At 42.0% G+C, this 72,089-nt stretch overlaps 1 protein-coding gene across 6 annotated transcripts; it reads right to left on the bottom strand.

The window, feature by feature from the left end:
• Positions 1-18,774: 18,774 nt before the first annotated feature.
• nedd4l (NEDD4 like E3 ubiquitin protein ligase) lies at positions 18,775-67,196 on the bottom strand. 6 transcript variants are annotated; one of them, XM_078286323.1, is made up of 32 exons: positions 66,899-67,196; positions 64,570-64,643; positions 58,451-58,532; positions 56,251-56,289; positions 55,763-55,816; positions 46,100-46,135; positions 45,267-45,317; positions 43,506-43,567; positions 43,129-43,231; positions 41,820-41,974; positions 41,081-41,216; positions 40,799-40,987; positions 40,570-40,647; positions 38,072-38,131; positions 36,635-36,772; positions 35,404-35,613; positions 32,599-32,796; positions 31,926-32,003; positions 29,933-29,987; positions 29,306-29,364; positions 28,824-28,889; positions 27,979-28,208; positions 25,741-25,862; positions 25,197-25,267; positions 24,469-24,564; positions 24,249-24,322; positions 23,999-24,059; positions 23,663-23,722; positions 23,353-23,460; positions 22,271-22,367; positions 21,490-21,562; positions 18,775-21,355 (listed from the first exon to the last, which is right to left on the bottom strand). In XM_078286323.1, exons 1-32 carry the CDS (start codon positions 66,941-66,943, stop codon positions 21,253-21,255), a joined length of 3,063 nt encoding a protein of 1,020 aa, XP_078142449.1. In that variant the 5' UTR covers positions 66,944-67,196; the 3' UTR covers positions 18,775-21,252. The 6 variants fall into 6 exon arrangements, with proteins under 6 accessions (XP_078142449.1, XP_078142450.1, XP_071754392.2 ...); XM_078286324.1 differs by lacking the exon at positions 46,100-46,135; XM_071898291.2 differs by lacking the exons at positions 46,100-46,135; positions 55,763-55,816; positions 56,251-56,289; ... (1 more) ...; positions 64,570-64,643; positions 66,899-67,196 and adding an exon at positions 49,896-51,147.
• Between the last annotated feature and the right edge of the window lie 4,893 nt (positions 67,197-72,089).

Genomic DNA, 72,089 nt, shown 5'->3' with positions numbered 1-72,089 from the left:
CTTCTCTATCATAAAGATATTTCTAGAGTCATAGGAATACATCTGTTGTCAACATCCTGTGGCTCTGACCTTTGCACCCTTTACTATTAGTTGCTTGTAATGTTGGTGCACTAGCAAATTAGACTTATTCTACTGTTGCACTTAATATAAGTCAGTCTGGATAAGAGCTCTGATAGCTAAAATGCAAAATGTAATTTAAAAGTCCAGTTGCTACCAATGAGCATATTATTCTGAACTTGCCTGAATATTAACTAGCGATATTGTTGGATTAGGTTACACCTTTGGAAAAATAAGCCATTGTTAAAATATGGCAAACACTGTCCTGTCTCTATTCAATGCAGTGTTAGTTGTTCTGCTCGAGTCAGTAACGCTATAATTACAGAAATAACAAGCTAGCCTAGGCCAGACTGGGTTGGGCTGGGCAGACAGAGGTAAAAAAAAAAAAAACCTTCAGCACCTCTGTTACATCCGCCCTGCAACATCTTAGTCCCAATGCCCTACATATGTCCAGTGCTCCGTGACACAAGAAGATTCAGTGGCACGTGGACACACTGGGACAGGACAGAAAGTCTTGCACTTAGAAAATACCTATTTAATCGTTAATTATTCCTCTAATTATGCTTTCCTAAACCTTCTGGATACTTTCTTTTAACAGGCCACAGGCATAGGAGCCGCTTCCAATAGTGACTTAATGAGATCACTACAAGGAGACCAACAGGCCAAAAGCTTGATGATGACTGCACCATGGATGAAAAGGTAACAGTCAGTTTGTAAAGTTAAGTTGGCGATCAGTGAAACAGCCTGTAAATATAGATACGGAGTGCTAAGTTTTCAAGATCGGCACATGTCCATACTATCAGGTAACTGACTTTGTACTTGTGGGGAACAACAGTTAAAAATAGACTCACACCCCGAGACCGTCAGCTCTGCCTGAGCTCATACTCAAGTCCTACATCATATATAGTCAACCGCACGGCTCTGAAAAGGGTACGTACATGCATGGCTGGAAATCCCCATTCACAGGCTAGACAACTGTTTTAATGCTTCAAGTGTTAATTATACCTTTGGGAATAATTGATTTATGTGTTTCAACTGTATGGTAAATCACTGGCAGACGTTTTGCTGGTTCTAGTGAGCAATGACTTATCAATCTGTTCATTTATAGCTATTTGTGTTGAGAGACTCTTGCAGCTTGAGGCAGCCTGTGTCATTATTTCAAGACTGTGTTTGAAACTACAAGTCCTTGTTGACCTAATCACTCTCTTGCAAGTAATTCACATACTTCAGTAACATCAGTTTTAGGATACATTAGGTTTGTTTTATGGTTTGTAGTCATGAAGCAGCCTCTTGGATTGTGTGAACTAGGGTAAATCTACAGTCAAAATGAAATCTAACTGCATTTATGATTTCCTTTACCCAATCCTATAGGGGCTGACAGCTTTATGTCATGTTGTTTCTTAATGTCTGGGTAGATCAAACCCTGACTTATGCAATAATCAACCATACTGGAAGGCCAGGAGCCAACAAGATATAAATACAACAAAGATATATAGATAATCTGCTTGGCATCAACAAATCTAAATATGGGATCATTTTTCAGTGTACTTCTCTGATCGTCGCCCAAGAGAGTGGCTTAGTGGTCAAATAGGTGGATTAATTTGAGAGCCACAGGGATATGTCTTGGATTGTGTTTGAAAGTCTTGGAGCACTTATGGGATGTTTTTAACTGTCTTACAAATGAGTAAGTAAGCCTGTTGAGGAACACTTGGAGCTGTTACATAAACATGTTTATAAAATGTCATCACATGATTACTTAACTAAAAGATTAGGATTTTGTCATGCTTTTCACTCTTTCTTTTGGCAGCCTCGACATTGTGACATTATGATATTTGATTCAACTAAGTGCCCGTGTTTGTCAAACAGACTTGGAATAGATGGGCTGTGTATTTCATAGTAAACATTGTTGGCGAGAGGGCTCAGCTGAGGTGCCCTTCACTGCAACAGGAATGTGACTAATGTAGGTCATGGGTGAAGATGTAGTGGTATTTTTCCAGTGTATCTACCACCAGCTCTCCCCCTGCAATCTTGTGTAGCAGGTTGCATATACCGGGGCCATCCCCTTCAACACTTCATATCACACTTCTACAAGCTGACTTACTTACAAACACCCCAGGTATTACTCATCTGTTGTTGTGACTGCATTGTAGTTACCACAGGTATAATATGGTAACTGCCCCAATTTAATGATACAGTTCCTGAAGAATTAGGATAAAAACGCCTTCTCTATTGCATAACTGAAATTGTTAATATGTACTGTATGTTGTGGGAATTATATCAATAATGATCTCGCACAAACTTTCGCATTATTTTCCTCTAGTGTCATGGTGGTTTCTTAAATACTGGATACATTCTTACAGCTATGCATGAGTTTGGTATTTTCAGATTCACCTCTGTTGAATACCTTCTATCTTCTCATAAAATAAGGTGAAACTCGACTGGAAAAGTGTTGGCTCATACTCTTTATAATTGGTTATTTCCTTTTTCAACGCAATTAAGGCCAACATACACCATGTACGTTCTGCAAAGCTACTAGTAAGAACATTTTAATTTTCTCAGTAAATAAGCTGAAACTGGATTGTTGAAAAAACATTGCTTGTTCCCATGGTATTACCACGTTCTTACCATGTCACACAATGCAGTGTAGTTACTTGAACTGATGAGTAATACCAGAGATTTTTTTTTAGTAATAATTGAAATTCAATTCAGCTATTTCTAAGTATTTATCTACTTAGTTACAACTGTAATTACTTGGGAACTTACTATTTTTGCCATGTATTTACCTGGTAAATAACTAGTAATAGTGACAGTAAAAGGAAGGGTTACCAAAAACATTGCAAGAAACATACAACCCACATCATACAGTTTCTACTGAACTTTCTTTCAATATGCTTTTTCTCTGGCACATTGTTTGACCTCTGAGTTGTACAAGGCAATGCAAATCACCAGCAGCTGGCAACAACACAACCACTACTCACAGGTTTTTACGCACAGCCTTAACACCCACCAAGTAACAACAACAGGAACGGTCCCTGTTGATCAGGTATGTCAAGAATCCTTTAAAAGCTACTGAAATAGATGCACCAAGCCATTAAAAAGGGGCACCTCCTGGCAGGAAGATAAACATGTCACACAAAGTGACAGCTAGAGGGGGATAGTGGGCCTTGCGCCATCAAGCAGTTGAAGTTACATACAAGCCCAAGTCCAGGATCAGTTTACCTGGCCAAAATCAAATCTCTAACCAGCTGAGAAACAAAATTAGCTTCAGATCAGAGATTATTTGACTGTCTGTCTTTTCCAGGTTTGCAGTTTACAGTAGTTGTGGGATCATGTATTTTTCATTTTCTTGTTGTAATTTCATTTTTTTTTTCATTTCGCTTTACTTCGCAGGCGCCGAATCTAAAACCACGAGGACATAGTTGAAGTCTAAAGAGGAAATGACAGCAGAAAAGGTCGGGGTAACCAATCAGCCACTGTCCACAGAGCCCTATGCGATTCGTCCCCAAGCCCAGCCTGAAGTTGCTGTTCTGGGGCTAGAGTCCCACTGCTGCCAGTCTTCCAGAGATCCAGACCTGGAAGTCCCTATGGATCCTTCACTCCTTCACAAAGATGGCCAGACAGAGTCACAACCGCCTCTCTCACACAGTCAAACTGGGGATTTAGACTCTTCTCTTTTGTATGGTCCCACAGAAATGACATCGCCTGCATACAAGAGACGAGTAGAGATTGTATCAGATTTCTCAGACCATGTCAAAGAGTCTGTTTCCTTCATTGACAAAACCACAGGGCCCTTATCAACCATTTCCAACTGCCTCTCTCAGGAGACCATCACTGACTTGGACTGTTTGGGGTCGGTGGAGCCTTTGTCACCTAGCTGTGACTTGACGGGATGTTTTTCTCTTTGCTCAGAGCCTGCACCAACTGTGTTTGACTGCCACACACAGGATAGTGATATCAGTGTTCATAACTATTTTGGCGCAACAGACTCTATATTACCTCTTTTTGACAAACCACCTCACCTCTCACATAGCCTTACTCCAACCCCTTCTGAAAGTCTCTCACAGCCCTCTGAAGCTTTCTATGTTGAACACGAATCGCCCCTCTCCAGTTCTCTTATACAGGACGGAAGTACTTCTCAACTTTTTAGGGCCATATCACCTATTTCAGACAGTTTGATGGGACAATCTCTCACTGAGGCTATATCCCACCACAGCAGAAGCGTGACAGAAGACAATAAAGCCGCTGATCTATTTAGGTCTTTATCACATCTTTCAGATAGTTCAACAGAGATTGATACCGCCACAGAGCCTATGTCAGACCTTTATATCTTTGAGAGTGGGACACAGGACTTCATCCTGAACGCCCAGAATCCATTCTTAGATCCCCAGAAGATTAAATGTCCTGACTACCCGTCATCACAACCAGGGGACAAGGAGACAGACCTTGACCGTGACACACATGTCTTAATCCTCAGTCACCGCGATTCGGCAGAGATGGTGACACAATCTCACCACTGCTCCAGTGAGGAAGCCACAGTGGATTCAGAGTCAGAACTGGGCCAACATACAGGGCTAAGACCACCTGCTGTGGCTGCCTATGAGGGGGGCTTAATGTCAATAAGTGATGTGAGCCAAGGGAAAGCAGAGGTTAGTGGTTTAACCCCCCAAGCACGGCAAAGCGACAGCCCTAATGAGCTGTGGCTGGACGCATGCCAGTATCTGGCAGGTGAGGATAAAGGGAATGGGGATGATGGGATGCAGACTATTTTGGACAAGTCAGAGCATTCTATGATGGAGGGAGGGGTGTGGGCCACCAGTGACACTTCTTCTCCCCCAGGAGACACAAAGGTGTCGGGTTACCCCCCTGACGAGAGTGACGGGATTGGCTGGTCCAGCGGTGACATGGGAGGTTGGGGGCCACCTGTCGAGAGGTGGTCGTCAGTGGACAGCTGGGCGAGTGCACTTTCAGACTGGGCTGTGATCATCGCGGCTCCACCAGAAGACATCACAACTGCCTTCGCAGAGATAGGAGCAGAGATAGATGCTCTGACACAGGCACTTGCAGAGGCAGAGACTCATATAGACACACATACAGAGACACTGGATAAAACAGACAAACTAACAGAGACACTCGAAGAAGGACAAGGTCAGGAAAAGTCACAGGCAGAGTCAGAGGCCCAGGCACACCCACAATCGCGGAATCAGCCACCCATGGCTATCCAGGACAAGGCATTAGAGCCACAACCCATCCCAGAGAGCTCCATCCTCTCTGGGCAGAGCTGCTTCTCCAGCTCCCTTACAGAGTCAGCAGAGCTCTCTGCCTCACCCCAGCTCCACGGCAAGAGTGAAGACGCTTATATATCAACATCTACCGTACAAGGAGATAAGGAGCCTGGAGAGATCCGCAACACAGAGGCTGAGCGCTCTCCATGCCCTACAGACACATACTCGTCTCTGGGTTCATCCTGTGCTACGTTGGCCTCTCCTGGAGGATACAGCGTAGACATGACTGCAGTTGCCTTGATCCCTGGATCTACTTCCTCTACTGTGTTGGATGAAATGGCCGCAGATCTGTCCCACTTGGGGGGATACATGGAGGCAGTGGAGACAGACATTTATATCAGCGATAAAGAAGATGCCGTCATACTGAATATAACAGAGGATACAGATGAAGAGTTGGAGAGACAAAATGCCCCTGCACAGCTAAAAATTGAAGAGGTAAGATTCCTTATTATAGATGTTTATACTATATTAGCTATATTAGTTATGATTTATTGTACCGTACAATTTTGATAAGTGCTTGACAGGTATAAGCACATGTTCCGCTTGATGTGATTATCATGAAATATGAGTGGAATATTCACAACCGAAGGAAAGTGGGTATTGATTCAGAACAAAATTTAGGGGATGCTATGTTTTTTCTATGCATGTTGTTCTTTAACTCCCCCCACACCCCCATCCGAATACTCTCACACACAAACACACACACCACTTTCACTGTAGTGTGTTGCAGAGAGAGAGAGAGAGAGAGAGCAATGGAAAGATTCAACACTCCCCTTCACATCAATCATATGCTGGCCAACAAATAAACCAGTCACAGACATACTGTGGAAAGAACATGGCCTGAACATGAAGAAACATTCCTACCCCTGCCCTTCAGTGTTTTCATAACAGACAGGAGGTACACCACTCCTGAGACTGAAATACAAATGTCACCAGATTTGCTAGTCAGAATTATTGTTGCCCTGTCTGAGATTTGGAGCCATTAGTTTAGCACCCTAGGAATCAGGCCTCCAGATTATGCATTATTGGATAAATCCTTTGGCTCAGATCTCAAAGACTGACAGCTGTGTGTGCTGGAGGAAATGGGAGTGCCTGGGAGAAAACTTCAGATGGACAGAAATGGCATCTAATAATAGCAGAGTGTTCGATGATAATAGCATGCATCCCTCGCATGTCAGGATGGAGGGGTGAGGGGTGAGAGCAGAGCACAGCTGAGGACTGAAACTTGACTCTCTCTTGCTCTCTCTCTCTCTCTCTCATACATACATTTTAACACACCCAGCCCCAATGCATCCCCTTTAAAAAATCAGGAAGCCAATGGGTCCTTGGGCCTAGGAGACTGCTTTCGATTGGCTTAGGTGCACAAGGCGTAGTTGGAGCTCCTGTCTATAACAGTGGTAGTGTAGAGTAGTGTAGTGTAGTGCATGCGGGCCATATGGACTGTGGGCTTGGAACTAGAAGCATGATGTTTCTCAAACTTCAGCTTTGTAGCGCTATAGAAAGGTATGTGTTGAACAGAAATATAAAAAAATATATATATATGAGATGGCATGTTATTGTAACCTACCACCTGCAACCTCTGCCTTAATAATGTAATAATAAGAATGTAATGAAGTAATTATTTGTTTACTGGCGATTATACTAATACCATTATTAATAATAATATAATAGTATTAGTTTATACTATTTTAAAAAATAGTATAAAACCCTCATCAAGTCTTACTATTCTTATACTCAATGGTATTGAGTATAATTGCAGTAAAAAAATTACATTACTTAATTTACAATTTCTTATAATTTAAAATTACATTTTTTTCATTATTTTAATTATTTTCCATTTTCATTATCAGCCCTTGAGAGATGGAGTGTGTAAAGTGACAGAAGAACACAGTGTCTCCCAGCCAGGGCTGGTGGCCAAGAAGAGCGGTAAAAGGAGTTATGGGCCAGCTCTGACCGTTTCAGGTTTCTCCAACTCCGAGGCTGAGACACGCGAGGTTGATAGTGAAGGTGCCGAAGGATCAGAACCGTCGACAGATCTTCAGTTCTTCAACACGCGCGCTCTGACAAACACACACGTGCCAGGTGTGGACACACAACCTGGCCTGCACACTAATGCCCCCACACACGTGTCGTCTGACACTTCACAAGACCTCGATGAACCCGGTCAGGGGGAGCCGCAGCGGGAGGGTCCTCGGTTTATTATGCCCTTAGCTCCGCTCAGTATTGGCTCCTCACTCTTCTGTCAGACAAGCAACACTTTGGAAGGAGACCAAGTCTGCACCAAAAGGTTTCTCAATGACAACAGAGGCCACAGTTGTGCACACATACTACCCCATGTTCTTTGGCCAACCTTTGAAGGGATTACTAACAAATCACCTTTGGAAGGCGACGAGGAGAAACAGTTGATTCATAAAAAGGAAAATACTATAAACTCTGCTGAGAAATCTTCACCAGATGAGCAAAAGGTAGAGCTGACTGTCCATTCTGACCAGTGTCTGAATACAGGCTCATCTAGTAATGAGTTGTATAGTGGTGACACTACAGAGTGCCTCCTCAGTGACAGAAATACTAATACAATTACTCAGGAGATCAGTGACCTCAGTAGAGAACTATCAAACTTGGTCATTATCCCTGGAGATCATTTCCTCATCTCAGAGAAGGACCGGATCGCATACATCACTTTAGACCTAGACGACCCACTTGTCTCCAGGGCTACAAAACCAGTCGCAACAGGACTACGATCTGACCCGGCAACTGATCAACCCGAATCAGATCAGAAAAAAGACTCAAAGATGCCTCACAAAACTCACAAGGGCACCTCAGAGTGCAAAACGCGCTCCAAAAAGGACAAGTCAGCTGCTTATCATCATGCTGCACAGGCTTCCAAGAAGCAAGAGAATTTACCTCACCATGTCCCAGTTCAGCAGGCCTCCAAAATACAAGACATTCATCCACTTATGGGAGGAACTCATACCAAACAGGATTCCCTGGCTGGACTTGAAGACAAGGGTGCTGAATCGGTGACTATGATCAAGACTATAGTGGTGACTGAGAAGGTAAACACTAAGCCACATGGCAAAAAGAAGAAAAAGACACACACACAGAATGCCACAGCAGTGAAGAGCGAGGTGGAGCCATTGGTTGAAGTGGAGGATGGAGCTGCAAAAGGGACTGCAAAAGGGAGGATTGATGTCTTTGAGGCCAAGCTGGGCGCTAAGGCGGGGAAAGCTAAAGATAAGCCCATGGGTTTTCCAAGTAACAAGGACAGTGTTCAGTCGGATAGTGCTGAGAAAAAGGCCCAGCAGCCTGAGACTAAAACTTCCCAGGGAGCCGAGCCTCCGCATGGCGTAGACCAAAAAGACCACCAGCCAACCGGCTCGACCAGTCGACTGAATGATGATGTCATTAAAAGGCGACGCCTGTCAGAGGATAAGTTTGGGAAAATTGTCAGCGCTTTGGAATCTAAACTAACGAAGCCGGAAGTTTCTGTCCGGGCAAAGAGAGAGGAGCCCAAGGTAGATGTGGGAGCGACTCGTAAGAAGGCGTACAGTGAAGTGGTCAAACAGAAAACACACACACCTAAGGAAGGTAATGGATATGTATCTGTCATTACTCTATAAGCAATGTTTCATGATACATTATCACCGGGCTGCAATTTTCATCCTGTTCCTCAATTCAAATTTACAATGAAAAAGTGCATTTAAATCCTAAGCAACGTTTTTGGATTCAGGTTTTCAAGAGATGTACAAATTACACCGACCACTAGGCCATAACGTCCTGTCACTCCAGTGATGTACGACAGCATGTATACACACATTCTATACTCCATGATAAAAGTATACAATGTCGTCCCCAGAGCCCAAGGTGGTGCAGCCTATCCAGGCGGTGTCAGTCAGTGAGGACCCCCAGAGCCTCTGTCTGTGGTGTCAGTTTACCGCCGTCTTCACCGACTACACCGTCACCTGGAGCAGGGAGGGCGCCATCCTGGCTGAGATCAAGAGAAGGTATTTAGTTTTGCTTGTATTTTCACTGTGTATGTTTTTTTTTCAAAACGTTATTACTCATCCTTACACCGTACTTTCACATAACTCACCCTAATCCCCCAAAGCTCACCTCAGTCCCCTAAGCATCCCACTGACTTACCACATAACCATCATCTTAGTAATGGTGCAGTTTTTGAAATATGAATACAGTGATGTGAGGCGGGATAATCTTTGACACTACTTGGCGCTGCTCTCCTCCAGTCCAAGTGATGGTGTTATAATCTATTTTGGCAGACATTAGGCCTGAGACGTCAGAACCATAAAGGTGAGGATGACTAAGCAGTGACTTTTAGTAGGAGGACACTTCTGTTATGTAATACTTCCTTCACATTTTGTCTCCTAAATAATCTGTGTATTTCTTGTTTGGACAACAGTCAGCTGTTGCTATTGTGTAACATTATCTACCTTCACTTACATAACAAACAGCATGCATCTGACATGCTTTCTCAGGGATAAAAACAGTAAAAGATCGGCCCACACAAGACACAACACATATTTTTTCGGCGTAGAAATGAGCTTGGTTGTATGTGTGCGATGTGCAAACATGATCAGGCAGACATTAGACTCAGACTTGACAAAATTCAACCCATTATTTTCAGATCTAATGACAGAAGGATAATACAGAGTTAAATGGTGCTTTCCGTGACGCTGGACTTCTCTCTCTTAAGTGCAGGGGATGAGAGCAGAGTGTCACTGACCATCTCTAAGGCTTCTAACAAAGACCTGGGCAAGTACCAGTGTCGCCTCAGCAGCTCACATGGATCAGTCACCCTGGACTACCTGCTGACTTATGAGGGTAAGACAACACTGCCATCTAGCCGTAAAAACTAAGCACAGTACATGGACGTGGCAAATGTACTGTACAGTTTAAAAAAAAAATGTTTCTACAACTTGGATGCGAGGTAGTTTATAAAAGACACCCTGTTTATGACTGTTCAACTCTTTTACAGTGCTCAGCGAGATTGTCATCCCTGCATCTCCAAAGAACATCCACCGTGAGTTGTGATCTTAGGTTGAAGGTTTATTGCATTACATATTGCTGTTGTCAGGTGAAACACCTTGTATGTCCAAAATGCCAATTCTTATTGGTTTGTAACTCAAATGTTGTAGAATTTTCTCAACTAATAGAGGAGCATGTAATCCATCAATTGTGAATGTCAAACCATAGGATTGAAGATGCTTTCTAACTCTTCTTTCACACCTTAATTTGTTTTATTTTGCAGGGTGTAGTACCCTGTTTATGTTTGAATAAAAGGCTGACAGATGATATATTCTCTCTGTCTCTTTCCCGTTCTCTCTCTCCGTTACAGCTGCCCCTGCGGAGGAGGTGGTGGGTGATGAGGAGGATGTCCACTGTTCCAAGCTGATGTTCAGAGACGATTTCCTCTCCGACCAGTACTTCGGAGAGAACCAGCCTGCCAGCATCATCATCGAAAAGGTCCACTTCGGTGAGGGGATGCACCGTCGGGCCTTCCGGACCAAGCTGCAGGCAGGGCTGGTGCCGCTCTTAAGGCCTGGACACTCCTGTGTGCTCAAGGTGCACAACTCCATCAGCTACGGGACCAAGAACAACGACGAGCTAGTGCAGAAGAACTTTAACCTGGCTGTGGAGGTACGAACTTCACAGGACTCTCATGTCAGCCGCCACAGTCCTGCATCAGCTGCTGTAGCTCACTGGGTAGCCCATAGCAATAACACTACCAGGGTTCATGATTCAGTTCCCACTGGATGAACACATGCTAAAACACTGTATGTACTCATGGTACTGTATGGCACTTTGGATAGATCAGTGGTTCTTAATATTTTTGACTTGAGACCCCTTAAAACAAACTGGCGACCCCCTGTCACAGGCTGCATAGCAGAGTGGTGAACACATCCAAAGAATGACTTTCCCTTTTCAGGTTGTTTTATTTGATTTAAAGGAGAGGGGGCCAAGACGCTGAAAACTATTCAGTATTTCACAAGAAAAAAGCAAAAATTAGAGAACAAAATAGACATGACATACACAACAGATCATAAAAGAGTATAGTAGAAATATGTTTTTTTCCTATCCCTTAAATCATCTTGTGACCTCCCAAAATTATATAGAGCCCCCCTGCGGGGTCCAACCCCCAGTTTAAGAACCACTGGAATAGATGACCAGATCAACCAAATGATATGTTTTGTTAAGTTACATTATCCACTAAAAATAAAGGTGTTTTGTCAGTGGAGAGGTCCCATATGACTAGCCGACAAGAGCTGCCTTTTCTGTACATACATTATCACCATCTGCAGTGAGCTTCCGATACTAAAAGAAACTGCATTGTATTTGACTTTTTGCTCTGTAGGAGTGCCATGTCCAGAACACAGCAAGAGAGTATATCAAGGCCTACAATGCTGTGGCCCAGTCTGCTGAAGCCTTTGGAGACATCCCAGAGTGAGTCACACACTGTACTGTTGTCAACTGTATATTATTTTAACATAGTATGACTTTTATAGACCAAGCCTTTCTCCTTCATGCCTCCACTATAGGATCATTCCCATCTACCTGGTTCACCGTCCATCCAGTGACATCCCCTACGCCACGCTGGAGGAGGAGCTGATCGGTGACTTTGTGAAGTATTCGGTCAGGGACGGCAAAGAGATCAACCTGATGAGACGTGACTCGGAGGCAGGACAGAAATGTTGCGCCTTCCAGCACTGGGTCTACCATAAGACTGATGGCAACCTGCTGGTTACTGACATGCAAGGTTGGGAAAAAAGAGGAGATTATATTTGGATGTGCATGCAAATATACTAACTCAAAATGCAAAAATGCACAAATCTATTACAAACACAAATGCAAATTCTTGCGTTCATGTTTATCACTAATTGTATTTATCACTGCTGTCCTGTGAAAACCTTGTAACTCCAATTTTGATTTGATTTTCCCTTCAATCGAAGGATTAGATGGTTCCTCTAGGAGTTGAGAAATTCTCAGTTGGATAAAGCAAAAAAAAAATAATGGTTGTCAATCTTAACACAAGGCTTTTTTTCTTGCTGAAAGGTCGATGTTTTGGAGATATGAGGTTTTCCCCCGACAGCAACATTATATTTTATTACAGTTTAGAGATCTAAATATCAATCTGATTTATGTGGTTTTCAGGAGTGGGCATGAAGCTTACCGATGTTGGAATAGCCACCTGTAAGAAAGGGTGAGTATATTTTGGAAGAGTAACGTGCAGAAATGATGGAAAAACTCCCAAGGCAAATGATGGATGCATTTTGCTGCCTAAATAGTGAAGCTTATGAAGTGTCTACAACATTGTTGTGTTTTTCCAGATATAAGGGCTTCAGGGGAAACTGTGCCACCTCATTCATTGACCAGTTCAAAGCCCTGCACCAGTGCAACAAGTACTGTGAGATCCTGGGCCTCACATCCTTGCAGCCCAAACCCAAAAAGCCTGTCTCTGCCCCGAAGCCTAAGCCCCAGCCTTCTGCCGCACCCAAGAAAAAGACATTTGGGCCCACTGTAAAGGGCAAGTCATGATAAGATGAGAGTCTTGGACTAAGGGCATTATTATTAATTGAAATGATAGGGTAAGCTGTTTCATAAATGTACTTCCCTCGCGTTATGACTCCTTGGACTTGGACCTCACCATGGGGATTTTGGCTTGATGAAGAGGATTTACCAAATCAGCAAGGCGTCCAAAGACAAGGAGACATCGGGCTGTAGCAAGGAGAGAGGATGGAGGATATTCTGTTTTCTCTGTCTTATTTTTGACTTTTGACTCTGCGGTGAGTTATCGTTACACAACCAGTGGCTTGTTTCAAAAGAGAGTTTGTTTCATTTCATGTGGCTGCATGTTGGGAAACATTTGGGAGACATTTAAACAAAGATTTCACCATAGATGGTTTTTGTATGATAGTTTTTGCTATGTATCTATAATCTAGAGGAGGAAACATTATTTCCTTAGTTTTGGAAAAACTGTGACAGTTAAAAAACTTGAAAATGTTAATGTAGTTTGTCTGTCTACAGTGTTGAACTGTAATGTCTTAGATTGCTTAGTTTATGAGGTGCAATGATTTTTCTTTACAGATCAATGCAGTGTTTTTCCTGTTTTTGTACTTCAGTGATCCTTTTCAAATTATCTTTACTTCCTCCTTTGATAAGAGAAAATGTCTTTAATATAGCTTGTATGATAAAATACACAGCAGAGGAGATATTTTGTTTTGGGTTCCATTATATGAGTGAAACAATATGGGTAATATTGCATTTTTGTGTGTCTTAGTTTTGTTGCGAGGCAACAAAGATGTTTTTGATGATATTTCAGATCAATTGTATTTAATGAATGTATATTCTGATGAATACTTCTTTTTGTTCACATAGTAAAGCTACTGATTCATGATGAGCCCATATTTTCTAGCTTTTCTTATAATATTTGATGTACATACAGCACATTTGAAGTATCCCGTTGTTTGTATTCACTGAAGAATGTGATTGGATTTGGAACAATTCCAATCATCTCATATATACTGATTTTAAATCTGACATAATTTCAAGGATGTTTACTTCACATGTTGAGCTCAAATCTGCCCTGGATACTCAGAGTGTAAGCATTGTGTCTACCATTAAGATGCACCCCAGCATGCCCCCGCTCACCTGACATCCAGAGCCAAATGTCCATACGCAGACTATATGATCGCTGTAGCATGTCAGCTATTCCACTGCTGTCTCGAACTGTCTCTATAAGATAAGCTGTCATCTCTCTGGGTTATTCACACTCCTGCCTTTTAAATCCCTGACCCAAATCTCTGGCACCACTCTCACATCGGGGTTGTGGCCAGTAAGTACACAGGCAGCAGTGTTATTAAAGAGTTGTTGTCGGCTGAAACATGCTTTGTGATTTCTGATCATGAAATAAAACCAGCTCACGTTTCCTGTAATGGGACCTTTAACCTACAGGGTGAGAGTGAGGAGGGGGGGGGGGGGGGGGGGGGGGGGGGGGTATTGCTTCATGAGTTGGCTTGTGAAAGAGGTAAGAGAGTGCTTGTTTGCGTCTGTGTCTGTGTGTCTTTGTGAGTCGGGGTGGGGGCCAGGTATGAAATGTGACCAGTATGTGTTTATTAATGAGATTTTATTTTTCACCGTATTTTCATTGTATAGCAGTAAAGATATGACATTTGCAACACAGTATTTACTCTTTATTTCTTGAATTTTCACTGACTTACAGAAGACCAATCATAAAGCATCCTATAGTATTATAATTGTTTCGATTAGATTACTCAGTCTGTTGAAAAGGCTTGAATGATGACAACCGAACAAATGGAAACAGCATGAAGATACGATATGTCTGCCCAGGGAAAACCTGAAACAACAATCTATTCTTGTCCGTAAAGATCATAATGTGGGAGAATTACTCTAGCACCAAATTAGCACCTCGAATGCAGAGGTAAGTGGGTCACACTCTGAGGCTCAGCCCAAGATCATATATGATGCATCAACATACTGTGCAGTATGTCTATTTCCATCTCCACCGCTCCCGGCATGGGGCCATTCATCCCATCCCATATCAGCACATAGGAGCAAATAAGTTAGACATCTGGTTACATTCTTTAGGCTTTATGTATAACCCCCCCCCCCCCCCCCCCCCAAAAAAAAAGGTTTTAATATTATTTCATGTGTCATTAATTTTAATTCATAACATCACTGGCATGTGACACTAAAACATTCAAATCAAAAGCGTTCAGACGCCACAGAACTAAAAGTGCCATATACAAGGTAACACAATTTTGCCACAGAAAACCCAGGTTTCTCGATGCCGCACTCCAACCAGGAGGAATTGAAGATTTGAATCTCTGCAGGTCGAGCTGAGGCTCTCTTCTCACCATAGCTATTTAGTGTGATAATGGCGTTTGATATACAGGACACAAACACCATTGTCACACTCCACAGCTCTAGAAGACAGGGTTTAGACGGACGGACGGACGGACGGACGGATGATTGTTCATATGAAGTGAAGGATGGAAGACCTGGTAAAATAATGGAATGAGTACAGAGAATTGAAGAGAGAGAGAGAGAGAGAGAGAGAGAGAGAGAGAGAGAGAGAGAAGAGAATGATCGGTTACAAATGTTGACTATCTTTTAAGCAGCTGAGTTTGCTGTCTGGTATTTCAGGGTCAGGCTGTGAAAAGCAGGACAGATAGTTCATGATTGCTAGCTGAAATCATACAAGGCCATGGTGCAAGATTCTCCCTATAAGCCCGCCTACGCAAAGATCTTTACTTCTGGTCCCATGAAGGTATAAAAAAAAACACTGAAAAACAATAGAAAACCATAGAAAAAATAAACACTGAAGCCGAGCTGAACTAACCAACGTTGAGTAAATATACAGGCTTATCCCCAGTGTAGTCATGTCTTTTTCTGCTGATTGTGGGGATAATTGCAGCTGTGTGTGTGTGAGAGAGAGAGAGAGTAGGACAGAGAAAGAGAGAGAGAGAGAGAGAGAGAGAGAAAGAGAGAGAGAACACGTGTGTGGTCGCCTATTGATTCTCCATGAATGGCAATATTGCCTCAGTTTTTCTAAAATGTAGTTGGAAAACAGAACTATAGTCCGGACTACTGTATGCTCGACTGAATCCATTTCAACCATATTATCTGACATAATGATAATTCATGTAATAGTTCATGAATTATTTATGATATCCTAAAAAAAACCAACTGTGATTTCAGAGTGTTGTTCAAAGGATTTAGACCTATGGAAGCACAAGAACCAACTCACCACAGGATTTTAAAGTGGATACCTGGATCCTCTTTCCCCATTCATTCTTTGATACCCATCGGTCACTTTCCTGCTCTCCTTCTCCCAGCTGCTCTCTTTTCTCTGCTCCTTCCCTCTCCGCCCCGAGGTATCTTTGTCTCCGCGTCTTTCCTTGCCATACAGTTTAAGTCCAGTAGCGTGTCCGGAGCTAGGTTCATGAGGGTCTGCTGATCCGTGGTGCAATTGGGTTTGGTGCTGTCCCGTCCAGGCCCTTTATGTAGACAGAGGGGGGTTTGGACAAACAGCCAGTTCCCCATCAGTGATAAGCTACAGGGGAAGTATTGATCGACCCTGACCAGAGGTAGAGGGTGGAGGAGAAGGGGGGCATCAAAAAACTGCCCTGGTGTGGCAACAGGGCCGACATACCAGGGTTTCACTCTAAGTCACTGTGAGCCGAATGCAACACACTATATGCTGGAGGTGATGGTTCACCACAGAGGAACGAACTGGAGAGTATATGATCAGATATTGACTTTGGTGGAGTGGAGAGGGCCAAAATGTCTGCTAGGCGCACAACTACCAGGCACAGTAATGGAGCTAAATCCAGCACTTGTAAAGGAAAACATTTTTGTCAATTGTTTATCCTCATTGTCCAAATCTGTAGGAGAGGATGTTAAAGAAAAGTAGAAGGCCTTTGTTCTCCATTGTCAAAATCCAATCACTACCATCATGTATGACTATGATATTTCTCTCCACCCAAAACTTTTCACATATGCAATGTAAGTCCCCCTTTCTTTTTTAATATATTTTCCCACAGTATTTTTCAGATGCCATGTCCCCAAGGATCCACTGTGACTGTCCAGCTTCATGCTAAAAGCTGACAAACAGGGCAGATCATAACATATAGCCTCCATATCACTCTTTCTGGCTAAAAACATTTCCCAGAAGTCTGATAGTGTCACTTTGCTAAATCCTCACCCTCTGCAGCCCCGTCCTGTCTACTGCCTTTTTACCCTGCCTTAGTAAAGTGTACTGGGTAAATTATATTATAAGCTACTACATACATGTTTGTCTGTGAAGGGCTGGACAAGAGCCAAGTTTTAAGTACCTCAAGCCTTATGTAGCTTGAGTTAATGTGATTTTTTTTTTGTGGGTATGGTAGATGAAAAACTGTCCCTCTCTTTTAACATGTACGAAGAAGAACAATATTAGAGTAGTGAATGTTTTCAACTTCATCATCCTCCTCTGGTCTGCCCAAGCTCAAATTACCTGTCAGGGTTTCGGTCAGGTCAATGCTCTGACGTAACCATAGAAACCAGAGGCCTGTGAGAGACTGACAGACTGTAAATAGCCCTGATTACTCAAACCGTTAGGCCTTTACTAGAACCGTCTTATCTTTCATAGGAAAGCAAAGCTCTGTCTTTGTACTTTCCTGTTTCATTCTTTAACACATATGCACAAAAAAAAACAATTCTTAACATTGGAACAAGATTTAAGTCCATTTATATGTAGCAGGTCAGTTACAGAAGCAGGTCACAGACGCAGGTTTATTCTCACATGTACTTTGTGACATTTTTTCAATCAGTTGGAGTGTTGTAGTAGGTGGAACTAGAGAGGAGTTGGCTCTTGGTTTGTTTGTGACCAGATCGAGGGTAAGGGGGCTTGATAAAATGTCCCCGGACTGGCAGGGCGGCTTTTATTTGCTTGTCCTTGGAGCTGATAACTCCTAGATTGCCTGTGTGAATGAACTGAGGTCCCTTCACCACACCACGTGCACGGAGAGAGAGAGAGAGAGAGAGAGAGAGAGAGAGAGAGAGAGAGAGAGTAATGCAAGCCCCATTACTTCCTCAAGACTCAGTAACAGGTCCCGAGTCAAAATATAACAAGTTAGTTACACTTTTGCTCTGAAAGGTGATTCTGCATAGTGCTTTTGTCAAGTGTTGGAAAATGTGCCGAGAGATTGGGCTTTATGAACTCCATCTAATGTGGATGAATGAAAACCATATATTTCCCTGCATTGTAAGGACTAACAGGGCCAAGAGCAGCACCCGTCCATCCGGGAGTATCATTTATTCAAAGACCTTGTGTCCTCGCGTCAAAGGTTACCAGGCCCGAGCAAAAACTATTGATATTCACATCTTTAAAACTGTAGGACTATTCATCTACCATACATAAATTCAGATCACGACAATACTCAAGTGAATTTTAAGTAACTCAACAAATCAAAATGAAATGAAACGAAATATTTCAAAGCGACAGCACTGATTAAAGGATCACTGGTCAGTTGCCTCATATCGGTCTCACTGAATTGACAGGCAATACTAATTCTAGATCAGATCTTTGTGACTACAGGACCAAATAAATTCAGTTCAAGTCAAAAGACTGGTCATCAACTGGGGGCAGATCAGCAATTTGGTGTATTGATAACTGTGTCCTGTGGTAGTATATTGCAATTGTAAACTTTTTTTTATTTTAGGAAAGAGTCCATGATTTTAAAGGCTGAGCATATAAAGAGACATTATGGCTATAGAAGACTATTAGACAACCCCAGTTTTCATCTTTTTTTTTGTATCTGTATCATATGTTTTCATGGATCTTTCAACACAACTCTGCCTCTGGTAAGATGAATGAGAGGAAAAGTCCAGAAGTCCAAAAATAAATAAATAAACACAGTTTGAGAAGTTCCATTTTTATTTGACTGAAGTTAAATGAACCACAAAGAGTTGCAGAGAGTGGTGGAATCTTTAACAAAAGTGATATTTCCCGCCATTAATAAAAAAGAAAACCCCCTAAAAAAGAAGCACAAATCTATACTGAGTCAATTTGGGTGTGGGGGTTCACAGAAGGGAAGCAATGCAAGGGAAGAGAAGGAGGAGAGAAAGAGACAAAAAAAGAGAAATAGAACAGAGAATACTAAAAGGTGTGAAGTCTCAGCTTCACATCTGTCAACTTTTTCTACCTTAGCAGCAGCCCAGATTTACAGACTATTTATATTGCACCAGGTAAGTGCTCTGAATGGAAAACAACAGAATCACATTCAAGTTAATGATAAAAGACATACAACAGGCGACATGACCTCAGAGTGATCTATAAAGTGCCCTTTAGGTTCAATGGTGTTAGAAAAAGGAGAGAGAGAAATAAAACATAAAAAAGAAAACATTTTTCCTTTGTAAGAAACGTGCTGCTTTATATTCAGTGGCAATCACAGCTTTTCTCTCAAACACACACACGCGCACACACAGCTTCATTTTAGTGTTGTTGATCATTAATACTTCTGTTAGATGTAATGCATACATATATTTATATATCATGAAAGAATTTAAAATGTGTTTTCCAAGAACAATTTACAGCATTATGAACAGGGATAGGCATGAGAATATGAATATAATCATCGTGACGCAAACGTCCCAAAGAAACTATCCCCATTTAGTTTTCCCGTCCCAAACCTTGAGACCAAGAGAGATTACACTTCCAATCACTATGTAGTCAAAGCAAACACAAGATACAATTTCATGCCGCTTCCATAGCACTACGATAAAAAACATTTTATTCAACGTATTTTCTATCACCGTAACAAATGATATGGATTAATCATTTCCCAAATTAGCCAGATTTACACTTCACACACCATGTCATATAGTATTGTCAAAATAGTAAACAACATTGTCCATCAGTACAAATACGTTTAGAGTATTTTCCTGTAAAAATTATACCAATGATTAAAAAAAAACAAAAAAACAACAACAAAAAACAACGACCCTCCTGTTCCTTTTTGACTGGCAAAAGAAGACTATAAAACCATCTTTGGGGACGACTTCCTCCCCCGTCCTCCATTCTATCCCAGTGGATAAAAAAATTATTCTACAAAAGGCTGCAGTGGCGATAACTGATCATACAACAGAGATGAGGCTCTATAGACCATTTTTCTGATCGTGGGACGTGTCTGGAGGCGCACCGGGAACAGCGTGGATACACAAAACACTGTCATGCTTGCAATGTTTTCTCGCAGTATGAGGAAGACTGTCTGAAGTCAGAGCTATTTTTTTAGTAAGGTTATTCTGTTCTTGTTGCTGTAAAAGAACAGCTTGGCACACTTTGTACATGCTGGACTTGTCCCCCTGTCGTTGGATAGGGAGCATGTCGGAAGCAAGCACACAGAAGCCATCAGCTATAGCCTTATATCCTGAACATGGCCACTTAGTACATAATTGTACACATCTAAAGACTTATATGCCTTTCATTTTTCTTCAGCAGGCCACATCATCCGCCCAGTCAGTCAGCGCATACGGAACGGGTAATTTTACCTCGTTACTTAACATTAACTTGTTAAGCTAAACCTTGCGGTCCTTTGGTCCAAGTGACAGCAACATAGTGTAAAAGATCGTTTTTCTAAAGATACAGCTAGTTTGCTTGCCACGAATAGTTGTGTATGCTAATGGTACTGTAGGCGCTTTCTGCCTCCAGTCGCAGGCGTGTGACGTCAGCTGTGTTTACAAGCAGAAAAATGGTCTATAGAAGGGTGTGGCCGATTTCCTGATCTGTGATTGGCTAGCATTCCTAAGGTAATCTGGTGTTAGTATAAGGATTTGAGAGAATTGTGATCATAGTGCCATTGCAGTTTGTTAGAGAAATAGTGCATGTAGGAGCCAGATTAAGGCCATGCTAAGACCCTTACACAGAAGGGTGCTGAAATACTGTGCTATAGTGTACATAAAGGAGCTATTGAAATGCATTAGAGTGTTTTCCAGCACTGTAGATTTTCACAGGATAAGGGAAGAGGGGAAAGAAACGGCATATAGGGGGCCAGTTCTCATCATTCATTGTTCATGCCTGTGTACTAATAGAATTCAGCATTCTATGGTGCAACTCTACCCCCACCTTTCCCCTTCCAAGCCCCGCCCCGCCCCAGCACCTTTAAGGAGTGACCTACCCACACAGAAAAGATAAAAGACGTAGGCATATTGGCTCGACAAGTCACTGTACAGTCTCAAACCACCATGCTGTGGAGGTGGCTCACAGTCAGGCATACAGTACAACATGCTTGCACAGAACTGCTACGGCCACTGTAAAAACGGCAGTTTGTTTGACATCCCTGTGGCTTTTCTTTTTTTTTTTGTTAGAGTAGTTTGGATGCAGTCAGGGTTTTGCCGTTTAGTCGACCCCCTCAAAGCCCTGGGCGTTCTCCACGGCCATGAGGAGTTTCTCCCTCAGGTCCTCAAATGATTCATAGGTGGGCAGATCCAAGCGATTGAAACTGGGAAGGAAAAATGCTTCATCAGATATATTACAAAAAGATTACAGAGCATCCTGTTTCAAAATACAAAGATGAAAACAACCGCCATTCCATTGTGTGTGTGTGTGTGTGTGTGTGTGTGTGTGTGCACATACCATGTGTGTGCTCTTGGCAACTTATCTGGTGTTCCCCACTGCTCAATTGTGAACAGCTGAGGCCCATTGGAGCCTAGGAGAGATAAGAGATGATGGACATGATGAAGATGATGAGATGATGAAGAGATATTGGCTGTTAGACAAAAAATGAACCTCTGGGTTAATTCTGTATATTCAATCGCGTGACTTTTCAGAGGATGCACATTCACAAAGGGAGGGAGCGCCAACCCACCTGTATGGTTCACCCATCACGTCTTATCATGGCAAAATCAACCTTGTTACAAATGAGCATTCTAACTGAGAGATTAATGGTGGAATATGGGAGGATGGAGAGCCTGTGGGTGATTATGGCAATTAGTGTAGTCTATTAAAAAATTTGTTTTTCATTTTTTGCCCCTTAAGACCCAAATTATTTGTTTTTTCCTCACAAAAAATTCTATTATATATATAGATCTTCTTTTGATATTTTATTCACATCCTACACATATATCTGCTACAAAAGTATTCAATTCTTGCAACAGCAACACTGTTGACTAATTTTTTCTTGGAAAACAATTTCAGTGTTAAATGACGTTCAAGCAAACATTGCACTTGTTACATTACAGCTGACATGATTTCATAGAACTCTGCAGAACCTGTATAGTCTTGCCATGGAAACACAGATACGGGATTACTTTTTTAATGCACTCATATCTCGCGAAATTCCAATCCATGCACCCTGGTACTACTATACAAGAGGCAAATAAAGGAAACTTGGAACTTATTTGGTGGCTATACAGACCGTAGAGCTCGGCAAAGCCGTTCATGGGCACTCTGGATGTTCCCGTAACAAACTGGAGAAGCCGGATCCTCTTTTCAGCGTCCATCAACAGGACAACCTGAGGAGAGAAGAGAAAAGATCCAACTCCTCAATGACCAAACAGAAGCATGTTACACATCATGCTTAACTACGCAGAGCTGTAGGAAACTCCTGCTGTTTTAAGGGACATAAACAAATATTATCATCACCCTGAATATCTATTCATTTCAGTAAACTTAAAATAAAATAATAATAATAAAAAAAAAAAACCTCAATGACATGCTTTTTCTCAACTCTCATTCCTATGACTGCTACAACATGGAAAGGAGGGAAGCCATTGCAGACTGTTTTGTTATCTGTGTGTCAGAAAACCCAAACCGATATGGACAAACAGAAGCTGTTTGAGCCGGTCCACTTAATCAGCCCACATGACATTGCTGTATGTTTGTATGTGTAAGTGCATGTGCACGCACATATTTTGGCTGGCTGCCTGTGTGTGTGAACTATGTGCGTGTGTGTGTGTGTGTTGTCAGCTCAAGACACTTGATAACCAGGGCAGGTACTACTATAGGTTCTTTCATCAGAGCAAACAAGCTCGTTCTTCCAAACAGACTTTGATCTTCAAAAGCCGGGCCAGCAAACCTGTCCCAGGAATAATTTGGAGGGAAAGGCGATGGCAGCCTGCTAGATCAATCAATTTGACATTTCAGGATAAACTACACTGCTTCAATGACTAATCGCTTCTGTGTGTGTGTTTCTGAGAGTGTTTTTTTTTTTCATCTTTAAAACATATTAAGTACACTGTAATAAAATGACAAATCTGCTTGAGACAAAATTTATACTAGAGCACAATTTTATAATATGTCACACGTTTCATTTGAGACTGATGGCAACAATACTCTCCCTCTCTTTCTAACACACACACCATACAAACAGCAATAGGCTAGGTTAATGTCTGTTTGTGTGACACAGTGTGTACATGCTTAGAAAAATTCATTTTTGTGTATGAGCACGCTTTTTTACATGCATTTATGGGTTTGTGTGTACATGCATAGCAGACTTACCTTCCAGAACCACTGTATGACTGGGTGGTTGGGACAATAGCCGTTCTTATAAACAGTGTGTTGCCTCCAGTCGTTGACATCTACATCACCCAGACCGCACATGAGCAGCTACACACAGAAAGACAGAGGGTGAGGGAGAGCAGACAGAAAATATTTAACAGTGGCACTTCTCAGACAGCATTAGAGATCAATGTGTTAAGAAATGCTCACTATCACACTACACAAGAGAGACGCTTTCATGTGCTCAGATCTGATAATCGGAGTCAAGGGAATAAGGGTGGTGCTACAGATTAAATACAGGAATCCTCACCTCCAGCTCGTTTTCATCAAAGATCTTGATCAGATCAATGAGAATGAGCTCAGTGAAGCCCTGAAAAGTCATACACAATGAGAATTTTAGACACAATTCAAACACAATAATAATTCAACAACAACTCAACACAATTACAGAAGAATCTACTAAATCTTTGAGGTGATATCTATGGTTGTCAATAAGTTTCACAAGCTACAATAATTCATGGTTGTAGAAATACAAGCTTAAAAGCAACCCTGATGATTGAAACCTCAGGGCACAGACACCCATAGGTGGGGTGCCAAGTCTCAGGTCATATTGCCCCCAAGTGGCAACTGATATTACTGCACATACCTCCAAAAAGGCATTCATCTGCTTCTGCACCCGATTGACGAACCTCCACTGGATGACGAGGCTGTTGGAGAAAAGATCATCGAGGTGTGTAAAGATAACAACGTACTGTATAAGCAAACCAGAGAACAAAACCATAGCTTTAGAATAACTTTTCATAATGTAGATTTATTAAAAGGCTTGTGAAAAGCCTATAACTATTCATAAAACACAGGAGGTGAGGTAAAAAGAAAAACATTTATATCGTTCTTACTCAATGTATTCCTTTTTGTTGTCATTGGTGACCACCATGTCTGAGCCACTGGGCTTCAAGTCCACCTGGTACGTCTGAGAAAGGAAAACACCATGAAGTAAAGAAGCCAGGATACTCCAGAACGGGGACTCAAAAACATATAGGTACCTTACTGACTTTACTGCCATTAAAACATTGAGAGATTAGTTGATTTTAAGTGTCGGATGTGAGGCCTGAGCACCTGTCCAAAGTTGTCCTCATCGATACAGAACCGCAGGTCCAGCTCAGTGGGGTCGTTCTCCAGAATCCACTTCAGAGAGTTGTAGTATTCACTGTCCTGCAGGGACACAACACAGACCAGAATAAGCATGAGGCACCAAGAAAACATACTTAACAGACATTTATTGGCTTCTATTTGTTAGCTTTTATTTTTGTGTTTTGTCATGTTTTGTTATCTTGTTTGTGTTGTTTCTTCAGACCTATTGTTTTCTGTTGCATCTATCTGGAAATACATAAGCAAGCAAGCAAGCAAGTAAGCAAGTAAGTAACTAAGTAAGTAAGTCATTTTTTTATTTATATAGCACCTTTCAAAGGTTGCTTCCCGGAACAAAAGGTTCAGCAACAATAAAAGACACTTAATCAAATGAAATCAAAAACAGAAATAAAAGAAATACTGACATGGCAAACAATAAAATCAGAAAAAAAAGGAAAAATGTATGTTTATATGACAAATAACCCTCCAAAGACACAAGGTCCCATTATTGGCTTTGTCAATAGCAGTTGATTATGTAGAGTCATTCAGATCGGATGGTTATGATATCAGCACAGACTACAACTAAAAAAAAAATAAAATAAAATAAAATAAATCACAAAGTACATATTTCAACATGCCAGACTGCACTGATGAAAGTGGCTCAGAATTGCACAACTGTTTAATAATCAGTTACTAATCTGGTGGTGAGATCTTACCACAGACTCCATGTCTTTAAGAGAGATCTGTTTTCCCAGCATCATCTTGTAGAATGGTCGAATGAAAAAACCTGGGCACAAGCACAGAAACAAAAGACTCAATTAGAGTACAAGACGTACAATATGATGCAGTGTCTCTCCACGTTCTTAAAACAGTTGTGGGCCGCCTCAGCCAGAAAACATCGGTCCTACACACAAACAAGCATCGGGTCAGTGGTTAGAATTAGAGTAGTGTATTGTCTCACTAGAACCGACTCTGTGAACAAAACAATGACAGACACAGAACTAAAACCAATAAAACAATAACAGCACCAACCACCACATCTACAAGAAAATAAACAGGACACTGTACTGCAATGTATGTATACAGAAATAAGTTTAAATAATGTTTCAACATCAGCAAAAACGAGGCCACAGTGTTCTCACACATGAAACACTGAAATACATTCACTGTGTCTGCTAAATGATATCTACAAATTTAACAGTAGAAAAGAGGACAGTTTTCAGTCAATTTACAATATGAAAGACACATCCAGCAGCATACCATCCAATAGCTTCCCATGAAACACGGCCATTCCTGCCACACGTCCGATGAACTTGAAGTAGGAGAGGTGGTCCTCATTGCACAGGCCCGAGTTGGGATTGATTTGGAGAGTGTAGTTGTCTCTGGACGGGCACAAGGGAAAGAGCAGATAAGGAACAGTCATTTTCACGGTTTCATTTCAAGTTATTACGCTCACTATGGTCAGTGGAACATTGTCGTACCAATTATGCTCTGCTGTTACCGTATTGCACAAATGTGTTTATTTGCCTTTGCCCCTCAAAAGCTATCAAAAGGTAAATAGACAGTACATCTTGGGTGAAATTTAAATGCTATTAGTGGCTGAAAGCTATGAGGAGTTAAAGAAAAACAAATACACTTGATTTAATACAAAAACATCAATAATTTGATTAAAACAATCTTGATTTGATACAAGTATGGGCTGTGATTTATTTTATTATTTTTCACAACTGCTTTTATATTTATCATTTAACCTGCACTGCTCTATGCTATTGTTTAGCATATGCATGGTGCCATATGCCGAGCACAAACCACGCCCTTGGACACGCAGTGAACTGCTCCTCTACTGATCCACTCCGCTCCTGCAGACTCAATCAAGCCTATTATTCTCCTAACCTTAGTGATTTGTTTAGTGCGTTGCATAATGCTTATCAAATACTGTTCTTAGTCAAGGGGATATCTTGACAGTTCTACTGTCAGTATAGGCATAACACTTCAAATGTGTCCTTTTTACCATGGCAACCAACCACTGCATGATTCCCAGAGACTGGCATTATTTTGGAGCATATATAATATATAAAGATTATGTCAGGCTTAATTATTTTCACTAAAACTGCTACTTGTCTGTCATAAGGAGACCTCAAAAGAAAGGTTAAGGATAAACCTTATGTAAGATTTTTTTATGCAGCCAGGGACAAGCACACAAGTGGAGACCAGAAAACTTCAAGGTTGTTGTTGGGCATGGCTTTTCATCGACATTTTGTTGCATGAATATGTTAAATAATAATTGGCAAAAGTAGTTGTGATGAACAATCACAATGTGGCTCTGGTTTTATCAAATCAAGATTTAATAAAATCATGTTTTTTATTAAGTCCAACTTTATTACAATAATGGTTTATTTAGTGATAATAATGGTTAATTTTTATTGAATTCCTTGCCTTTTCATCAGCTCCATTTTTATCATTTCGTTTTTGTTACCTTCATTCCCCATAGAAAGCACAAGGGCAAGTCTGCCACTTTAATATTGACTGCTTGGGAAATCTCAACCATCTGACTCATCGGCTAGCGATGGGAATGCCAAGAAGAGCATGAAAGAAGGAACAAAAAGGAATGACACTTTCATTACTTTAGGAAGTGGGAAACATTTTTACGTTTTCAGGATGGCCGAATGAATGAGAGGAAAAGGAAAAACCAATCAAAGTAAAAGGAAGCTATATGACTGGTCGGGAAGGGAAAGAATAAGGCGGCCCTGCCCCAAACACTGACTCTACATGGAAAAAACCCCACCAAACATGTGAGTAGAAAGGGATTCCTCATGGCTCTAAATCAGTAGCAGGGCCCAAGCTATGCATCAGCTTTCCGTACCACTAGGTCTGCTCGTCACATGCTGCTGAACATCCCCAGAGTTAAAACCTCCCCGGGCCACTCCTCATTCCAGTCTGCTGCTCTCAGTGACTGGAATGAGTTGCAAAAGACTCTGAAATTGGACAATTTCATCTCTCTCTGCCTTCAAGGACTCCATCACAGACATTTACAGGCACACACGCAACTGTTTCTCAGCAAAATGAAATGCACCAACTTCTCTGTCAGTGCTGTCGTATGCTTTTGCCACAGGATTTCATTGCTTTTAGTGGTGTCCATGCTGTTAATGTAGCATTACTGTTTTTATAGTGTTTTCTTTTGCCTTCTGCAAACTACTAGCCTTCTTATCTTGCCTTATCCTTATCCTTATCCTTATCCTCATCATCGCTACTATTTTAATATTGATAGCGCTATTGCTCTGTAATTTTCCTTTCAACATAACTTTTCGCTCCGGCTTTTGGCTCAGTGGGCAGTGGAGGGAGTTAGTCTAAGTGCGTTAGTCTTCCTGGTTTCCTTCAAACTTACCTACCACGGCTTTAACAACAGGGCATCCAAAATTGTAAAGATAGAATTTCAACTTGAGAGACAACCCTGTAAATATACAGCACACACACACACGTGTACAGGCACACACTTACGTGGCGGAGTATTCAAACAGGCCATAGTAAGGGTTGAACATCTCCTTGGACAAGAGGAAGAACCACTCTCTGGCCACACCACCGTAGTCCAATCCCTTCTCTGACTCAAACTCGATCCACAGCCGTGCCTTCAGAATATCTGGCCTCTTCAGGGACATGATTCGACGGTACGACTCCTCAAAGATGTTGTTCCTGTGCAGCTTCATCTCAAATCGGTTGGGGATGTCCGCCTGGAGAAGTTCACAAAGCAGAGTTGGTTTATATCAAAAAATTTGATGCAAATTTAAAAACAAAACATGCGTGTGCTAAATTTAGGTGAGATCAAGTTTCATTTTTAACATGCGGCAACAAAGCTAAATCAGACAGTAAATAATCACACCAGTGGAAAGAATAATTTTATTCAAAAGGATAACAGCCTTTTTCTAGCACAACATTGAAAGCAGTGTCAGAGTCTGTGACAAAATCTCTCAGCTCATACATGCTAATTAGTTCTTCATCCAAGATTAGCTTCCAGCATCATAAACCTAACAGTAAGAGCAGTAATGTGTAATTCTGCACCATACCTAAGAAGTGCTAATTAGGAAGACAAGTGAAATGCTTAGAATGAATACTAAAGCACATAGCTAATTGAGTCACACAGTGTCCAGACAGTGTGTTAATAATTCATTCCCTGTTAGACTGTCAGGAATGTTGACCAGGAATGCAATCAAGCAGAATCAAAATGCAAGCAAAACAGACTGCCTTGTTTCACAACGAGAAGCCAGAATTTCCCCAAATTTAGCTTTGCATTGGCATCACTGTGCAAAAGTTAACTTAAAAAAAAAAAACGTAAAAACTCTTCTTACCGGTTTCTTCAATTTCTTCCTGAAGTAGTCATATTTCTGTTTGAACTCTCTGGAGTAGGGAACAGCCTGCACAAGCAGCAAACAACACACAGGAGTCAAGGGACAGACCAATCTCCTCATCGAGAAGTGGCATGTAATGTGCAAGTTTTAACAGAACTAACTGAATATCCTTCAGTTCCTACTTATATAACAGCAACTACATACAATGTAATTTGGGGAGAGGGTTGGCAATGATTTCCAGGGAGGGACAACGGTATCTGAAGTGGCACGCAGAATGACATGAAGGCGTTGGCATGTTAAGTGACAACCGCAGTGACAAAGTGACTTATCTTTGTTGTGTTAAGACATTAGTGATGACATACACTAAGTCTGACAACGGTGTGTGGCATATAGTACTACTGTGTTAATAGAGGGGCTAGTTGTTTCCATGTAGCAACACAGGTGTGGCTCCCTCAACTGTCTAGGCATTAAGGGCTACTCACCGGTCCTGTGATAGCTGGACTCTGCAGACGGGGGTCCTCCCACTGGGTGTTCTTTGTATCTGGATGGAACAAACACAAATCAAACATCACTGAGACTTATAAAATGATAGTGAAATCTATTCAAATGGATGTTCATCAGTGTGCATTTGTCAAATCAAGATTCGCTACCTATGTTCCCTCGCTTCCCTCTGCACGGCCGTCCTCATTACCGTACATCATCATTTAGTTTAGTGATATCGCCCCATTACGTCAGGCATCCACACAGTGAATTTTCAACAACATGATCTGTCCATTCAGTTTCAGTGCTCACTGAGTGTTCAGATACCTGATCCGTACTCGGGTTAACACAAGCCAAGCTATTGATCTGAATAGTGCCTGTTGAGTCCAGCAGGCTCACTTAACACCTACACATCTTGCTCTGTTGTCATACACAGTTCTGTAATGGATGATGTGCTTTGCCTTCACTGACAAACATCTGTAAAGAAAATGTGTGCTGTGCTGAAGCCGGTAAACACAGTAGAGGAAGTAAACTGGATGATAAAGAGACAAAGACGGATCAGACACAGACAGATGACAAAATACAAGCATGGAGGAGAGACAGAAAGCAGTGAGATAGAGCTGCCTTACTGTGGTCGATGTAGAAGGTACGTCCATCTGAGTGGACTCTTTCCTCCCATCCAGGCTACAAAGAAACATGAGAGAAGAAAGAGTGAGTTAAACCACACAATCACCATTCGGCAGTACTAGTGACCAGGCTCAAATAGTCATTTAAATCCATTCACTTTTATTCTTTTTTAAATTTATGCTCGATTGAACTTGACTGACCATGAAACAGTCCCGACACTATGGTTGCCCAGCACTGCAGGCAAGCTCAATCAAACAATCACAAAGGAACTGAAAGGATTTTCTTTTCTATTTGAGCTGGATCTGAGACAGTGGCAAGGCAGGGATACGACCACAACAGACAGGTTAACCACCACTACCAGTTCAAGCCAGTACACCACTGACACAGTGACCACCCAGTATAGTGTCACAGGCCAAACACACTCATACAGCACCGGCAGTCAGGCAATTAAAAAAAAGGTTAGATTGAGAGTAAAGGGGTGGGGGAGAGGGGCCGGGTCTGACAATCTGTCAAACGAGGTGTGTACAGTATGTGTGTTGTAACTGTATGCTGCACACTGCACAAGTGGAGACCAGAGAGACAGGGAGACAAAGGGAGTCCACCAACATGCAGCATACAGCAACTTTCTTCCTCTTACATACAGCTGTTTGTTTTTCTTCAAGCCTCCATCCCTCCCTCTTTCCCTCTCTCTCTGTCTCTCTCACTCTCTCCACCCCTCCCTCGCTCCCTTTTCCTCCTACCTGCTCAATTTTCCATTTCTTTCTAACCAGTGTCAAATGCACAGTACGTCTCCCCTGTTCCACTATCTTGACTTGACTCGTCTATCTGTCCCTCAGACACTGATACAGATACACAGACATTGTGCAAGTCTGAGGGGTCCCAGGAGGGTGGTGGGGGGCTCCGAATGATAACGACTAAGAGGGGCGGTGGTAGAGGGAGGGGGCACAGAGAGAGGAGGAGGAGGTGGGGGATAATACAGATGACAGGGGAGGGAGAGATACAGTCCATCCATGCCGGTCATATGAGAGAGAGAGAGAAAGAGAGAAAGAGAGAGAGAGAGAGAGAGAGAGAGAGAGAGAGAGAGAGAGAGAGAGAGAGAGAGAGTGCAAGGCTGTCTGCAGGCATTTGACCAAACCAGACCAGACCAGACCAGACAGGTAGGTAGGCAGGCAGGCAGAGGGAGGGAGGCACCAACCAACCTCCTCTGGTAGGTGCTGCCAAACAGACATGGCCAGGTGTAGAAGAAGTAGCGTACAAAAGATCCCCCAGAATGAAGAGAGAGAGAGAGAGAAAGAGAGAGGAGAGAGAGAACACACACACATGCACACACCACACAAGCCTGTGAGATGTGCAAACCTATGAATCTTTGGTTATTCAAAACCTAGCTAAGATAAGAGTTAGCCTAGTTGTTGGCAGTTTGTCTGATTTAAATAGATTAAAATACTGTAGGTGAATAGACATTCACCGGCTCCAAATTAGGGATTTTCAGAGCCCCCAGACCCCGCTTTTTCACACCCACCAACTAGTTTCTCCCTCTGCCACCTCTTTTACAATAGGACAAAAATGAAAGCCACATTACGTCTTATAGAGTCTGATCACATACTCAAATCACATCTTTTATCGCAAAAGCCATTTAATTCCCACACTTTAAATCAAACATAAATCGGCCATTAAATTAACCTAACCAATAGAAAGGGCTTGACCTTTAAAAAGAACAGGAACTACATTAATTATATGTATAAGTTGTACTTTGCAAAATAATCACTGATCACTGAACTAGTTGAATAAATCCCTTTTCTCATTGAAAGATTTGTCTTGGTAAACCGATAATACAGAGGTAATCCAAACAGATTGATTTGATGAATAGTTAATAGAGTAATATGGTAAGAGCAGTTATTAGCAAGTGAACAGTGTTTGGCCTATTAAGGGGACTCTGAAGTTTTTTCTAATGTGATTTGTGGCCAAAGCAGTTGGTCTACTCTGGACCGTACTCACAGGAAGAGGGCCGAGGTCACCAGGCTCCATCGAGTTCTTATTCCTCATATGGACTGGATACTTCAACCTGGGATCCTCCTGGTCATCGTAAGAGAGAGGGATGGGGAGGGAGGGAGAGAGGGAGGGAGGCAGGGAAGAGATGGAACAGAGAGAGAAGAGAGGACATAGGAAGTGGTGGGAAACAATTAGAGGGAAGAAACAGATCAAGAACAAAATTGATCCAAACTAATCAAAATTACAGTTGCTTTAGGTTTAGGAGGCAGCAGTGGCTTCTCAATATAATCAAACTCCCTGAAGATCACTTGGTTTGAAGGAGGCTACAATCAATACCATTTCCTCACAATGGTACATTATTTGATTTGAGTTTCCAAAGAGGCCTGCTGGCGTTTAATCAAATGAGACCTGAATGCTACATTCACTTCCACACCACCAGATGTCACTGTAAGATCCCATGAGAACGACAACAACCACCACTGCCCTGTATATTTTAAAATGTCTATTCAATAAATGAAACTGTCAAACAATATTCACAATCAAACAAAGGAGCAAAAATTAAAACCCTTACTGGTTTTATAGGTTTATTCTTATTTTAAAAACCATCTCCTACATTTGCTGAGGTAAAACCAACTGACCCAAATCTCAATAGTCCAATTAAAGCCGAGTGCTAGCTCACCCAGGTGGTGACCCTGCTGTTGTGGTCAATGAAGAAGGGTCGTCCGTTAGGGGCTATCCTCATCTCCCAGCCCGGGGGCAAGAAGCTCTGCTGTGGCTTGTGTTGTGACTTGGGGGAGCTGTAGGGGGACGGCTGGGGAGACTGGGGGTTGGAGAACGTGTCCTTCACAGCCCTCCGCACCTGGATGTTGTTGGCCCCCTGGAGCCAAAATGGAAATAAAAAATGATTGTGTAATATTATTGGTCCCATGAGACGAAATGGAGAAGGTGAGAAGACAGTGTAAAATTAAAGCAGTAACCCAATATGGATGACTGGCAGTGTGACAAATTATCACTGGTCCCTCGAACCAAAATGAATAATAATAAGAAGGAAACTAGTCTACAAATTCTTTCCGAGAATCCTGTTAACTTTTCCTTTTGTTTCTTTTCCAAAACAAACTGAAGACTGTTCTCCCCAAGAGGATTAGAGAGGTCCAGGAAAAAGCATCAAAGAATCAAAGAAAGTGGATCTCAGTTCACTTTTACCTTGCCTGAACCAGAGCATAATGCCACTGGTCGAGGAACCCTGCATCTACAGGAATTTTTCCTTTTCTTGCGTCTTAAAAGTTTCTAAAGACTATACAGACGGGCTAATGAGTGGTCCTACAGCACAGTATTCTTTTGACACTAATTACCATCCTGTCCATTGACTGATCTGATTTTTAATAAGAGAAAAGACTTTGTTAATTAATCTACAGACCTCCCACCTCCTCTCACTCCTCTAGACTTTGTAATTACAACATTCTAGAGTGAGGATTTCACTTCCACTTACTTTCTCACCATCTTGCTAACACACACACACAAACACACACACACACACACACACATTTCTTAATTAAACTTCTTTTAGGTCTGCTCCCTTGGCAGCAACATAGGCCCTCCACTGCCATTAAATGCAGTAAGAGCAGATAACAAGAGATTGTCCATTTTTAGATTCATGCATTAATCTTAATTAACCAAGTTTGTGCTGTATATAACAGATCTTTTGCACAGAGGACAAATGCTTAAATCAAAAGTTTCCCAAGTTTTCTAAAACTATCAGCTGATGTAAACTGCAATCATAGGTGCACGTGCACACACACAGGTCCATTTACAAGGACCCACATACTCACATAAACATCCCCAACACATACACACACACACACACACACACACACGCAGTGATGAGTGCATATAATCTGATCCGTGCAACAGCTGCTAAACTCCCCCCATCACTGTGTGATGCAAGATTTCAACATCATCCTTGTGATGAGATTTGGAGGACTTGGGCTTTATCCCTAATAGTCATTTGCACAATGTCACACGGCCTTAAAAACAAAGAAAGGGAGCTTTGTCCATCTATTCTCTCTGCTTGCTAAAGGCAAAAGAGCAGCAAAAAGCAGACGTTTAACTGTCAAAAGCATCTTGTAGTTGATCATTCTCCCACTTGTTGTTAAACTATGTAGCTCCTAAGCAGGAGGTTCATATGGGGTCAGTTTTGACTGAAGCTACGTCAGAGGGACAGTGTCACCCCAGTGAAGGAATTATATTGTTCTAAACCAGCTTTACCCTTCTGTCAGTGTTGTGAGATTAACTTTCACCTGCAACAGCATGTGCCCAACACATCATCCACATCATCATACAAGTTAGTATTTATCCAGACATAAGTGACTGATTTCATGAAAAGGGAAAACAACATTCGATACACACTTTCAAAACACAGCCAGAAAGCACTGACAAATGATTACAGACTGTGCAGATTAGATCTAATCAGGTGGTTGGGTCATTTACAAGGCAAATGACTGTACAGGCAGGTTATTGTATTGAGGCACACAGGATGGATATTATCAGCCATCCCTTACAAATTAGCCTTCAACTGTTTATTAGGGTCACAGTAACATCTGCTGTCGATTATTTTTTGGGGGGCCTTTTTCTGACTGCAAATTTATGGGTATGTAATGACATGAATACAGTTTTAATGATCAATGTTTATGTTTAAATGTTAATTTTTTTGATTTTTTGAATAGTTGATTTGGATGCTCCAAGGCTTTCTTTGGAGCATTCTGGTTATTTGGGTTATTATTCATTCAGTGGTAACTAGATCTAGCAGACAAGATTGTAATTATTAGACCAGTTTCCTCCTGTTATGGGTATTGCTTTAAAACACCCTGTGCTGTGACTGAAATGCCAGCTATGCCAAGGATGCATACAGTTCACAATGAAATCATCATGGTGACACACAAAGCCTGGGTAGAGCTCAGACCATTTAATGTGACTAATCATTATTTAACTGCAATCTGCGTTAGTCTTCAGTCATCAGCTCATTCTCAATGCCAGTTGAAAGAAAGAGTGGTGAGTGGAAAGAAAATCACCCTCAGAATGGAGAGATGAAAAATGAGAGTTGAGAAGAAAAGGCCAATTGAATGATGAGATTAACATTTCCATAGAGATGGTAATGGTGAGGAGAGAGAAGAAGCAGCATCAAGACAGAATTAACCTGAAAGAAGGAGGGATAACAGAAGAAAAATGATACTATTAAATAGGGAAATTGAGAATTAGATGATGTAGATGGGTGAATAAATAGGATCCGTGATTAGGTCACCTTCAAAAGGAACGGAAATGGTGATACAATGAAGAATAGTATGAAAAGAAAGTGTTAAGAGATGGAAAGGTGTGGATGGAGGAAAGAAGGAGACAGAAGTGAGCGGTTCTTGGGTGGTGCAAAGAAGAGACAGTATGGATGGATATAGCGGAGCGGAGCGGGACGGTACAGGCGGCTAGTTCTCACCTCCAAGGGGGTGGAAAGGGTGACAGTGGGGGAGCTGAGGCTACGGGGTCGTCGGACCTGGGGCTCATGGAGGTGGTTGTTGGAGGCTGTGGAGGAGGTGGAGGGGGTGGGTGGGGCTGCCAAAGCCGAGGCCGAGGCCGAGGCCGAGGCCCCTCCTGCTGCTGCTGCTGCTGCTGCTGCTGCTGAGGTGCTGGCTCCATCTTCAGTCAGCTGTCAGTGAGAATAACACTCTTGAGGTTAAGTGGGGTTTGAATAAGGCAAGTGATGCTGTTGCAAAAACAAAAAACTTGTCCCCATCGCAAGCCATGCTGCCAAAGGTGCTTGTCTGCACTGGAAAGGTCTGGATGCAAACACAGGCAGGAGTCAACGGGGCCCCAAATAACAATCATTTATCTTGATTAATATAAAAATGATTGATTATTAAATAAAGATGCTGCTTCCAAATAGAGAAGAGGGACAAGGGTTTTGGGTCAATAACATAATAATAACGTTCAGAGGAAATGCAGTGTTAATGGCACGATTGTAAATATTTCATTCAATTGTTGTGGTAATCACTTGACAGTGACCTCTCCTTTTGAGTAATAATGAAATGCAGATGAGAAGCAAAGAGTGAGAAGAGTACACGATGACAGACAATGCACAGACAGGTAAATTATAACAGGGTTAAGATAAAGGTACAAGCGAAAGGGTGGATTTGAAAGAGGAGAGAGGTGAGCGTTAAACATACAGCGCTACGCCTAGAGAGCCAGGCTCAGTCCCATGTAGCAGACTCTGTCCCAGACCAGGCTGTGTAGAGCTGCCTCACTCCCAGATACACAGAAAGACAGGGGAAGACAAGCGGAGAAACAACAGGGCACAAATGCGGTAAGTGAGAGGGAAAGTGGTGGTTGCAATCCCATGCCTGGGTTTGGAAAGACGTGACCCATGCAGAGTTGGATTTCATCCAGTGTATCAAACAAAATGCTAGACAAGAGGAGGAAGACAGCACACACTTAAGTAGGAGAGAATAAGAAACTGAACAGAGAGAGAAAGACAGAAAAAGAGCCTTGGAGGTTGCAAAGCTGTTTCTCTTTCCATCCTTCTTTCTCATGGCTACAAAGAGGAAAAACATAGGAGGGATAGAGGAAGAGATCCAGAACACAGGCCGAGGCCAAGACCCAGGCCAAGGCAAGGTCCAGTCCCATGCATCGAGTCCAGGCAGCCCGAAAGCTGGCCTTCAGACCTGGTGTACCTGCACAATAGGCCTAGTCCAGGTAGTGGAGCGGCTGTTATGGTTGACGTAATAAGTTCGTCCCTTGGCATCCTTCCTCTCCTCCCATCCCGGGGGCAGGCCAGGGGTGGTCAAGGTGTAAGCAGTTGACGAGGGAGACTGGCCAAGTGTGGGGAGAGAGCAAAGCAAAGACAATTAGTTAGTACAAGCTGGATGTGGTTGGGGACAAGTGGAGAGAATCTCCTAATCTTTTAAAATGTCTGTCAGAGGTACAGAAAGAGAGTTAGGACACCCATTACTTTGTCTACACAATTGGCTGTGAACTGGTGTTTTCGGGAAGTAAAACAAAAGACAGGGCTGTTCCATAAAGTAAGCATTGGTCCACTATACTACAGAAATTTTATCTTAACATCTAGCAACAACACAAGAGCTTTCAAATATTTTCCCATTTCAAGCTGTACAGCATAGTGACAGTCAACAATGGATTAGGAAAATACATGGCAAAACGACAGCCTGATTTTTAACTCTCATGGAATAATGGGTGATAATGTATCAAGTGGAACTTCAAACACAAAACACACTCAAACACAGACAAGGAAAAAATACCACATGGAAGAAATGTGCACCATTACTACTTGCTAAGTGAACTATTAACCATTTGCAACATAAAAAGGTTATTGCAGTAGTCTGAGTGGTCACAAAATAAACATGATAAGTTCCACAAAGTGCTGTAGTGATATTTTATATACGACTGCCCACAGATCACATCATCGTCAGACACATTTCATCATGCTGCTACATGGTTTGTTATCAATGGCTGATCAATGGCATTATTCAATATCTTATGGACTACCAGGTTGACCATTCTTGGTTGCAATACAACACACACACACATACACAAGTCATTTGATCACATACAGAGCAATTTTGGGACAACTGCCAACCTAGCTAAGCATTTCAGCACATCATAATATTCCCATTTCTCATTGGAATTGATCATTATAAAGAACAAATTAGACAGCTTCCAAGAGGTGTGTACATGTTTTGATGAATGGTTTAATTAATGTTTCCTTGCACTTCTGCTTTTCTTTCAGCTCTCGTGTATTTGCTGTGTTGTGGTTTACATTATTTTTTTCATGTTGATGTGTCATGTTTTTGTAAGAAAGCTTTTGTATGCCGTCTTCTTGGCCAGGGAAAAAGAGATGAAAAAGAGTTGGCAACGTCAAGGACTACCCTAGCTAAAAAAAAAAAAAAAAAGGATAAATCCTAAAAAACAGTTGCTGGAATCCCTCATGTGGCCTTCTACCCATACAGAAGTTAAAAGAAAAGTGATTCACGGAGAAGGAAAGAAGAAAAACAAACGCAGTCCAGAGAAGAATATGTCCCGTCTAACATGGTGTCTGGGCACTAAGAGGTGTGGGACTGATAGGGTATACTGTACATAAACTGAGATATTACCATGGGCTCCTCAGCGCCTGTGACTGTTTGAGCTCTCGTTCTTCTGGTCTGGGAACTCTGCTGGTGGTAGACAACAGGGGGAGATGGTCTTTAGTTTACAGTGGAGATGTACTGTCCTTGTCAGGGTGGAAGTAATGGGGCAAGGTGGAGGGTAGTGTGGGTAGTAGTGAAAGTTGATTGAGGAAGAATTACATGGACGAAGGCGGGAGTTAAATCTCAGAGGAGGTGAGGCTTGACAGAAAGAGGGGAGATTCCCGTGATCATGGGCCATGAAGGTGAAACTGGGTGAGGGCAACTAAACAAGGAGGAAATCAAATCTTGTAGTGGGAAAGTGGGGTGGCTGTGACTAAAAGAAGAGAGGACACTCATGGAAATGTACCAACTGTGAGGTTGACGGGCAGGTAGGAAGGAGCACAAAGAATCAGGATATTGCAGTAGTCATTGGTTGAGTGGATTGCAGATTAAGATGTGGGTTAAGAAAAAGTTAGGAGGGAGCAGTTGTTCTTCTCAGTTGAGAGGTTAACTCTTTTAGCAGTGTTGTCAGTGACTTCTGGATACAGTAAATCAACTTTATTATTTAGATATCAGAGGAAAAAAGAGCCAAGACTGAATCAGTAGCAGAAGTGTTCAGGCTTGTGTTTCTCTTTTGGAGGGAAGACAATGTTTAAACAGATCCCTTTCTAGCTGTAAATGAAATCCCTGGCCACTGCAGCATCTTCAATCTCAACCCAAGTAGCAAAGGATATTAAAGCCACACTCACACGAACAATGCTGTAACATCAATCAAAGAAAATAATTCTGTCTTGAAGCTCTCTTTTCTTTGAAAAACTTGTGTGAAAATGCTGGAGGAGGCAGCAAAAGTGAAAGAATGCACTTAAATTCACAAAAAATTAACAAAAGGAGTTTAACACTTGGACAATATCTGAGAGAAAATGTTCAAATATATAAAGAAGAAATAATACAACTGGTAATTTTAACCAAGCATATAATTAAATTACTGTAGTCAAAGACACATTCCAAATAAGATGATATTACCAGTACAGTTCAGCTGGCTGTGCTTCATCAAAATTTGAATTGGACACTACTCTACGCTACTCTGCTTCTTGCACCTCGTACCAACTGGAATCACCATCACACCCATGATTACAGTAATGAATGACCTCTGAGGTATTATTCCCATTATCAAAACTAAACATCCAACCACATGCTCGCACACACATGCACACACACACTCATAGATGTGTATTCAGCTGATTTGACACCTAGACCAGCCACCAACCTATTCGCATACACCAAGAGCAGGATGAAATTGCTTCACTAATACAATTTCCCCACTAATGGTTAAGGTTAACTAACTTCTAATCAGCAGTCAAGGGTAACTCTATCCAGGAGGCAAACACACTTTGCGTTGGTCTGTACAGATAGTATCCACCCACCACCATACACATTGAATATCACTGACGGATGGTGTGACTGTAGCCAAATTCACTGGGTTCTCACACCAACACACTGACAGCAAACCGCTCTTTCCTTTGATATTATCAATGCAAGTTAGCACTAAAACCGAAGGGAAAAGTGCCTTCCAACTCTGACATAACCACTGCAGTCCCACACACTCAATTACTCACTACACCCCCGAGGAAAATAATATCAAGCCTAATATAGGGCACAAAACATGGGGAGATTTTCCCTCTGATGTTTCCTGAACGTGCCTACTGTTGTCCAATCCCGAGAGAATAGTCATTCAAGGGAAAGGCTGACATCAGCACCTGTACTTTTCCTTTGGAGCCTTGGCTTGACGACGCCAAGCTCACTGCTGTGACTCAGCTCTATGACAGGCGCATTTGATTCAGATCCTGTGACAGTTTGTTCAGCTGAACCTCACATCGACGCTGTGACTCAGGACTCTCTGGGGTGCGTTTGAGCTGATGTGGTGTTGTCCCCCAGTCTTACATTCCTGCCAATGGCTTCTACTGGAAAAGTCATTCTGGGTGTGCTTGATTGGTATTGTGTTACTTCCCTGGTGTTGTGCTGGCACACGGCCCAGCTGTAGCCAAGGTTTCTCTGATAAATCAGAAATGGCGGCGAGTGAATCACAAAGAACAGAGAGTAGTAGTGGGAGAGGAGGAGGAGGAAGAGGGGTGGTAGTCCATGGCTACAGAGACAAGGAGAAAGGAAGGAACGGCGAAATTGAGGAGGCGCAAAGAGCGGGAAGGAAAGGAGAAGAGGTGGCAACACCTGCGTAGTATGGAGAAAGGAAAATAATAAAAGTAAGAGCAAAGAGGAGGATTTGATGTGTGATACACCCACAGCACAGAGATATGCTGACAAGAGAGGGAGAGGACTAATGAGAACAATGCATGCCTGTTTTTTTAAGGCATTCAGGGAACAAAGAAGAGGAAGAAGGTGCTCACTATACTGGAAGTAACAGGGAAACAAGGAAAGGAAGGAAGGAAGTCAAAGAAGGGAGATGAACAGGATGGAGGAGAAATATGTACCATTAGGGGAGGAGCCTGGGCCTGATCACTAACGCCATCTGTCATACTGGAGGAACGAAGTCTGTTTGACAGCTGGCTCTGTTAGAAAAGAGAGAGGGAGGGAAAGAGAAATCGATGGGAGACAGACAAACACCTTGCTGTTAGTCAATCTAGCTGGTCATGTGCAGTTAGGTCCTTAAGTCCTTTAGGTCCTTAAATGTAGGGTGATTTAAAATTGCACCAGTCTCACCAGAGCAGTGCTGGGCCCTGGCACTTCTCCGTTGGTATCGGGGGTGAGTGACAGCCTCAGATTCAAATCCTCAGAGAACTCCTGGGTGACCGGTGTCGGGGGGTGCTGTGGTGTCATGATGGTGGAGGGGCCAGGCAGCGACTGGGCCAAGGAGTCGTTAGGGTCTTCTTCTGTGATTAGCTCCCAGGACTAGAAGAGGGAGAAGTAGACAATTTGAGTCAGTCGTTATCATTCGTTAGCCAGTTGTGTGTGTGTGTGTGTCTATTTATCCTTCTCTCTCACATTGTCCATGTCCCTGGGTTCCAGGTGCTCGTTCTCTAGGTCTTCACTGATGTGGCGTCTTGAGCGGAACACACGGTGCGCTTCCTGGTGGATCTGCCGCTGATGGTTGTCGCTCTCTGTCTCCGAAATCACATCCCTGAGACAGCAGAGAATAAGAGATTTCATCTATAAAAATGTGTCATTAAGTCAGAAAGCTACTGCTAGGAAATATGATTCAGACTCAGAATACATTTGAAATTAAGTCAACTTTACTCCTATGTGAAAAATAAATTATGACCAAAACACAACTGATAGCTAAAGTTACAGCAGATTTGTTGCTGGTAGAGAAATGTCTATTTGAATGGTAATACAAATCTGTTTCCAGAGCTATAGCCAAGTGATTTCCCCACCTTACACTTAACGTTATTTGTCATCTTGACTTTAGTTAGCTAACATCAGCTTAAGTCTATCGCTTGTGCCGTTGCTTCTCAGATGCTTGGTCTGACTGAAGAGCCAAAGTGAATTTGAGGAGATGAGGAGGAAACGCAATGCCTGTGGTGCACAATATTGGTGACCAAGTGTTTTCCGCACTGCCATTGTATCTCACCTGCCTCTTGACTTAGAGACCATTTAGAGATAAATTTGCAAATATTTTGAGCATGGAAGGTAATGATCTAAATGAGCTAAAGACATTTTCCAAGTTGAGTCGATGGACAAATGTGTTTAAACCTAAACATGCATGGAAGGAGAGCAGGCGTACATGTTGGAGGGCCTTTTCCACTGTGTGGAGCGGTTGTTGTGGTTGACATAGTATGTGCGTCCCAGGTTGTCCACCTTCTCTTCCCAGCCTGGGGGCAGTGGGGGCAGCAGCTGCTGGGGTCGCTGGGAGCCAGAGTCCGTAGAGTCATCCCAACCCTGGAGGACGGGTAGGGGAGAGAAGGAGGGAGAGGAAGGTAGCAAAGAGAAAGAGACAGTGCATTAGTAAAGCAGATTTATTTCATTTTGCAGTTCAGTGCACTGAGGTAAAAAAAAGAAACAAATTCCAGAGACTGAGAATGAGGGATTTTTCACAGTGGGAACAGGAAGTGTGAGGAGGTTAGAGGAGTGACATTTCAGTTTTCCTACTTAGCCTGCTAAATGTCACCTTATCTATGCAGTCTTTCACTGTCTGAAAATGTATAGCACCTATCATCCTCTCTAGTGCTCTCTCACTCACACATACACAAGTACAGAGAAATCCACATTTGTACACACACATACACACATGCACACACATAAAATAAGACAGGAGAAGCTCCTATTTCTCTAAATAAGGGGACATATTGTAAATGGTTTTTCCAGACCCTGACCTGGAAAAGACTTTCTCCAGATTTTGGCAGCAAGACGCTGCCTGAATTCTTAGACAAAAAAAAACAAAAAAAACATCCTTTCTCCCCTCACTCGTAGCAATCACTAATCTCGCAATTCTAGATTGATACAAATACCAAAGTAGGACCCTCACTTTCACCTGTCTGGTCAGTTAGGAAGGAAGGAATTATACAACCAGAGCAGATATATTTTTCAAGCATTCACAGAAAGAAGTGCTATTCTTAGGGATGGGACGATATATCAAAATTCAATATATCGCAATACAAAATATGAAAATATGTATTGTGGGGCAGAAAAATGAATTGCAATATTAGCTCCATTTTATTCTGCTGTAGTATTCACAAATGAGACGGCTTGCCCATCAGAATTTCACAAGCTCTCCATCCAAATGATATCATTTACACTTTATAATTACATTTTTTAATTGTTGTTTACATTCTAGCAAGCCAATGCCATTGCTAGAAAGATTTGTGGCTCAGAAATAAACAGAATTCTGCACAGTCATGTTGCTGACTGTGAAACTTTTATTTATTACATCGTATCATAACTGTATCGAATCATGAACCCCATATCGTATATCGAATCGTATCGTGAGATAAGCATATCATCCCATCACTATTTTCTCTAGACCCCGGTTTGCCTTTGGGTTATGAACAAGACAGCCACAAGAGGACACATTTAATGATGCCAAATCAACTCACCTCAGCCTCCTCCCTCATCTCTCCAGCCTCCTCCTCTGGCCCTCCTTGTTTGGGCAGGTAGGCCATCTTCAGGCGCAGGTAGCCCTTCACCCTGGACTTGTGACTGGTAGAAAAAAAAAAGGGCAATATGGGCGCACTTGAAAACTACATAGAACAACCTTGTGACCTACCCCTTCATAGCCCTTGGTAAGAGTCAGAAAAACGGTGCCGGTCAACATAATCTTGCAAACCATGATTACAGTCTATGTCTATTCTGCTCCATGCGTCCTCTAGGAGCAGAAATGCAAATTGCACACAATTTAACCCCACAAGCTACATTGGTATTTATTTCCACTGTTTACTTGTCAGTCAATGTGTCACATCCTGTAGAAACTGACCTTCTGGGCCGCAAAAGGAAGTCTTTAAATGTGTAGGGACGCTCCATGGCAGGGTCCTCTGTCTGCAAATTAACAGCAAGACATTTGTTGACAATCAACAGAACACACAAGCAACAAACACACGTCAGACAGTATCAAAATAACAGAGCCATGAGTTTACAGCAAGGCCGCAGTCCTTTGCACAGCATCCTGGGAGTCATTATGCAATGCCGAGGTTCTCGCGTTACATATTGAACAGCCGAAAAGGTCCTGGGTACTGCAATCACACCGAGGGGGACACTCTCTGACCGGGTCACGCCAGTCAACACTAGCTGCTCACAACGCACTGCTTTGGAAGAACCAGTGAATTAGACTGTTCATTTCCAAATCATAATTGCAATCTCCGGCACAGGTCTGGTCAAAAAAATTGAGATGACCAAAACTGTTCAAGACATCCCAGACAATTCTGTACTGTAAGAACTGATTCTTGGTTTTGAAACTAATTGATCCAAATACTTGTGTGAAAATGTTCCTGCTAAAAACTACTCATCACATACACATCAAAGCTACACATAGCCTGAACCATTTGTGGATCGTGGAAACCAGGGCTCAGTCCATGAGTTGACACAAGGATTCATGCTTGTATTGTGCACAAACCTGAGGTTGTAAAGAGTCAAAGTAGCCCAAGCCTCCACAGGGCCAATGTAGCTACAAGACTCCTTCAAATGAGTCAGCCTGGATGACTTGACTCATGAAAAGTTAAAGAAAGAATATCCAGTGAAAGCAAGTATGGAGAAAGAGGCGATGAGTAAAAGAATGATCAGCGACTATGAGTAAGACTGGCCTACAAAATGTACTCATAAACAAAACTAATGGATCAAATGAAAACACACAGAAAACACAGACAGTGTCTATATAGGCCTACTAACCTAGCTGTAGTTTATTCATCCTCAGCCAATTTGTTTTATGGACAAAATAAGAATCACTGCAATAGGCTGCATCAGGACCAAACTTCCCTTATCCTGTCCACTGACTTTACCTTACAAAATGACTCAGCTGTAGCTTTTATCTCCTGCTAATTCCCCGAGCCTAGGGGAGCCAAGTAGGACATTAATAATTAACCCCAACACCTTGTGCTGATATGCTTTTAAGCGTCGCCACTTAAAAAGAACATCAGAGAGCCACAACCAGTCTGACTTCAGAGTTCTCAGCTGCTGAGGCTTCAAATCATAGGTGGCAGAGGAGAAAGTGAGCCGCTGCTGCAAAGACAACTTCTTAAAAATCAGAATGAACTGCAGGCCTATTTGTTTGGGTTTCAGGTACTATTACGGTTTCATCAAACCTATACAGTAACCTACCAGCCAACACTTCTCAAGGAGCACGCACTGGTTCTGTGTGTTATTGTTTTCAGAAGCTGATATCTGACAGCAGTCTGCAGTTTCCAAGTGAGTGAGTGTGTGTAAATTTGAGATTTCAGTATGGCTTTTTCCATTAGCTTTGAGGGTAGCCCGCCCTCAGGATAGTCACCTCTGTTTACATTGCAGACGGCCTTCTTTCCATTTCTAACAAGGGGCGCTCAGCTGCTTGATCGCAACAACAGGTTACTTGAGTGGCAAGGGCTTTCTCACACTCAAGACACACACACACAAACTCTTAGCCTGACCTTCACAGAGGTTAATCAGGCAGAAAAAAGTGAAGATAAGAAACAGCTGAGTATTCAAAAACCCAGTCACAACAGCCAAGCTGACCACACACACACACACGTACAGACAACATACTCACCGGCAAATGACTGAGAGGCACATCAACTTGTCCCAGGAAATCATCTCTGGTCTAGGGAAGAAAAAAAAAGAAGATCACCTTCAGCAGCTTAAATTTAGAAGCAACAGCTTTTTGAGTCTGTCTGGGGAATACCAAAAGCAAGAGCTACGTTTCCAGCAGGGCTCGAAGAGGGAAAGAGAGGGGAAAACCACAAAGTTGAGGGAATGCACCAAGCCCACCAGAAGATCCAGTAATAATTTGTGTGTGTCAGAGACAGAGTCAGAGAGAGAGAGACAGAGAGATAGATTTTCATTTCATTTAATGAGTCCCATCCAGAAATAACCTCTAGCCTTGTTCTTGAACAACCTGTGTTGATCTGAAAAAACTTGGATAGTTGCAAAACAGTAAGGACCACTTAAACATTTGGCCAGTGTCTATCACTACAGTCTACTGAAATTAATTAATTTACAACTTTTGCTTTAGTTTGCTGACAGCGCTATTATCCTCTCTTCCTATCCAATCAACACAGATTTCCACAAGTGTCCAAGTAGTAGACTCAGTCTAGGGTTTATTTATGGACAGGCCTTTGGTATCACTTTATAGGAGAAGAACCAATGAACCCAGCAAGGAAAAATAACATCAACCGCCACCAGGAGCCAGGTCAGCCAGACAGAGGGGGAGAAGGGTAGAGGTGGCAACAGGAACAGGGTAGAGCCAGGGAGAGTTTGTGTTTCAAATCAAAGGAGCCTGTAGTGTGTCCATCCTTCCCTTGTTAATAAAGACTAAGAGTAAGAGGGGAGATTGGCAGGTGATTGAGCCACACAGCAGCAGCCCACAGTGGAGGCAGTGATTACCTGTCCGAGATGGAAAAGCCCATTCTTGGAGACAGCCTGTGTGTGGGACACAATTGATTTAGACAACAGGCATTAACTATCATTAGTGTCTGTTTGTAGAGTAGACACTGGTTAACAGGGTGTGGGTGGATTATGGAAATGTCTGAGATTTCAGTCTACTGTGAAGAAATATTAAGAAACACAACAAAACAAAAAAAGTCCAGCCCTTATAAATTGCAGGTGTACATGGTTGGTGGTTTCTTACAATATGCAGGCCTAATATTTCACACTGACTCCAGGCAAAGGTGTACAACAACAACAACCACACAAGTTAGTCACATATCTATTCTGATCAACAGTAGGAAAGCAGTAAAAGCTTCCCACCACAGTTAACAGAACTGCAATTCAGTGGTGAAAGGTTACAAATGAGTCACAGAAAATAGAAGTGTTATTAATGCACAGGCACGTAGGACAGATACTTATGAACGCACATGTGCTCTCTCTCACACACCCACTCACACACACAGTTTAAACTTTGTTTTTCTTGGGAAAAGCCAGAGTCACTACTTTGTAGATAACTACAATATCTGCTGCATAACCAAGTAATTCAAAACAGTGAATGGTAAGCTTTAGTTGAACTGTGAAAGACCAACAAAAACAACCCGGAGCACAACAAGAGAAAGTATCATATCACCATGTATTCTGCTCTAACTAGCCTCTCTCACCAGTGATGAGTCACTATGAACAGTTACAGTCTTGACCTGGAAATCTCATTTGCTACCAGGCCTGGCCTTGTGAAAGTGCTAGCTTTTTGCTCTGTAGTTAGTATCCTGTACTACAGGCAGTAGCAGTAGTAGCCCATAGGATACCTGCACTCTAGGGAGCGTAGTACATGGCAGTTTTTTCATAACATTCTGTCCTCAACCATAACAAGCATTTTAAGTTATGGGTATGTGTATGAAGAGGGATATATCTGCAGAGTCATCACAGGGTCACAGCTGAGCCTGCAGCTGCCTCCTAGGGCCAGGTTACACCGAGAGGGGGAGGGTGCCAGAGATGGAGAGGGAGAGAGCAAGAGGAGGAAGAGAGATGGAGAGTGAAAGTGGTAGAGAAGGTACAGTGTTAAGAGCAAAAATATGGTGGGATGAAAGTAGGTAAATTGATAAGAATAAACAATGCTTAGCTATACTGCATTGATGTGGTTGGGTGGCACAGCTACATGAAGGACTGGAACAGTAAAGGATTGAGAGTTTATAGGAATGATATAGGTCAAAATGGTTCAAGTCCAGGCTGGCACTATGGTGTGAAAAGGTTGTCTCACCTACTCAACAGTCTCCGAGTTGACACAGTTGAATTACAATGCCTTGCCACTTTGAGGGATCGGAGCTGGCAGAGAAAGCCCTTCACAACAATACCAATCTGAATCCCTCTCACATGCAAGAGGACTAAAATAAAGATGGAGCCCCCCCCCCCCCCCCCCATCTCAGGTAAATATAGCCAGCCCAGTGGCCTGCAAGAGCTCTTTGTGAATGGCAACTGGGGGGTCTAAGCAGGGCCGTGAAGAGGGCATGGCACGCCGGCATAACTGTCTGCAGCCAATCTAGCTGGCACACACACAAACACACACAAACACACACAAACACGCGTAGTATCACATGCAGGGCTTTTTAAAGGGGCACTCCGGCTACAGGGTACCAGCGGGGGAAGACCTGTCATTATAGTCTATATGAGGATTTCCCTCTTGCATGAGAAACAGGCTGCCCCGGGGTAACACAACACCACGTGTCTTAAAAGAGGGAAAGGAGGAAGTGTTTAAAATACACCTGATGTATGGTCTTAAGTGCTGTCAAAAATACTGCAAAGAATCTATAGATGTAGTAGTGGGCTATGGCCAATGTTAGCGAGCCAATCACTTCATCAGTCTAATCTACTCTGACTCGTTTCTGTCTCTAAAGACTCGTTCTCTTCTTCAGGCTCTTTCCAAAAACCAAATATTTGCCATCTTGTATGAAATAGCTAAAGTACTTAAACTTCCCACTCTGACAATTAGACTAGTCTAACCTGAGAACCTAAGACCAGTCTAAGGCTTAGACTAGACTTAAACTTCAACTAAACTTAAACTAAGTTTATGCAACTGGCCCCAGTTCTGTGACTCTGACGACAACAAAAACAGAGAGATATTTCACGAAATCAGCTGCATTCTATGGAGTCCAACATTTGAGTTCACGGTTGCATTGCTCGTCAGGCTGCGGAAATCCTGGTGGCATTCCTCAAGTGTCACTGGTTTACCAGAAATGCCATTCATATGATAAAAGCCCTGCATATCCACTGTAATGGTGCAGTCTTTGTGACACACAGGGTTTTGAAGCTTCCCAGAGACTATTAAGGTTCACACTTTTGTTCTGTATTAGAAAAACAAGAACTGTGACTGCTTACAATATTTGGTGTGAAAGGTACAGGTTGTAAAAATAGAAAAAGCAGAAGGCAGGCAGAATATTAAAGTTCTTTTTTTAGATTATCCCTACAGCCTCCTGGCAGATAATCCTCCATAAGAAAGCACTGGGAATAATCCTTACATAGCCAATGATGACACCACCAACACAAATCTCTACTATATATTACTGCTATTTACAGATGCAGCTTGAGATTTGAGTTTACCCCCCCCCCCCCCCCCCCCCCCAAAACATGATCACATTCAGTAGGCTACTGAAAACTGCCATGAAGGCAAATATCTAAAGTAAATTTATAATATGATAGTGATGCTTTGCAAGTGATGAATAAATATGGGATACTGGGAGTGGAGATTTTTTTACTCTGAGTGAGATAGAAAAAGAGCTCAAGTCGTACATGAAAGGCAAAGAGACAGCTACATCAAAAGACTCCAGGCTTTCAGGAAATGTTGATACTGATAGCTTGTTAAACTTCTTGATCGTCATTTGGGCTGTAATGACATCTTAGTTCTTAATCACTCGCAGAGCAGCTGCGGGGATAGAGATCCATACCAGCCTAGAGCCAAAGAAGACATGCCGCCTGCCTGCTTTCAAAATCAACAACCACACTCGAAACAGACTAAAGATAGAAACAGCCAAGTCTCAAAGAGCACTGCCTGCAGTTAAGTGTATTACCAAAAGTTAGAGTCACACTCCAGTGAATCAGAAGGCAACAAGTGCATGAGGAGAAATTATCCATTTATCCTAAGCCTATTCCTGTTTTCCTTTCATGACTGAATTGGCTGATGTGTGTAAAAACCTCAAATGCCTGCGGTTGTGAAGTGAAAGAAAGCCGGTGTGTGTGGTTTAGCTCAGCAACTCCCGGTCTGGGCTTTTCACTTCCCAGAATGTCACCACCCTCTTCCTGCCCCATCAGATAATGGGTTCTCTACTCATCTGGGCCGGATTCAATAAGATGAAATACTAACTAGTTCACAGTTTAGATGTTAAATATTATAGAGATCCCACCAAGTTTCCGTAAGTTATGTGGCAGAAAGTCCACTCTGCTTTCCTTCTATCTGTTATATTCTACAGCCCTACTGAATGCCACCCCCCCCCCTTCTTTGACCAAAGTAAATACGAGCCATCATGTACTCAGCCAAAAGCCCTAAGAGAAACAATACCTTTTCCCTGTGTTTGCTTACCATTCATTCTCAAATTGATTTCTTTAAAATAATAAATCAAAATTATTGGTGCAACACTACATTTTATGAAGCCAACATAATCAGTTGAAGGAAATTTAAAACAAAGATCTTTTCACACATAGCTTTAGACCAAACCTTTAAGAGATAATAGTCCTAGTAAAGTTTTCCATCAATAATCTTTACCTTGGGATTATTCCTGGTCGAGTCATTGCCAAAGCTTACATCCTGATCTCCACCCCCGCCCGGGGTAAAATATATCTTGAAATGAGGCTGCCTTCTGGGAGTCTCCCCACCGATTTTAAAAGTGCAACCTTTAGATCTGTCATTTGCTTCCATTCTCTGTGTCTCCATCTCTGTTTGGTTCTCCTCTGTAGCTTGGCTATCTGCACCAGATCTCTTGTGTTGATTCTCCAGAGACAGCCTCTGTTGGGACAAGCTTCTCTCCAGGCGAATTCGAGGGTAACGCACCACACGGCCACCGTTGGAGCTGGCAAAGCCCGGATCAGCGAATTCTCCCTGGGATGAAGCAGCCTGTTGCCTCCCCTGGCTCTGATCCTGGCTCTGATTTTGCTGGAGCTGAAACACCAGTCTCTGCGTTCCACCATTAACAGCAGAGCCTCGGTCCAAGCTCTGCTGCTGAACAGACCAGCCAGTACCACCATAAGGGAGGATTCTGAAGTGTTGGACGTCAGAACCATCAGGAGAGTTTCTCTGGATACAAATCCCACCAATACTGATACCTGGTTGGCCTCTGTTGCTCACAGAATGGCCATTGGAACCAATACTGAAGACCCTGCGTTTGGGCAGGTCCGGCTCTGTAGGATAACTTGGCGAGTTTAAAGTATCTGGGCTGTAGTACGGAGGAGGTGGCGGTCGTGGAAAGTCGGTTTGGACCAGTGGTTCGGTGTAGGCGGGAGCAGGTCCTGGAGGAGTGTAACAGGGTGGTGGGCCATCATCAGCGAGTCCACTTGAATCACTATTGCCTGGTCCATTGGAGCGCTGGAGGGAGATCTGCATAGAAGAGCTCTTGGTGGGCCGCGGCTCAGCTGTGGGGGTGAGCTGGGGTATGAACATGGAGGAGCTGCGTTTAAGCAAAGGCTCCGAGCCCGGAGCCACAGAGCTAGGTGAGAAGCGTTGCATGGCTTGCTCCTGAGATGGCCTCGACACTGGAGGTGGCTGCATGCGGAATGACATGGCCACATCGTTGTCTCCCTGCTGCTCCGCGGAGTCTCCTTCCAGTACCTCCAGCTCCGGTGCTGTGTTACTGCGGCCTGAACCAAAGTAGAGACGCAGACGGTGGGACATTTTCACCTCGCGCCCTACAGCTCCCTTTCTCTCTCTCTCTCTGGCTGTTTGGTTCTCTCCTCTGGCTCCCGTCTCTGTCTCTGAGTGTCGCCCACTTCTCTCCTTTGGCTGGCTAGCTGGCTGATCCCCTTTTTTCTTCCACTCTCTCTCTCTCTCTCTCTCTCCTCCTCCCCCCTCCCTCCTCCCTCCTTCCCCCTCTCCCTCTCCGAGTCTCTTCCACAACTTTCCCTCCTACAGTAAACTGTATAAAGGAAAGAAGAGCAGCAAACTCACACCACAAAAACAAAAGACACACTGCAAGAGAGCTGACAACTTGAGGCTACACACTCGAGAGTGGCAGAGTGGAGCCAAAAGAGAGAGAGTAAGGGTGAGGGGGAAAAAAGAGAGGGAGAAACAAAAAAAGAAGGATCCCTGTATGCCAAACTCTTAGCACTACCGAGCAATAGCGACAGACAGCAGAAATAGCCTGAGCCGAGTGACGGCCAGCATTCCTGGCATGATTGGATAAGAGCGGCCGGCGCTCCTGGTTTCCGAGGTGACAGTGGGCTGCTTGTCAGTCATGTGACTGCAAATGGCTCCACCACCTCCTGTTGCAACCCCATGCTGCCCTCAAGTGCCTGTCCCCCACACACATCTTACCTACCACCCACATCCCCCCTCACTCCACAATGTCTCTTTTTACCCCCCAGTATCCCTGTCCCCTCACCTCTCATCAATTTCTGTTATCCCCTCCTCTTCCAGGCTGATGATGATCTCTCCTCCTCACTCCAAGTTCTAGACAGTCTGGTGGTTTTTAACCCCCATAACTCAACCTGACCTCCCACTTCATTCTCTTACCTAAAATTGCTCTGAGTTACAGGAGCCAAGTACTTGTAGAAATACAGAGACTGTAAAAGTTCTTGTAGAAGCACAGAACAATTCCCCAACGACCCAATTTCCCACTCACTAAAGATCATTAAAGTCTCATCTTATCTGAACATATAATTGCTGAACATCATCTCTCACCACCCCTCCCTCAATTGCTCTCCGCCCCCATACTGTCTCTTTTTAACTGCAACAACTCCGGGCCAAACTAACAGCACCCTCTCAGCTGCCCCTGATCTGCCAGGACACCAAGCCTCAAAGGGGAGGAAGAGAGAGGGAAGTTGTGAGGAAGAAAATTGACAGGGGGGAGAGAGCGGGGGAGTGGGAAAGGGCAAGACCAGGGTCTGGACACAGCTGGGACAGGCAGTAGAAGAACAGATCCATAAATCTGGGTGCAACACACATACACAAACACACATCCATACCCCCTAGCAACTGGTACATCGGTCACAATTAGAGGAGATGATTTCCTTCCTGAACTCCCTACTAATACCAAATATAGCCCATAGTCCCACTAAAAATGCAAAATTCACCATCAAATCTCAGCCCTGTTACTTCCTGTAGTTTGGAAACACAACATAGAAGCATAAGGAAGTGGATGCTAAAAATGGACCAGAAAAAAAGACAGCAGCAGAATGAAGAGCAGAATATCTGACAGATTGCAGCTTTGATAAGGAAAACCCCGTAGTCCTCTCAGGGGAAAGCAATCCAAGTCTTCTTCAAACAGAATAGACATGAGCCGTCTCCCATACACAGCCAAACACTTAACTGCCTGGTGGTTTTATAGGCCACTCTGCTTGCTTCCAAATATCACTGAAGATAAGACTCAGCTGTGATCATAGACTGCAATGCAAGCTGAACTCAAGCTCACTTATCATGATGCTGCAGCTTTTGTAATAAGTTAGGCTACAGTAGAGCACATGATAAAACAAGATGCATTAGAGACACTTTAACATCCAATTTGATCAAATACATCTGTGTCCAAAGTAACTACTGATACTGAAAGGTAGATCTGAATGAGTATGGACAAGCAATCAAAGCAAGTATGACTGATTTATCTCCAGTCTCTCACTTTGAACAAGCTTAATGTAATCCAAGATACACCATGGGACAGATTAAAATTTTAGAACAGATTAAACTTTTGGATGATATGGATATGTTTCACTGTTTTCATTCCTTGTCCAAGGAGAACCTGGGTCAACATCTTTCAAGATGGAGGTTACTGGTCTGAAAGGTAATTATATGGGTTTTCTCTGTATGAAATCTCTGAATGAAACCTCTGCATCTAAAGGCTAGCCATCATGACTCAACCAGTGCACAGATGAGAGAATGTGTAATACTGACATATAGCAAAGAGATTCCTCAGCCTATCAGAATTCAAACAAGTGAATAAATGGGGGTTTTAGGCTACTTGGCCGCATGTAACACTATGTTGCCCTGAGGCTAGACTTAGTGGGGGAGTTGTCTGCCTCCACACAGAGAGAATGGACAAAGCTTCTATGATAATGTGGCCTTTCAGACGCGTATGGTCTGAAAAGTGTCTGCCTTGTTCGAACCTCCATGACTGCCAAGACCTATGATCCAGTCCTCAGTGTGTGTCAGCCCGTCTGTGTCAAAAAACAAGCTGCAGTAGTGACAACCCGGCCACTTATGGTGCACCATAGAGGGAAAGGGAAGAGAAAAAAAAAAGGAATGGTCAAGAAGAAAAAAAAGGAATGCTGTGGATTGTGGACAACAGGGCGACAAGGAGACAGGCAGCATTGACTGGAGGCAGAGCAACAGCCCAAGGGAGAAGACCGTGTCATCCAGGGAGAAATCACGGCTGAGCGCCCAGTTATACTCAGTGATGATACACTGGCTACAGTGTTAGGTACAGTCAATAAATGTGTGTGAAATGTTATGGAGAATATCGTGTATAAAAAATAAAATGCCAAAGCATGGACCAATGGCAGCGAGCCCAGTTTACAAATGACATAACATGCCTCCTTCAAACAAAGTACTGTAATGTACCTCCACTCCACTCTTACACTCTATGTTAAACTGTCTTTAATACATTTTAGTCATTTAGTTGACACTCAGTTTACTTGACATTTAGTTTATCTAGAGCATTAGTATACCTACAATTTCGCATTACTAAGCCATCATCTACCACAAATACCATAACACAAAGCTTAGTTTAACTTTTCAGCCATCCCTTCTGACAAATAAACCATAAATTAATGCACGCAGGAGGACCAGCAGCCCACTCAAAAGAAATATTGGCCAGTGGTGGGAGAGCTGCCTTGGCATGCACCTAGAGTCAGACAGGCAAGCACCTCCTCAGACATATAAGGAGACGACCAGGCTTGAGGCTGCCTGTGCTCTGCTCTCTTGTCTTGTCCTCTTCTATCCTGCGACAGTAAGACTGCGCCAGGAGAGCTCCCACTGCGCTAAGGGAAAACCAGAGCTGCCCTTTTCCTAGAGAGCCGAACGCCAGCAGGTCCCCCGTCAACAGGGGAATGTAGAAGGTGCACAAACAACCCACACCTGTATGCAGCGATTGCATGAGTATATGAAACATGGACAGTGCACATAAAAAGTTAGAGAGTTAATCATAACAGCCACATCTCTGCACTTAAACCCATCGGGGAAAGGAGAAAATGCAGTGTCTATCATATTACAAAGACGGGAAAGACACTTCCCAAACTCTTGGCCTCCCACATCGTTCCTCCAACCACAAAAGCAGTAGCCCTGAACCTGTGAGACCCCAACCGAATCCGCCTTATCCAGCCAAGAACACCAGTTCTCTGTCGGGCTGCCTCCACTGTTTGTTATATCAAACATCAAACTGAACATCCAGAGTTACTGAATAGCCATTAGAAATAAATATCACCATTCATTATCCGACAACCCCCCTCCAGGGAAGCCTTTGCTTCCTCCGCAGAACAATGTCTTAGGACGCCATGTCAATAACCATTTCACTTTAGTCTCCACTGTTTTAAGAGCACGGTTAGCCACGGTGGGGGAACCTTTATACCAGACAACTGGATGGATAGAGAGCATGGTAAATTGATTACCAAGGCCTACTTCTCCTGCTTTTCTTTACTGTGGCATTTGACATTATGCAGAAATTTAATCTAGTCGTCATGGCAACTGAAAGCCTACGACAGGCTTAATTTCACAAGTCTAGGAAACCAGTGTTCTCTTCCATGGTAGAAATCTGAGAAATTAGGATTTGAGCACCACAATGACATAAGGGGGGTGTAGGAGTTGTTAGTGGACCACAGTCTTAAAAGGTTTTTGTTTCTTTGAGAGAATACCTGCAGATAGACAAGCTGTATATATCCTCCCTCCCCTCTTCCCCACCAATGCATTTCCTTTGCTTCAATTCAAAATCATAATACTGCTGTAAGAGTCCGTAGCTAAAATCCTGTGAAATCAAATCTGGCAATGTGTCAGAGAGTGCACAAGAGGATTCCTGTGAAGAAATTAGGGTGCAGATAAAGAGTCCATGCAATTCAGATATATCAGGTCTATGATGGCTTACAGTAATATCAGTTACATTGCATTTGGATTCTGTTACAGTCATTTTTTAGAACCTGAATCTTTAAGGAAACCAGGACCATTATCATCATTAAGGACCATTATCACCAAAGTAGAACAAACAATACCAAATATGGCCAGAGATGTTATCAAGACAATGTCTACAACAGGAAGAAATACATTATGTGAAATCAATGAAAAAAAGCATGTTGCATTTGGTGTTTTTAAATTTAATTAAAAAATAAATCAACTACAGTGAAAGACGTCAGAACACAACAGACCAAAATAAAAAGGTAAAATGTGATATCATAAGTTACACAGGGGGTAAAGGGGAAGAGATGATGAAGTGTGAATCTTACCAATCTGTTTTCATCAAACACCTCAAAGAGCAGTCTGTGATTCTGAGGACACACCTGTGTTGGTAATGAAATGACAGGGGTGATGTTAGAGCAGTCATCCAGTGGTTATGTAGAATATAAAGCCAACACTTTGTAGGTAACTGCCTAACTGTTTGCCTTTGGGTAACAATAATTCACAACTACCAAAATAGTGCAGCTAAAAGATAGTTAATCTCCTCCTTTAATCGTTACACTACACTGACTGAACTATGATTCTTCTATAAATAACCAGTAGGCAGTAATCATATGCATGTGGCTTGGCTTGTAAACTTTAATATGATTTGATTATAGCGGTGGAGGAGATGGACTCAGTTCTCGGTTTAAATCTAGCATGACCACTAGAGTAAACAATATGTGCAGTAAGTCTTTCTGGAGGATGTATGTTGGGAAGAAAGGGAATTTGAGGTATATTGCAGTATAAAAAGTTATGCTTTTAAAACAGCACTCACTCTGAAGTAGAATTCCTCGTTCCATTTGGGATTGAGGGTCTGAAAAAGAAGACCAAGTATAGACATGGTTACACTAATAATTAATTAACCACTTACTGAAGCCTACTGAACATCATCACTCGTTTACAAAGAACAGAATTTGTTTGGGGGTTTTTTAAGATCATTTTCTTGGGGCATTTTTACCTTTATTAGATTGTTCAAAGTAGAGAGAGACTTGAAAGACTGGGAGAGAGAGAGAGGAATGACATGCGTCAAAAGGTCCTGGGCCAGATTCAAACCCAGGACGTCGCATTTACACGGTATGCACCTTAGACCTCTGAGCCACCAGGACGCCCCAGAAACTTATCCAAGAGGGAGTGAGAGAGGAGAGCCTGAGTGAGAAATTAGGCTTGATCTTGTGCTTCAATGATCCTCTTAAGTTGTTAGAGGAAGTTTGTAGCTTGCAACATGGCCCAATGATTGGCATTAGTCTCCAGATCAACAGCCATGAGGATTTCCACTGACTTGCTGGAGGGATCAACTCAATATGTGTCTGCAGAGCCTCTGTCCCTCTGCCTCTCTCTCACACATACCCAGTTTTATATTTTATTGGTCTGAGAACTATGTGACAGTTCTCATTAAAATGCCTTTGGTTATTGAAATGAAGCAAACACCAGAATGTCAATGAAGCCTTAATTTCACAAGTCTCTCTGATTAATAAACACTTAATATTTTACCGCAGCGATAAAATAACGTCTCTGTTAAAATAACTTTGCTGCGATATCAGCGTTTCCACTGAACCCATTGCCCTTGACAAAAAAACAAAACAATTATTTTAATGAAATATTGAAATTTTGAATGATAAAATAGCAAACATTTCCTGTATGCTATTCAAAATATCAACATTAGTTATGACTTTACAGCATAAGCCTGTGTGCACACACAGTATGAGGCAGACCAAGCAGCTCAGGGTAGGTTTTACCGACTAATAACAGTCTCTGACCTGCTTTAGAATACAATGTGGTTTTTTTCCAGTGCATCTTGCCATCAGCAACACTCATAGCTTCGACAACAAAGATGCCGGCAGAGGTGGCCCACTTTAAAGACACATAGACAGAGCCCATAGAAGAGCCTAGCAGTGATGCTTCCTTTTCTGCTCCACATAGCAGTGCATTGTCAGCTATTTATATCCTAGAAGGCAGGCATGGCCACTGGCAGCATATGTCTGCCTGCATGGAGGCCTGCGCTGCCTGACTCCAGCAGAGGATTGGCTGGCAACTAGCTGACCTAAACCACCGAGAAAGGAGGAATTTACAAAGAAATATGAAGCTGCTTGCAGAGTCAAACTGATGTCTATCTGGCAAGCATATGCGGGTATTACACAACAGACAGCCACAGTACAACAGGCTACATTGCAGTGCTCTGATCATCCAAGCTTCATCTTTGCATGTTATATATTTCCACAGACCTAGGCCTAGCCTTGGCCTATGAATAAAATGCTGTGCAGAACCGTTTGAGTATATTTTAAACCATGTCTAGTCCAAATCATTCCACAATGTTTGCACTGAATACAGACAGTTTTTTCTAAATTACAGCCCCTCTGAAATTTAAAGCTATTTTTTCAGTGAAGGTTACACTGAATAACAAGAAACAGCTCCCCCTGGTGTGAACAGATTTCCCCCCAGAAACAGTCCATTGGGGGAAACAGAGCTCAGCCTATGTCTCCCTCTAGACTCAGATAGTCTCTCCTAAACAGTGCCTTCCACTGGTTTCCCTCCTTCACAGATGACATGGTTAAAAAACACAAAGTGGAGAATAGGAGGAGCTAGTCATCTCAGGCCTGTGATTTACAAGGGGAGTGATCAAGGGCACATGTGAGTGATATTAAAGCACTGTTGCAATGACTGTGCAGTAAGTGAGTGGTGTAGGTGTGGGAGGAGATTATTGTGGTGGGCAGGGATGACCCTTCTGATACAATGAAAACAACAAAATACATCAGAGGTCATTATGCCTGAAGGAGACAGCCACAGGTCAAATTAGAATTATGTTAAGTCCATCTGCGTTTCTAATTGTACTTGTAGAGCTAATGATGGAAGGAAACGCAACTGGCCTAAGCTCCTCATGAGGGGAAAATTAACATTTGATAGCTGGACACAGGAAGGGAGCGGCAGTATGCTACAGATGGGCATGAGTCAAAGCCATTGTTTACCTTTGGACTTACCTTTTTAATGGTTTTCGTTTGGACTAAGGCGAGCTCTTTGTTTTCATCCGCAACATAGAGGGAAAGTTTGACGTAAGGATCGCTGCAGAAACAGACACAACAGAGAAACAAATCAGTGCTGTTTAAAGTGACTTTGAGCCTGTCACATTGCTTCGTTTGTCACCACACATCCAACATCAAATGTACAAATCTGCACCAAACACTCTCTTGCATGTACTGCACAAACTCCACCCAGTAACATTATGTTTACTTTACAGAAGTCTTAAAAGGAAGACAGGAATCCCCATCTGATTCCTTGTACCATTTACTCAACAATAGGCTACATCTAGTGCTTAGTGTGCCTACCTAATGTACCTTAGTTCTATTTCCAATCTAACAATAAATTTAACATGGCCACAGGTGTCAGAGCCTGTAGTGCTAGGCTAGGCTCTGTCACCCTGTCGGTTCCCAGACCTGAAACCTGAGCAGCAACGGACAACCCCGCAGAAAAAAACTGCTTGCATTAGGGTATTGTGAGATAAGGCTATAATGTCTTATTGACAAAGCATACTGCTAAGAATAGAAACAGCAAAACATTTTGAGGTGAGCGGGACAAATAGTAAGTAGAGTGCCTGTGACTGTGCCATTTAAAAATAGCCGGCTGGTTTATCTGAAGGTGCTGACAGGGTAGAAATCTCTAGTGAGTTCTAGGTAGAGAGGAGGGCAGCACTATTCATTAGGCAGACCAAGTCCTCTGCTGCTCTCCCAATAGGCCACACTAGGTTCAGTGTCAGGTCATAACCTTCCCAAATCCTTGCTTTAAAAAGGAAGACTTCACACGTTGTGTGTGTGTGTGTGTGTGTGTGTGTGAAGGCTGGCAAATTTGTTTTTTGTCATCAATTTGGCAGATTCTCACACATAAAATTGTCAATGTAAGGCAATAAAATTTAATCTGGATAACCGACCACTTTCACAAATGCAATCTGTATCTATATGCTATCCGGATAATGAACAAACCAATCACGCCATTTGCATTTATACCTGTATTTTTATATGCGTTCTCGTTGTCTGCATTGTGCATTCTGTCTGCATTTTGATCAGATCTCATTTTTTGTGTCACTATGCAAAGCAGGCAGCAGGTGGGGGGGGGGGATTGTCAACAGAAATGAACATGGCGGATGTAGAGTCATTAGACGAGATACTGTACAGCCTGGATTAACTTTTCATTTGCAGTGAGAAGGGTCGTCTTTTTCGATTCTTTCATAGTACACAACAACAACGACAAATAATGACAGGTTATTTATGCCTCATCAGCGTTTTCAAACTTTAGCTGCTGTGAACGCTACTACAGCGACTCCTTCACTGTGGATGAGGACGAGGAGTGATGACTGGTGGGAGCGGATCATGCTGGAGTCCTGAATGGAGGGCAAACTTCAGTTTGAGTCAAGACATTTCTACCCTGTGGGCGGTACTTTCTCACATATGTGAACATACTGTACGGATTTCATTTACACCTGGCTGACTCTGGCTGAGATCCGATCTCAATCTCAATGTGAGCCAGACTACCTCCGAAGGTCTGGCAGATCCGATCACATCCCCATCGCAATACGTGCTCTGTGTGTTTACACCTTTTTTCCCTTATCCAGATAAGATATGCAGATACAGATCACATTTTAATATCAAGTGTAAATAGGGTCAAAGTTTCCCATTAAGTGAACTTATGCTACCCCAATTATGGACTACTTAATTTCACAGCCTTTATCTGCTCCTCTAGTTAGGCTCCTGAAACAACTTCTCCTATCAAGACCAGAGACAAAACTGATTGCCTGTTAAAATTTGATTTTCTTGCCCCTGCATCCTTTTCCTTACATCCGCTACAAATTGTTTTGGAGGAGTGGAGTTGGAGGGGTTTCTCTTACATTCCTTCTAAGAAAGCAGCTGAGAGGGAGCAAAGAAAGCGGACACAAGGAATGGGGGAAAAAAGAGAACTGAGTTTCCTGTGCAGATGGAACCCCACAAAACTGCTCCTTGATTGCTAATTAACATCTCCAGGATCCCCACAGCCTCTAATTGTGTGTTGACGTGGTTCTGTGATGTGTTGTGACTAAACAAAAACAATGGGCCTACTGTATTTCAGCTACACTGAGACTCCTTCTTGTCTCCTTCCCTCTCTCAGTAATAATCCTGCTGAGGGAGACAGACAGGCTACTTCAGGTCAAGTCTGGGAGATGAAAGCGAGCATTCGTCACTGCATTCAAATAACAGCCAATGGATTCAAATGATAGCTTGGTCCACCGGTTGTTTGACAGGGCTCTAAAGTGCAACCATTTTTTAAAGAAAAGCGAGTTCATATTTGACTTGGTCGCATTAGTGCGAGTGGGGAGAAATGATTCATTTAAACAACCGTGTACAATCATTTTAATCTGTTCTTTATTTTACGTGTATTTATTTATATATTTGTAGTTAGTCATGTAGCCTATAATCACTTTTGCTCATCTTGGCTTCCATTAACCTTGACACTGCATTTAAAAAAAATCTAATTCTTCACAGTAACGGACAGTCACACGAACTTAAGTTAGTTTAACAACAACCACGTTGTCAATGGAAAGATGAAGCGGTCTATAGCGGAGTACTTTGAAAAGAAAAATGAGGAGAAGGGAGGGGAGAGAGAAAAGGAGACAGAGCCACCAAGTGGTGCTGATGATGCTGAGGAGGAAGGCAGGGAGCAGGAACAACAGGAGGAGATAGCTGCAGGCGCTGTCACCAGGATGACAGCAGAAAAGATTTATATTTAAATTTAAAAAACGCTAGGACCAAATCTTATGCTGGTGCCTCCGACTGACAAAGTTGGTAGCACCAATGCCACCAATGGAAAAGCTGTTTGATTGCACAAGTTCTCCAAGTTTCTATCCATCAACACCTCAGGGGAACACCAACAAAAGACAAAACCTCAGGGTCCTTCAAAAAGTCCAAAATAACAGAGCAGGACACTATAGAAGAAAGTAGAGTTGCAGAACAGTGGGTCTGTCTGGAGCAAACACAAGAAAAGAACAAGCCTGCAGTGTTTGAGCATCTTATGAGGTGACAGACTGCCAAGTCAGCGCTCTCTCTCCGATGGTAGCTCGCCACACATTGAGACCTCATTCAGTGTTTCTTCATTACATTACAGCTTTCTCCTGAGCCGAGCCGAGCCGGCCTGCCAGTAGGGCGTCAGGATGCTAACACAGGCACTCTGGCATGTGAGTAGCACTCACACAGTGCTGAACATGTCAGGCTCATTCCCTGACAATCTCAGTTTTCTCACAGCTCAGATACAACACAGTACCACAAACAATGGTAATACATCATGGGGATTGTAGTTCCAGACATGTATTAGAATTTGGGTGAGGGTTACACTAGTCTTAAGATGGTTTCAGCCAGATACCCACTGCATTTAAATCACATTTCAATGAAAAAGAAACCCCTTTTCCATAACTCTACCCAGGAAAAAACCTCTGATTCTCTGTCTGATTGCATGTCAGCTATGTTCCAAATGGGCGTTGTCCCATCTAGACTATTCTTTGACCTTATCACGCACACAGTGTACCAACAGAGGTTTGAGGGTGCTGGTAAGGATGCAATTAAAGAATGATGTTGGTAATGTGCAATCTCCAGTGAGGCAGCCTGTTCTGAGTATTTCCTGGGTAGGCCATTCCGGGAAGAAAACCCCTTCAGGCTGGGGGTTTTGTGTACTTATATCTTCTTTATTATCGTCCTCATTATTATTATTATTATCACACATTAATTAACTTATTTTTGGTTTTTATATGCACTGCTGTATCACCAAGCATATTCTTATTATTTTTTCTTACTGTTGTTATTATTAATTTAATTATTATTACTATCAATTCTATTTATTTATTTTATTATTAGTTTATATATAGGCTATATTTATATATAGATACTACTGCTATTTTATATGTTGAATTATTACTATATATTGTTTCTTCTTTTACTGATAGAGATGGTATCTGTAATGTCATAATTTGCATATTTACAAATGTTTCTGTACTTCGGTCTCCATTCTCAATAAAAATGTTCAAACAAAAAAAAAAGAAAACCCCTTCAGTGAAATCTGAAGACATTTAAGGAGGATCCAACTTGTACAGAGAAAAAAATAATCAATTTCTGTTATGATTAGGGCTGCAACTAACATCTAATTTGTTATCAATGAATCTATCCATGATTTAATATATAAATGGCTAAACGACAATCTCAATCTCAGTGACTAATTTACAATAGCAATTGAACATAATTGAACATTTTAAAGTTCATGGACATAAATTTTCATGTGGAGTAAGTCAAGTAAAACCAAACTATAGTTCAGCACAGTATAAAACAGGACCCAAATATGATACTGCATTACAAGTACGGCTAGCTATATTTGCATTACATTCAAATGTATAGATCTAGTCAGATATTTCAGCACACCTTTGTGGGCCAAAAAGATGACTATGAAGGCGGACTGAAAACTCAACACAGCCTTCTAAGAATTTGTACTCGAGGGAGAACCTGCTATATCACTTTTTCAACAATGTATCTGAAAATAGCAACATCACTGCAGACACTGACTAATGGTTGCAGCCCTCATTCTAATCTTCACTTCTGATGAGCTTGTTTTAAATTCTTTAGAGTAATACTCCCTACCTGTACCTCTACACCTCACTTGATTTATAAGATAGTGTTGAGCTTAAGCATGAAGTTAGGCCTTGGACTGTCAAAATGATGCATTTAGCCTGGACTAAGAAGGTAGTATTTTGCCATTTGTCACATGACCAGAGCAATAACTGATTAAGTGGTGATTGATGGTCACTCAATGGCGTACTATTCATGACTGACAGTGTTATTCTAGCAAGGCGAGTACAAAAAGGTAGGTAATTAAGATTCATCATGGGACATGAGTCACATTGCTTAGTCATGCAAAAAAAAATATGCAATCTTTAAATGAAACGCCACAGAGGGGCATTATGCAACATCACATAAATGTTCTGATAACAGTGGGTTACACTTCATCACAGAATCACCATTGGGGAAACAAGGGCAGCTTCACAGAATAGTCCTTTGATCAACGTAATGTTTGAAAGTTCAATATTTGTGTCTTGCTGTATCTTAATAAATAGCAGGTATGTTTAATTATTAGTTGAACTCTTTTATCTGTAAAGACTAAAATGGGAAAGTAAGTGGGTTATGAGTGGGATAGTGAAGGCAACTAGGTAATCATTGATTAGCCTAAGTCTTGGAGTTCAAGGTCTTTGTTTATTCATAAAAAGAGTGACTTTGGAATGTAGTGAAAGTGCAAAACACTGTATTGCCCAAAGTTGAAAGGACAGACTGAAGGAGACCCCCTAAGTCAAGGTAGAACACTATAGGTAGGGCAAGTTTCTCTGCTTGGTCCTACGTTGGGCATTTCTCATTTAAACGTCCCTGACAGATCATTCTCGTTAACCAAAGTATTTTGAATTGAAAAGAAATGACCAGCACTCCAAGTGTATAGACTAATATGTCTTCATTTATTCTGAAAACACGGCAGTAGCAACAGATGAATGCATTTCAGCTGTGATGCTGATGATGGCCGATGGCTGAAATGCGTTTCAGCTCCGACGCTGATGATGGCCGATGGCTAGAACACATTCGTCTGTTGCTACTGCATGTTTTAAGAATAAATGAAGACATATTAGTCTATACACTTGTAGTGCTGGTCATTTCTTTTCAATTCTGTTCTGTATCCGTTAGACCTTGCACCCAGTCTAAGATATATTCTTTGATATTTGAACTTTTTTGAGTTGTGCGTGCTATTTCCTGGTCTCTAACCAAAGTATTTTGCCTAGATATTGTGCGTTTCAAAAACTGTATGGCTGGAGCCCAGCAAATATGTCATCTTTAGAGAGCCAACACCAGCCAAAATATTACCTAGCCCAAGGCCTAGCTTGGCTAAACAAAGTGCAATGTCAACCCTGACCTTAGCTGCGTCCACAACCGGTGCACTGAACAGGCCTACAAAGCATTCTCATAATGATGAAGTGAGCAACAGTGTAATGACAGAGATGCTTCTGATGAAAAGAGCATGTTCTGGTGTGTCCCAAAAATCAGCTGATGCTCACCTGGCTCCAATGATGTCTTTCTTCGCCAGGTCGATTCCAGCAATGACCTTAACCCGCAGCACCCTCGTTTCATGCTGGAGAAGAAAGAGATGATGGATCGAGACATTTGATCAAACTCATGGAAAAATGATCTCATAATCAAGCCACTTCAAACATCTGAAACTGTTGGCAGCACTGACCTGCATTTTATAAGTTAATAACCCTGACCTAAATAGGATTGAGTGGTATTTCAAAGGCTTTCAAGACTAGCTTATTGCTGAAGGTTGCTGAGTGATCACAATATTCATGACTTAGCAGAAGAGATAAGACAAAACTCTATTAAACTACTGCAGAAAAATATATAGATAAAAAAAAAATATATAAAATATAAAAAATATATACGCAATGCAGGATTGGCTCATTAGTCTCTCTAGGAATGTTTCCTTATGTCTTATGACCCTAATGTTACTCTGTGTGCATGCACGCATCTTCTTCCAACAGCACCTCCTGCAGAGGAAACCTACTGCATGTTGTAGTCAACCTCAACCTACCTCACACCATGCTCCGTTTACTGCTTCGCACACACTTTTCCATACTACACTGCAACTTGAAATGCGCGTTAAACAAAAATCGATGACGTGCTGCTCCCCAGTAGGTAGGCTAAGTAATGTTTATGCCATATACATAATGGCTGACAACAAATTCTGTCACAGCTTTAATTATGATAAGTGCTGGAGAATGGGGGAGGGAGGGGGAGCCCAGGCCTACCCAGCTGTTACCTCAGGCCACGGCCTTGTTCAGAGGGGTGTAACATTACTGAATGTTTACATCACACTCACAGGAAGCTTATTGTCTTATGGAATGTGGGCCTATAATTGTCTTAGAAACTTGAGTCAAGCTCCGGTTTTAAGTCTGTAACACAGTGAATAGCCAAAAACTAGCCAACCCTTCCCAAAGTCCCTTGTGTTGCAGCGTGTGGAATGCTGTTATAATCAAGCCTTTTAGCTCTCCTTCCCATAATGACAGACTGACAGACACGGTTCACAGTGGGAGTCAAGGAGGAACTTAGTCAAGATACCAAAACAGATACAACTGGCTTGGTACCTGACTATCTCAGTTTCATTACTCTTACCCTGTGACATAAGGTATACCACTGACTGTTCTGATCCTAATACTAAAAAAACATAAATTGTTTCAGTCAATACACAAAATTTTAGAATTAAACAATGCAATATCACCAAGACCCATCAACTTAAAGATAACTGTGTATTTGACTAAAATAACAACCAGACCAAGGCTACACTAGCCTATATTTTGAGAGTCAACATAACCTAATACCTAATCCTTTGCATAGTATAATGAGTTGCCTGAGGCTAATCTTATATGCATCCTAGTGAAAAAGTGACTCTTTTGTCCACTGCTGTAAACAGACAGCTCAACAGTAAGAGACGCCCCCTATTCTCCTGTAAGAAATCAGGAAGGACATCTAAGAGTATTATTTTTATTCATCCATCTGGATCATCCCAAAAAATCTGTTGTCTTATTATTCCTTACCGCACCAGTAATGTCTAATAGATAGTTTGCTGATATGACTAAAGCAGACACCGTACAGTCACAATGATGATAGAGGCCAGATGATCAATTAGCAAATCATTCTATTTTTCAATTAGTAATCTTCACATGTCTGATTCGTGATTCATAATCTGTAAAACAACATTTTTATGATAACACTGATTTATAGGCTGCTTAACGTTATTTCCTCGATGGGTGTCAAAGGCAAGAGAGTTCACCGCATAGGAGTGGATAACGAGCTCCTTTGGCAATGGCAGATGAACATGCCATGGCTAAACTCTTCAAACTCGTTGTGTGGTCAACTAGCCATCACCAGCTCTGAACACTGACAACAGATGGTGTTAAAATCTGAACAGACAGAGTGGCTAACTGGTAATGCAGCCATGCATTTTCTACACAGATTGTACAATATCTAGCCTGCGCATCTAGGCTCCAAAATAGGCGCTGGTCAAGCTACAGATCGTTAATATATAATTTTTATTAAAAATTTTAAGCTTGTTCGATCGTACTCTACTGTCGTGTAATTTCTAGACTGTAAAGCCATAGTGTGCGGTAATCAGTGAAATAAAGGTCTGTAAACTAATGCCATGGACATGTAGACAGGGAGCAGGAAATTGACAGCTGACTTTCTATGGAATGTAGGACTTGTTAGCTTGATTATCCAGCTAATGTTAACGTTAGCTATATGTGGCTGATTGGCTGTATTGAACCCCCTGTTACAGAAACCTATCAGTCTTTGCTAGCTACATAACAAAGCTCCATTGATATTACAGCTTACCTCATCTTCTGAAAGTCCATATATTGGTTCGAAATTCGTAGCCATATAGCCTACGGTCCACACTCTACACACAAAAAAACAAGCCGCCTGGCAAAGCTAGCTAGCTAGCCTTGAACAATAAAGTCCCCTTTTCTCTCTGCCGTGCGGTGGTGGTGAGTCCAGAGTAAGAGCAAATCCTGGGCACGGCACGGTGGTTTCGTTTGCAGCAAGATAACGTAATCCTCGCCAGCGTGGTCTGCCGAGTCTACAACTTGGCAATTAAAACTATGCCTAAAATGTTTCGAGACAGCTCGCTTTTGTCAACTCCGATCTTATCCCCAGAAACGTTGTGACAGTTGACTTCCTCTAACCGGCTGAGCCAATCGCATGCCAGTATATCTGATTGATGATAACTGTAACCAACCAAGTGGATCGTGAATTCCTCCAAGCCCCACACCGGCCAATGAAACAGGCAGAGGGCGTGGAGCTGGAGTATGTGTGGTTTTTTTTCTTCTTCAGGGTGTGCGGGGCCTGTCTCACGAAGCAAGTTCAACACAGGCAGGGTATCTTTGCGATAGCTAGATACACAAAACCTAACAATGTCAATCCTAGCTAATAAGTCTCACTAACGGCGGTTATCAGCTCGCTCTGTCAACCCAGGATTTTCCAATCCTGCTATGAGCGCGTTCACATGAAGGGGGCGGGGTTTGTACCAAATAGCCAATCACATGCAACACGGACAAATCCAGAGCAGCCCATTTAATGATAAAATATGATAAGATTAAACTATTGATCACCGTGGAGAAATTAGGTCGTTGCAGTAGCAAAAGTAATATGACTCAAAGGGAATATAATACAAGCACATAACACAACTAGACTATTAAAATAAGCAATAACACAGTAGAAAATAATAAAATAATCAAACAATAAAAGCAATGAATTACAAATAATTGTGTAAACATATGCTGCCGGTAAAACAGTATTAGGCCTAGACTGTAAAAGTGGAAAGTATGGGAAACAATTTGGATTACTAAGATTTCTATTCTTATCTCAATAACAAACTATTATAATGAATAAATATGAGCAATTAAAAAACACTGTAGCAGCGAAAAGTAACACTGTTTCTGCTGCCAAGGCTGAAGGTAAATTGCAGATAGTGTGAATGTGTAAGTAAACAGGCTTATCACTGCCCCTTCATTAACATAGACTTCTCATTGATACAATATTGTGTGTGTGATCACATTGAGGTTTTGAAAAGATTTCATACTCACAAAGTCTGCCTCATGGGCTGTGGTGTTGGGAATATAGGCGCAATCTCTTGCATCAATCACTCTCGGGAGTTCTATGAAGGAATGTCAGCGCACTTAATATGCAACAGTAAATTTAATTAATTATTAATTGACTCTAGTCAAGGAATGTAACATAGGCTACCTGCTATTTGATAAAAACCCTCTTTTATAGCCAGAGTGGGCAAATGGCCTGGGAACACTCTAAACATGTATTATATCTATTATTATTATTATTATTATTATTATTATTATTATTATTATTATTATTGTTATATCTGATATAATAAATCATCAGGAAAAGCAAAGGGGTTCTGTCGTATCTAAACACTGTTTCCCTGCCAAGAGCCCTTGTGTTAATTCAATAGTATCTCCCTGTGCAGTTCTGTTTATTGCTTGTCTCATTCTTTTGAATGCAATTGTACTGGCCAATGTTTTTGTTCATATCGGGTTTGGTAACTGGAATTTTTCCAGTGAAGGTTAGGCCTATTAAAAAAAACCTCCAGGGATCCTGTAGGTGTGGTGATGTCATTTTCCCAGACAGCTGATTGGTGAGGAGGCGGGCCTCGTTTGGCCTGAGCTGAACCTGCTCGGGAGCAGGTTAGTTACCATGGTGATCACCCGCTGTAAAGTGAGACACCTTCATGAGACAAAAAACTCATCAGGGTTGAGGCCAAAGTTAGCTCTCTAACCCACTAACCTCGCCTGGTGAGACAGGCCCTGAGGCCTAACCGTCTCTCTTCCACTCTGGTGAACAACCAGTTTGCTTTGCTTGTCCTGTAGCGCCGCCCATAGACGTCTACTATTTTATAGAAAACGAGCAAACCTACCGGAGTGAAATGTGCTGTTTTAGCACAGCTTTCCTTGGAGTTACAACAAAATGTAGGCTACCTTACAAAGATTTAAAATTAACAAAACTAGAAATAGATATTTTATAGATTTCCCCACAGGGGATTAATAAAGTGATATAGCCTAAAGAAATTAAGAAATTAGTATACAATAAATAAACAGGCCTAAATAAATAACATAAATAAACAGGCAGATGAGTTAGTTTCAAGGTCACGTTTCTTTCTTTCTTTCTTTCTTTCTGTCAATCAATGTCAGACAAGAACTATAATAGCCCCATAAATCCCCCTCAGATAGCCTAATATGACGTCAACAGCAATGGTAGTTCTTCAAACTATACTATAATTGTACCTTCACCCATACAGAGACCGGGTTTTGCTTGGTTGACCCAAATGGATTCACCTAATCAGTTTAATCAAGGAGCACCGCTAGATGTCACTACACAGTCATAACTGATTCAATATGACATTTCAGTTGCCCAGCCGCTGCAGTGCATGCTACACATTGATGAGACACATTCACAAAGAAAATGTAATGCAGACACAACTTGATACGCTGATGTGTAAACGGTAGGCCTGCTGGTTAACTGAGGAGGAAGCCTGGCTGGGAACAGATCAGATCCACTTCACCCCTGGATGAATCTGTTTTAGAGACAACTGAATGAGCAATAATGAACGCTGACATGGGCCTACATACATGCACAAAAAACAAAAACACAAACATGCAAAACACATCCAACATAGGCTACAGATATGCATGCACAATAAAATGTGTTAATCATTAATGCTAAGATAAATTATGAAAAATGCATTGTAATAATAGGCCTAATGCACAATAATAGTTCATCAACAGAGCATCAACCACAAATTAAATGTGTTTCTGAATTGCACATGAAGTAGCTTCACTCATTCACCATGGATATGTCACATAATGGGACTTTTAAATCAATCTGAGGAGCAGATGGCCACATTATATAACATTATTGCTTCTAAGTAGAGCTGAAAAGGGGAGGGGCAGAGATTTCCCAAGCCACCCTTGACACAAAGCCATCATTTCAACTAAATGCTTGTTTGCTGCGCTGAATTTTCTCTTCAACTCCTTAATCCCAAATGCAAAAACTATAGATTAATGAGATTAAATGAGTGACATACTGTACATTGAGGCTTTCAAACAATCAAATCTCAAAATATTCTCTGAAATGAAGGAATTTCCGTTCCAAATAATGTGTTGCAGTGTTAGGTTGCATGAAAACATGATAAAAATGTTGTTCTGTCAAAATAAATTATGAGAGATTGGTTTTGCTATTCACTTTACAGGCAACCATCATAAGTACACAAAGACACACACGGTCACAGACATCACCACTGAAAACTGATGTCTCTTATTTCACTTTTATGGCAATTTTATGGCTCATTTTTGTCATAAAAAGTGCATATTTTTTGATAAGTTAAACACTTTAAGCATACAAGAGTTAAAAGAAAAATGCATGTGAAATATTTAATTTCTTCACATGATTTAACCTAATGTACTGAACACATCCCGCTGACCATATACCATTATCATTGAAATGATCAGTGTTCTTTATTTGGTTGTTCAATGTTCTTTATTTGGTTGGTTTTACCAAAAAAATACAATTTATTACTGACATGGATGGATGTCACTGGAAGTAAATTACAGCTCATAATTTCAAGCAAAGATTTTCAAGAAAGAAAGATAGATAGACAGACAGAGAGAGAGAGAGAGAGAGAGAGAGAGAGAGAGAGGAGAGGGGGGTTCATTTGAAGTTTATCCAGGCATATTAGTCAACCATTATCATCAACACACGTGTGTGTGTGTGTGTGTGTGTGTGTGTGTGTGTGTGTGCGTGTGTGTGTGTGTGTGTGTGTGTGTGTGTGTGTGTGCGTGTGTGTGTGTGTGTGTGTGTGTGTGTGTGTAATCTCCACAGCTGTGGCTTCCCAGAGCACATGCAGCCCCTCTGTTAGCCTCAGAACACAAGGAGCAATGAGGCTCCACTCCAAACACTCTGATCCAGGAAAGAGACGAGTGATTCTGGAGTGCAAGTTCAGTTCCCACCTGGCAACTTGGATCTTAGTAAACCAAATTTCATAATAAACTATGATTGAACTATGAACAACCATAACTTTAGCCATATTTTGTTGTAACTTTAACCGTTGTTATGATTCCAACATAACTTTAACCATATTTTGCTGTAACTTTATTATTTGTTAATGTATAACTTCAACATAACTTTAACCATATTTTGTTGTAATTTTAACATTTGCTATGACTTCACCATAACTTTAACCATATTTAGTTTTGTTAGACCAGTAGGCTCCACCATGTCATGGATGGTGTGGGTGGGCCACACAGTAGCAACCTCACATTGCCACACAACCAGCGTCTGCCTCAGTGAATTCAGTGAGATGGCTTCTTCTGGTACAGCGTCTCCAGCTCTCTAGAAGGAACAGTATCATACATTTGGTTGTGCTTTGCGTTGGTATTCATGTTTATTTAGCTGAGTAAAATAGTCTGTAGAAGGGTCAGCTGCTCATTGAATTGAATTGAATATTGTCCCTCCATATGAGTAGCTAGGGAAATTGACATGGCCAGCTTCTTACCGATCAAAGAGCAGAATAGCTGTTTTCCATGGATGGTTGTTACTGAGCTGCTGAGACGACTAACAAGCCGCTCACTCATAAACAGTCCAAAGCCAAAAGACATCTCAGGAGAAGTTACGTACTTCAAAGTAGAATTGAAATTGTAATGCAAATGTACATTTGTATACCACACATTTTCCTTCCAGGTTGTCAGATATCACTGGTTGTTATTTTCACTGATGTTTCATTCAGAGGATTTGTGTTTCCATAAATAGTTGGGATGACTTTTTGTTTAAGCATTTCAGCATTTGAAAAAAATATGTGGGTGTGTGTTCAATTTGTGCTCACTGATTCATAAAGTGTTCATATAGCAAAAGGTTCACACGGATACACAGAGACAAACAGAAAAAAAGACAGAGAGAGAGAGAGGGAGAGAGAGAGAGAGAGAGAGAGAGAGAGAGAGAGAGAGAGAGGGAGGTAGAG

The sequence above is a fragment of the Centroberyx gerrardi genome, chromosome 2 (genome assembly GCF_048128805.1).
Source record: "Centroberyx gerrardi isolate f3 chromosome 2, fCenGer3.hap1.cur.20231027, whole genome shotgun sequence".
NCBI lineage: Eukaryota > Metazoa > Chordata > Actinopteri > Beryciformes > Berycidae > Centroberyx > Centroberyx gerrardi.
This window is presented reverse-complemented; position numbering and strand designations above follow the sequence as displayed.

What these genes read in the sequence shown, in the direction of transcription:
- nedd4l (XM_071898291.2), bottom strand. Translation starts at nt 51,017, where the DNA reads ATGTCCCACCGTCTGCGTCTCTACTTTGGTTCAGGCCGCAGTAACACA. An exon ending in CCCAGGCTCCTCCCCTAATG is followed by an intron (nt 38,132 to 40,569) that starts GTACATATTTCT and finishes GTCTACCACCAG; the next exon opens with CAGAGTTCCCAGACCAGAAG. An exon ending in CAGGCGCTGAGGAGCCCATG is followed by an intron (nt 36,773 to 38,071) that starts GTAATATCTCAG and finishes ACACTTGGCCAG; the next exon opens with TCTCCCTCGTCAACTGCTTA.